The sequence below is a fragment of the Theropithecus gelada genome, chromosome 1 (assembly GCF_003255815.1).
Source record: "Theropithecus gelada isolate Dixy chromosome 1, Tgel_1.0, whole genome shotgun sequence".
NCBI classification, from domain to species: Eukaryota; Metazoa; Chordata; class Mammalia; order Primates; family Cercopithecidae; genus Theropithecus; species Theropithecus gelada.
The window spans coordinates 58969860-59041948 of NC_037668.1; the positions used below are offsets into that span (position 1 = coordinate 58969860).

The following is a 72089-nucleotide window of genomic DNA, read 5'->3' on the forward strand; positions in this document are numbered from 1 at the left end:
TACTCCCTAGTAAGATCTGAACCCTGAAGTGCATTAGTAACCACCGGCGAGTAATGGGACTTTGGACAAATTTCTCAAACAAAGGAGACTCAGTTTCCTGACCTGTAAAATGCAATGATAGTGCCTTTTTCGTTCCTTCATCCTTCCTTCATTCATTTATCCACTAGCTGTGTGTCACACACCTATTCTACAGCAGGCCTTGTTTACACAAGGGTCTGCAGCAGATGTCACGCCTGCCATTGTGGGACTGAGATCTGGTGGAGGAGATGGTGGAGGAGATGCTTTTTACATTTAGAGATATGATGGAGTTTGTGTGGACCCAGTAGCCACACAAACGTGTACGTTGTAAATGTGTTAAGGGCCATGATAGAAAGACAGCCAATGTTACGCACTTGCGTAACGGGTGAGCTGGGGTCCAAAGCAGGGGTATAGAAGTATCTTGTAATTTTATTTTGCATCTCCTTCATGATCACTGACGTTGGACACTGTTTCATATGCTTATTGGACTACTGAATATTCTTTTTTGCTGTGTGTAAAGTGCCTATTTAACTCTTTAGTCCATTTTTAAATTGGGAGGTTTTCTCCCTGCTGATTTGTAGCAGATATGTGGGAAGTGAGTCCTTGATGTATATATATTTTGCAAATATCTTCTCCTAGTCTCTGTCTTATCTTTTTACCCTCTTAATGTTGTCTTCTGATGAACAGTGATTCTTAATTTCAATGAAGTCTAATTTTTAAATCTTTTATTTTTAAAATTATTTATTTATTATTTTTTGAGATGGAGTTTTGCTCTTGTCGCCCAGGCTGGAGAGCAACGGCGCGATCTTGGCTCACTGAAACTTCTGCCTCCCAGGTTCAAGCAATTCTCCAGCCTCAGCCTCCCGAGTAGCTGGGATTAGAGGCGTGTACCACCACGCCCAGCTGATTTTTATATTTTTAGTAGAGACGGGGTTTCGCCACGTTGGCCAGGCTGATTTTGAACTCCTGACCACAGGTGATCTGCCCGCCTCAGCCTCCCGAAGTGCTGGGATTACAGGTGTGAGCCACCACACCCAGCCTGAATCTTTTCTTTTATGATGCTTATTTTGCCCTTATTAAGAAAATTTTGCCTCCCTCCAAGGTCGGATATTATTTTATTTTTTCTTCCAGAATCTTTATTGTTTTGCTTTTTACATTTAGAGATATGATTATGATCTATCTCATTACTTCTTGTTATAGTGTGAAGTAGAAATCAAAGTTCATATTTTTCCATATCAACCCAGCGCTACTTATTGAAAAGACAATCCCTTCCCTCCCACAGGAGAACTGTCATCAATCAAGTGGTTGTATACGTATTACTGTGTCTGGGCTCTCTGTTCTGGTTATTGGAGAGTTTTAAACAAGCCTCAGACTTCCCTTCAGAAATGCTCACTCTGGATGCATTGTGGACAGTGGATTGGTGGTGGAGTGGATCCAGGTGAATATGTAGGAGAATACTGGCAGTCCAAGAGGAGATAGTGGTGGCCTGGATGAGGGTAGAGGTGGTGGAGGGAGAAGATGGAGATGAAATCAACAGGGCTTGGTGATGGATTGGAAATGAGTGGAGGTAAGCTGGTGAAAGGGAGTTTCAACAGTTTATCAATAGTGTGGCTTTGAAAGGTAAAATAGTGGTGTCGTACAACATGATCCACATTAGCTGGTTTAAGTAGAAAGGAGTTTATTAGGGTGTTAAATGATTAAACACGTATTTTGGCTTATGGCTTTGTGTATCATTTAGGATGCTTTGAAGTATAGCCAACAGAAAACACAATTCAAACTAGTTTAAAAAATAAAAACTTCACCAAAGGCTGAAGAAACAGACTTTGAGTTGAAGTTTCGGGAACAACTCCCAGGACTAGGCCATCAAGATAACTGCTGTAATCAGAAAGTCACTGGCTCCAGAATGCATCACAGCTACCACCAGGGAGCCGCCATTATCAGGAGGCTGCCACTGATGTGCCACACCGTCACCGTGCCTGCCACAGTCCTTGGCAGCAGAATAAATGGGTGTTCTTGTCTTATTCTTTATGTCCACTAAGCTAGGAAAACCACATCTTTACCAACTGTACGGCAGAAAAATCAGATGTCTCCACAACTGTGTAGTTAGCAGAAATGGCAAAAGCAACAGGAAGATGGCCTTCACCTTCCTTCCATTTTCTACATCTTGTGTAACTGAATCTGATTAGCTGAATCTTAATTGCCAGAGTCCTGGCTGCTAGGGACCCTGGCATAGCATGCTGGAAGGAGGTTCTGACTCAATATATCCATCACATCACATCACACCACACAAAGTATGGTGACACTATGTTCTTTTCTGTCTTTCTTACTGGATGGAGTGGGTTCCAGGAGGGCAGAGTTCTATTATATTAACTTTTTTTTTTTTTTTTTTTAAGACAGTCTCGCTCTGTCACCCAGGCTAGAGTGCAGTGGCACGATCTTGGCTCACTGCAACCTCCACTTTCCAGGTACAAGCAATTCTGCCTCAGCCTTCTGAGTAGCTGGGACTACAGGCATGCACCACCACGCCTGGCTAATTTTTGTATTTTTAGTAGAGACAGTTTCACCATGTTGGCCAGGCTGGTCTCAAACTCTTGACCTCAAGTGATCTACCCACCTTGGCCTCCCAAAGTGCTGGGATTACAGGCAGGAGCTACTGCATCTGGCCTCTATTAACCTTTGAGTTTGTCTAATGACTTGGTATAGTGTAGGTGCTGAGTAAATGTTTGTTGTATGGATTGATTAAACATGTGTTTTGGCTCATGACCTTGTGTATCATTTAGGACACCTTGAAGTATAGTCAACAGAAATCCCAATTCAAACTGCTTTAAAAAATAAAGACAATTTTTAAAGCAGTTTGAATTGGGATGAGGGATTGCATTGGGAGTTATACCTGATGTAAATGACGAGTTGATGGGTGCTGACGAGTTGATGGGGGCAGCACACCAACATGGCACAAGTATAAATATGTAACAAACCTGCACGTTATGCACATGTACCCTAGAACTTAAAGTATAAAAAAAAAAAAAAGACAATTTATGGATTCATATGACTAAGAAGGTCAGAGGTAGGTCTGGCATCAGATGCGACTTGATTAAGCTGTTTGACGGTGTCACCAAGAGCCTGATTTCTTGTCATCTCCCTGTTCTGACATCTCTGATGTTGGCTTTATTTTTCTTCTTCTTAATTTCAGATTCAGGACTTTATGACTAAATCTATAGACTTATAACAAACACCACATACCACATATGATTCTACATAATAATCAATACCACTATTTGAGTAACTTCTAAGTTTCAGACACTGTGATAAGCTCTTTATGTGACATGTCTCATTAAATCCTCACATAATTCTGTTAAGTAGGTACTATACAATTTTCTCTTTTATAGGCAAGGGAACTGAAGCTTTAAAGAATATTCATGATTACAAAACGCCAGTGTTTTATCAGGCTTCAGGTCCTCCTTACAGAGGAAGCTACCCAGGAAAGCTAATGTGTCTGTTACACATGTTCATTCATTCACTTATTCATTTTTTTGACAATTTTTTTTTTTTTTTAGTTTTTTATTTCCATAGGATTTTGGGGAGCAGGTGGTATTTGGTTACATGAGCAAGTTCTTTAGTGGTGATTTGTGAGATTTTGGTGCACCCATAACCTGAGCAGTATATGCTGAATCTAATTTGTAGTCTTTTATCCCTCACCCACTTCCAACACTTTCCCACTGAGTCCCCAAAGTCCTTGTGTCATTCTTCCACCTTTGCATCCTCATAGCTTAGCTCCCACTTATGAGTGAGAACACACTATGTTTGATTTTCCATTCCTGAGTTACTTCACTTAGAATAATAGTCTCCCATCCCATCCAGGTTGCTATGAATGCCATTAATTAATTCCTATATGGCTGAGTGGTATTCCATCATATATATATACACCACAGTTTCTTTATCCACTCATGGATTGGTGGGCATTTGGGTAGGTTCCACATTTTTGCAATTGTGCTGCTATAGACATGCATGTGCAAGTTATCTTTTTCATATAATGACTTATTTTCCTCTGGGTAGATACCCAGTTGTGGGATTGCTGGACCAAATGGTAGTTCTACTTTTAGTTCTTTAAGAAAGCTCCACACTGTTTTCTATATATAGTGGTTGTACTAGTTTCCATTACCATCAACAATGTAGAAGTGCTTACTTTTCACTGCATCCGCACCAACATCTATTATTTTTTTACTATGGCCATTCTTGCAGAAGTAAGGTGGTATTGCATTGTGGTTTTGATTTGCATTTCCCTGACCATTAGTGTTGTTGAGCATTTTTTCATATGTTTGTTGGGTATTTGTATATCTTCTTTTGAGAATTGTCTATTCATGACCTTAGCCCACTTTTTGATGGGATTTTTTTTTTCTTGCTAATTTGTTTGAGTTTGTTGTAGATTCTGGGTGTTAGTCCTTTGTCAGATGTATAGATTGTAGAGATTTTCTCTCACTCTGTGGGTTGTTTGTTTACTTTGTTGGCTCTTCCTCTTGCTGTGCTAAAGCTCTTTAGTTCAATTAAGTCCAACCTATTTTCATTGTTTTTATAGCATTTGCTTTTGGGTTTGTGGTCATTAAATCCTTGCCTAAGCCAATGTCTACAGAGATTTTTCTGATGTTATCTTCCAGAATTTTCATAATTTCAGGTTTTAGATTTAACTCCTTGATCCATCTTGAGTTGATTTTTGTATAAGGTGAGAGATAAGGATCCAGTTTCATTCTCCTACATGTGGCTTGCCAATTATCCCAGCATCATTTGTTGAATAGAGGGTCCTTTCCTCACTTTTTGATTTTGTTTGCTTTGTTGAAGATCAGTTGGCTGTAAGCATTTGGGTTTATTTCTGGGTCCTCTATTCTGTTCTATTATCTAAGTGCCTATTTTTATACCAGTACCATGCTGTTTTAGTGATGATGGCCTTATAGAATAGTTTAAAATCAGGTAATGTGATGCCTCCAGATTTGTTCTTTTTGTTTAGTCTTGCTTTGGCTATAAATGAATTTTGGTTCCACGTGAATTTTAAAATTATTTTTTCTAGTTCTGTGAAGAATGATGGTGGTATTTTGATGAAAATTACATTGAATTTGTAGATGGTTTTTGGCAGTATGGTCATTTTCACAATATTGATTCTGCCCATCCATGAACATGGAATGTATTTCCATTTGTTTGTGTCATCTGTGATTTCTTCCAGTAGTGTTTTGTAGTTTTCCTTGTAGAGGTCTTTCTCCTCCTTGGTTAGGTATATTCCTGAGTTTTTTTTCAGCTGTTGTAAAAGGGGTTGGGTTATTGATTTCATTCTCAGCTTAGACGCTGTTGGTGTATAAGAGAGCTACTGATTTGTGTACATTGATTTTGTAACCTGAATCTTTGCTGAATTCAGTTATCTAGGAGCTTTTTGGAGGAGTCTTTAGGGTTTTCTAGGTATATAATCATATCATCAGGAAACAGGCACAGTTTGACTTCCTCTTTACCAATTTGGATGCCCTTTATTTCTTCCTCTTGTCTGATTGCTCTGGCTAGCACTTCCAGTACTATGTTAAATAGAAAAGTGCTGAGAGTGGGCATTTTGTCTTGTTCCAGTTCTCAGAGGGAATGCTTTAAACTTTTCCCCATTCCATATTATGTCGGCTGTGGGTTTGTCATAGATGGCTTTTATTACACTGAGGTATGGCTCTTGTATGCTGAGTTTGCTGAGGGTTTTAATCATAAAGCGATACTGGATTTTGTTAAATGCTTTTTCTGCATTTATTGAGATGATCATGTGATTTTTGTTTTAAATTCTGTTTATGTGGTATATCATATTTATTGACTTGTGTATTTTAAACCATCCCTGCATCTGTGGCATGAAACCTACTTGATCATGGTGGATTATCTTTTTGATATGTTATTGGATTCAGTTAGCTAGTATTTCATTAAGGATTTATGCATCTATGTTCATCAGGGATATTGGTCTGTAGTTTTCTTTTTTGGTTATGTCCTTCCCTGGTTTTAGTATTAGGGTGATACTGGCTTCATAGAATGATTTAGGTAGGATTCCTTCATTCTCTATCTTGTGGAATAGTGTCAATAAGATTGGTACCAATTCTTCTTTGAAAGTCTGGTAGAATTCATCTGTGAATCTATCTGATCCTGGACTTTTTTTTTGTAGGTAGCTTTGTATTATCATTTCAATCCTGTTGCTTGTTATTGGCCTGTTCAGGTAGTGTTAGAAACAAATGCTTGTTCCTCAATGACGCAAAGAAATAGCACTTGAACATAAATTTAATTTTCTCAGCAAGGCAATTTTTACTTCTATAGAAGGATGTGACTCGCAGATGGAGTAATGGTGAAAGCATGCCTGAACAAGGTAAGGGAAGTGGTTCTTATTCCTGATGCAGGTAGCCCCTGCTGTTGTGTCATTCCACTATTGGCTAGGATTGGACCGCACAGTCTCAGCTAATTCCAATGGGCTATTTTAAAGAGAGCAAGGGTAGGAGCCAGAGTGGCGGGGTGAGTAGTTTGGCAGGAATGGCGATTACAGAACAGGTGACTCAGGATGATTCAGGTCCGAGCAGGTGACCAGCAGAACAGATGTGAACTACTGATTAGAACTGGCAGGAAAGTTGTTTACTGAAACTAGGGGCAAGAGGGGCAAGAGAACCGGGAAGTTAGACTTTAAAATGGAGAACAAAGAATAAGAGAGCTGAACATACAGACATACTGATTCTTTGAAAAGAAAACTTGGAGTTCACTACCTTTAACAAGGGTATCTAGTTCTTCCTGATTTAAGCTAGAAGGGTTGTATCTTTCCAGGAATTTATCCATCTCCACTAGGTTTTCTAGTTTATGTGTGCAAAGGTATTCATAGCAGCCTTGAATGATTTTTATATTTCTGTGGTGTCAGTTGTAATACCTCCTGTTTTATTTCTAAATGAGCTTATTTGGATTTTTCTCTTCTTTTCTTGGTTAATCTTGCTAATGGTCTATCAATTTGATTTATCTTTTCAAAGAACCAGCTTCTTGTTTCATTTATCTTCTGTATTTTGTTGTTGTTTTTATTTGCATTTCATTTAGTTCTGCTCTGATCTTGGTTATTTCCTTTCTTCTGCTGGATTTGGGTTTGGTTTGTTCTTGTTTCTCTAGTTCCTTGAGGTGTGACCTTAGATTGTCTATTTGTATTCTTTCAGGCACTTTGATTTAGGCATTTAGGGCTTTGAACTTTTCTCTTAGCACTGCTGTATTAGTTTGTTTTGATGCTGCTGATAAAAACATACCTGAAACTGGGAACCAAAAGAGGTTTAATTGGACTTACACAGTTCCACATGGCTGGGGAGGCCTCAGAATCATGGGGGGTGGCAAAAGGCACTTCTTACATAGTGATGGCAAGAGAAAAAATGAGGAAGAAGCAAAAGTGATAAACCCATCAGATCTCATGAGACTTACTCACTATCACAAGAATAGCACGGGAAAGACCGGCCCCCACGATTTGATTACCTCCTCCTGGGTCCCTCCCAAAACACGTGAGAATTCTGGGAGATGCAATTCAAGTTGAGATTTGGGTAGAGTCACAGGCAAACCATATCATTCTGCCTCTGGCCCCTCCAAATCTCATGTCCTCACATTTCAAAACCAATCATGCCTTCCCAACAGTCCCCCAAAGCCTTAGCTCATTTCAGCATTAACCCAAAAGTCCATGGTCCAAAGTCTCATCTGAGACAAGGCAAGTCCCTTCTGCCTATGAGCCTGTAAAATAAAAAACAAGCTAGTCACTTCCTAGACACAATGTGGGTATAGATATTGAGTAAATACAACTGTTCCAAATGGGAGAATTTGGCCAAAACAAAGAGGTTACAGGGCCCATGCAAGTCTGAAATCCAGAGGGCCAAATTTTAAAGCTCCAAAGTGATCACTTTTGACTTCAGGTCTCACATCCAGGTCATACTGATGCAAAAGGTGGGTTCCCATGGTCTTGGGCAGCTCCACCCCTGTGACTTTGTAGGTTACAACCTCCCTCCCAGCTGCTTTCAAGGGCTGGCATTGAGTGTCTACAGCTTTTCCAGGTGCATGGTGCAAGCTATTGGTGGATGTACCATTCTGGGGTCTGGAGGGCAGACAGCTCCACTAGGCAGTGTCTCAGTAGGAACTCTGCATGGGGGCTCTGACCCCACATTTCCCTCTGGCATTACCCTAGTAGAGGTTCTCCGTGAGGGCCCTGCCCCTGCCACAAACTTTTGCCTGGGCATCCAGGCGTTTCCATACATCTTCTGAAATCTAGGCAGAGGTTCTCAAATCTCAGTTCTTGACTTCTGTGTACCCACAGGCTCAACACCACATGGAAGCTGCCAAGACTTGGGCCTTCCACCCTCTGAAGTCACAGCTTGAGCTATACATTGGCCCCTTTCAGCTATGGCTGGAGTGGGAGGACACAAGGCACCAAGTCCCTATGCTTCACACAACATGGGGACCCTGGGCGTGGCTCATGAAACCACCTTTTCTTCCTGGGCTTCTGGGCCTGTGATGGGAGGGGCCATCTCTGACATGGCCTGGAGACATTTTCCCCATGGTCTTAGGGATTAACATTATGCTCCTTGTTACTTACGCAAATTTCTGCAGCTGACTTGAATTTCTCCCCAGAAAATGGGTTTTTCTTTTCTATTGCATAGTCAGTCTGCAAATTTTCCAAACTTCTATGCTCTGCTTCCCTTATAAAACTGAATGCCTTTACCAGTACCCAAGTCACCTCTTCAATGCTTTGCTGCTTATAAGTTTCTCCTGCCAGATACCCTAAATCATCTTTCTCAAGTTCAAAGTTCCACAAATCTCTAAGACAGGGGCAAAATACCACCGGTCTTTTTGCTAAAACATAGTAAAGTCACATTAACTCCAGTTCCCAGCAAGTTTTTCATCTAAGACCATCTCAGCCTGGATTTTATTGTCCATATTGCTATCAGCATTTTGGGCAAAGTCATTCAACAAATCTCTAGGAAATTCCAACATTTCCCACATTTTCCTGTTTTCTGAGCTCTCAAAACTGTTCCAATCTCTGCCTGTTACCCAGTTCCAAAGTTGCTTCCACATTTTCAGATATCTTTTCAACAATGCCCACTCTACTGGTACCAATTTACTGTGTAAGTTCATTTTCATGCTGCTGATAAAGACACACCTGAGCCAGGTGCGGTGGCTTACACCTGTAATCTCAGCACTTTGGGAGGCCAAGGCAGGTGGATCATGAGGTCAGGAGTTCGAGACCAGCCTGGCCAACATGGTGAAACCCTGTCTCTACTAAAAATTCAAAAAATTAGCTAGGAGTGGTGGCATGCACCTGTAATCCCAGGTACTTGGGAGGCTCAGGCAGGAGAATCGCTTGAACCCAGGAGGCAGAAGTTGCAGTGAGCTGAGAACATGCCATTGCATTCCAGCCTAAGGCACAGAGCAAGACTCTGCCTCGAGAAAAAAAAAAAAAGGACACACGTGAAACAGGGAACAAAAACAGATTTAATTGGACGTACACAGTTCCACATGGCTGGGGAGGCCTTGTGATCATGGTGGGAGGTGAAAGGCACTTCTTACATGGCAGCAGCAAGAGAAAAATGAGGAAGAAGCAAACACAGGAACCCCTGATAAACCCATCAGATCTTGTGAGACTTATTCACTATCACAAGAATAGCACGGGAAAGACTAGCCCCCATGATTTGATTACCTCCCCCTGGGTCCCTCCCAAAACACATGAGAATTCTGGGAGATACAATTCAAGTTGAGATTTGGGTGGGGTCACAGCCAAATCATATCAACTGCCTTTGCTGTATCCCAGAGGTATTGATAGGTTGTGTCACTGTTATTGTTCAGTTTGAAGAATTTTTAAATTTCCATTTTGATTTCATTGTTGACCCAATGTTCAGGAGTAGGTTATTTAATTTCCATGAATTTGCATGGTTTTGAAGGTTCCTTTTGGAGTTGGTTTCCAGTTTTATTCTACTGTGGTCTGAGAGAGCACTTGATATAATTTCAATTTTCTTAAATTTATTGAGACTCGTTTTGTGGCCTGTCATAGGGTCTATCTTGGAGAAAGTTCCATGCACTGATGAATAGAATGTATATTCTGTGGTTGTTGGGTAGAATGTTCTGTAAATGCTTGTTAAGTCCATTTGTGCCAGGGTATAGTTTAAATCCATTGTTTCTTTGTTGACTTTCTGTCTTGGTGACCTATCTAGTGCTGTCAGTGGAGTATTGAAGCCCCCTACTATTATTGTGTTGCTGTCAATCTGATTTCTTAGGTATAGTAGTAGCTGTTTTATAAATTTGTAAGCTCCAGTGTTAGGCGTATATATATTTAGGATTGTAATATTTTCCTGTTGGACAAGACTTTTTATCATTATATAATGTCCCTCTTTGTCTTTTCAAACTGCTGTTGTCTTAAAGTTTGTTTTGTCTGATAAAAGAATAGCTAGCTACTTCTGCTCGCTTTTGGTGTCAATTTACATGGAATGTATTTTCCACCCCTTTAACTTAAGTTTATGTGAGTCCTTAAGTGTTCAAGAACAGACCTTATGTGTTAGGGGAGTCTCTTGAAGGCAGCAGATAGTTGGTTGGTGAATTCTTACCCATTCTGCAATTCTGTATCTTTTAAGTGAAGCATTTAGGCCATTTACATTCAATGTCAGTATTGTGATGTGAGGGACTATTCCATTCATCTTGCTATTTGTTGCCTGTATACTTCTTTTAAATTGTATTTTTGTTTTATAGGTCCTGTGAGATTTGTGCTGTAAAAGGGTTCTGTTTTGATGTGTTTCCAGGATTTGTTCCAAGAATTAGAGCTCCTTTTAGCAGTTCTTGTAGTGCTGGCTCAGTCGTGGTGAATTCTCTCAGCATTTGTTTGTCTGAAAAATACTTTATCTTTCCTTTATGTATGAAGCTTAGTTTTGCTAGATACAAAATTCTTGACCAATAATTACTTTAAGAGCTGAATATAGGCCCCCAGTCCCTTATAGGAATTGTGGAGTTTCTGCTGAGAAATCTGCTGTTAATTTGATACGTTTTCCTTTATAGGTTACCTGGTGCTTTTGCCTCACAGCCCTTAAGATTCTTTCCTTTGTCTTGACTTTAGACAACCTGATGATAACGTGCCCAGGTGATGATCTTTTTGTGATTAATTTTACCAGGTGTTCTTTGAGCTTCTTGTATTTGAATGTCTAGGTCTCTAGCAAGACTGAGGGTTTTTGCCGATTATTCCCCCAAATATGTTTTTTTCAAACTTTTAGATTTCTCTTCTTCCTCAGGAACGCCAATTGTTCTTAGGTTTGGTTGTTTGACACAATCCCAAACTCTCGGAGGCTTTATTTTTTCCTATTCTTTTTTCTTTGTCTTTGTTGGATTGGTTTAATTTGAAAACCTTGTCTTTGAGCTCTGAAGTTCTTTCTTCTGCTTGTTTGATTCCATCCCTGAGACTTTCCAGAACATTTTGCTTTCTCTAACTGCATTTGTTATTTCCTGAAGTTTTGATTGTTTTTCATTTATGCTATCTATTTCACTGAAGATTTCTCCCCTTGTTTCTTGTATCATTTTTTTTATTTCCTTAAATTGGACTTCACCTTTCTCTGGTGCCTCCTTGGTTAGCTTAGTAACTGACCTTCTGAATTCTTTTTCAGGTAAATCAGGGATTTCTTCTTGGTTTGCATCCATTGCTGGTGAGCAAGTGTGATTTTTGGGGTGAGTGTTAAAGAACTTTGCTTTGTCATATTACCAGAGTTGTTTTTCTGGTTCCTTCTCATTTGGGTAGGCTATGTCAGAGGGAAGATCTGGGGCTCAAGGCTGCTGTTCAGATTCTTTTGTCCCATGGGGTGTTCCCTTAATGTAGTACTCCCTCTTTTCCTAGGGATGTGGCTTCCTGAGAGCTGAGATGTAGTGATTGTTATCTCTCTTTTGGATCTAGCCACCCAGCAGGTCTACCAGGCTCCAGGCTGGTACTGGGGATTGTCTGCACAGAGTCTTGTGATGTAAACCATCTGTAGTTCTCTCAGCTGTGGATACCAGCACCTGCTCTAGTGGAGGTGGCAGGGGGTGAAATGGACTCTGTGAGGTTCCTTAGTTTTGGTTGTTTAATGTACTATTTTTGTGCTGTTTGGTCTCCTGCCAGGAGATGGTACTTTCAAGACAGCATCAGATGTGGTAGTATAGGGAGGATCAGGTGGTGGGCAGGGCCCTAGAACTCCCAAGAGTATATGCCCTTTGTCTTTAACTGCCAGGGTGGGCATGGAAGGACCATCACGAAGGGGCAGGGCTAGGCGTGTCTGGGTTCAGATTCTCCTTGGATGGGTCTTGCTGTGGCTGCTGTGGGAGATGGGAGTGTGGTTCCTAGGTCAATGGAGTTATGTTCCCAGGAGGATTATGGCTGCCTCTGCTGTGTCTTGCAGGTTGTTAGGGAAGTAGGGGAAAGCCAGCAGTCACAGGCCTTACTCAGCTCCCACACAACCCAAAAGGCCAGTCTCACTCACACCATGCTCCACCCCCAACAGCACTGAGTCTGTTTCCAGGCAGTGGGCGAGCAGGGCTGAGAATGTGCCCCAGGCTACCAGATTCCCAGCTGTGAAAGCAAACAGGGCTTTCTGCCTCCCCAACCTGTGCAGTCTGCCCACCGGATTCATGTCCTCCCCCAAGATCTGGCCAGGAGACTTTGCATTTGGTTGGAATTGTTACAAAGTTCAGCTGAAGGTTTCCTTCTTCCTGTGGTCTTTTCCTAGTACCTCTGGCAGCTCTTCCCAAGAATCCCTGTGAGACAACGCAGAAATGGCTTCCCAGGGGATGCAGAGAGCCCACAGGGCTTTTCCACTGCTTCCTCTACCCCTGTATTTTGCTGAGCTCTCCAAATTGACTTAGCCCCGGGTAAGGTCGGAGGCTTCTCCCGTTATCTAGACCTTCCGGTTCCCCAGTGAGGGTGTGTGTTCGGGCCAGATGATCCCCCGTTCCCGCTTCCACAACTTGTGCACTGACAGTATTTGAAGTGTCTCCCGGGTCACGTAGGAGCAATCTGCTTCCTTCAGAGGGTCTGTGGGTTATCTCAGCTTTTCTGGTTTATTCCTGCAGTAGTTCTGGAGCAAAAGTTCATGATGCGAGTCTCCACACACTGTTCTGTCTGTCCAAGTGGGAGCTGCAATCTGGTCCTGCCTGCCGTCTGCCATGATGTTCTTGAAAACCAACAAGTACTTCTTAAATGCCGACCTATCATTTTCCCATGTCTGAGGGAGTATGGCAGTGAACAAAACAGACCAAAATTTCTGTTTCCATTGATTTCATTTTCTAGTAGAGATGCACAGATAATTTTAAAATGAAGACTATATAGTATATTAAAAGGTGAAAATGCTTGAAATATAAACAAAACAGTAAAGTAATAAATAATAAAATAAAAATAATAAAAACAAACTGGGGGTTGGAGCGAGCCAGTGGTTCTTCATCTTTTTTGTGCCTTAGGCCTCTGGCCACCTGGGGAAGCCCAAGGGTCCTTTCTCAGAGTGTTTTTATTTTTGAATTAAATTAAATTAAAATTTATTATTATTATTATTATTATTATTATTATTGTTATTAGAGTTAGGTTCTCACTATATTTCCCAGGGTGGTCTTGAACCTCTGGCCTCAAGTGATCCTCCCATCTTGGCCTCTTAAAATATTGGGATTTCAGGCATAAGCCACCACACCAGGCCTCAGAATGTTTTTAAATGCACAAAGTAAAATGTATAAAATCACAGAGGAGGCTGGGTATGGTGGCTCATGCCTGTAATCCCAGCACTTTGGGAGGCTGAGATGGACGAATCACTTGAGGCCAGGAGTTCAAGACCAGCCTGGCCAATATGGCAAAACCTTGTCTCTACCCCAAATACAAAAATAAGCGAAGCATGGTGGCACACACCTGTAGTCCCAGCTACTAGGGAGGCTGAGGCAGGAGAATCACTTGAACTCGGGAGGTGAAGGTTGCAGTGATGGAGATTGTGCCGCTGCACTCCAGCCTGGATGACAGAGAGAGACTCTGTCTCAGAAAAAAATCACAGAGGAAAAAAAATATATTAAAATATAACTACCAAAATAATGAATAAACAAACTTCCAATAGAGTAATATACATTTTTGACTTAATACATTACTTAATGAGACAGTATATTATAAATATAGGCAAGTCAAAGTTTTAATTTTATTTTAAAATGACACATCAGTGAGGGTGGTTATTACTAAGCTTTAATGAGAGTGTTAAACTGTGAAGTGCTCTTTGACTCACCTCCTTCCACTGATTGATAAACTAATGTGAATAGGGGATCCTCGAAAGCAATTAATATGTCTGGGTCACCAGTGTGAGAATGTGAGACATCATTGTCCCATGGCAAAGAATTGTCTGATATTGGCTAGCAACACTGCAGAGGCATCAGATGAAAAGACTTTGATCACCTGTATGCAGCAGCAAATGTAATAATTACCTTACTTCTGAGATGTCTGCAATAACTGTCATGTAATATGAATATCCATAATTTCCTCTGGGTCACAATTAGTCATATTGCTAATGTGACTGTGGATGCTTCTTGTATTCATAATCAAAGAAAATGACAAATTTTAGTGGGACCCTGGTGAAAATAAAGATGCAATTACTTTCCTATATGAGTTCATGCACCTCCTTGAATTCTGCCAGTGGTCTGCAGGTCAAGAATATAAGTCATTCATTACCAGCCCACCCAGAGGTGAGATCAGTGTTACCCAACTTCTAATGGCTGGAAAATTCTGGTATGGGAAGAAACGACAACATGGAGGATGGATGCTGGGAAGGCCTCAAAGCAGGATTCCTCCCCCACATTCCACTTCTGTGGGTCATTCATGAAAGTGTTAGAATTGGTCATTTGTACTTCCCTTGTTTTAGCAGTGAAAGTCCCACATCTCAGGAAACCCATCTGTCTTGAGCAAACCAGGAAAGTTCATCTCCCTAGTCATACAGCCTTCTCTGTGATCTCTGGGCATCCATGAGTTCATGAATTTTATCCATGTGAACTTCCACTTACCCTGGTGATAAATTATATAGAGCAAAAATTGACAGATGCACAAGGAGAAATCAGCAAATCTACAATTTGAATGAGAAATTTAGATGTGCCTCTCTCAGTAAATGATATCAAATAGACAAAATGGGTAACAATAGAGAAATTTGAATGACATTTTCAACAGTGAATGACATATAGAGAAACAGGGAAATAGAAACCTTAAAAATTAGTAAGGCTAGTAGGGTGCTGTGGCTCACACTTGTAATCCCAGCACTTTGGGAGGCTGAGGCAGGTGGATCACGAGCTCAGCAGTTTGAGACCAGCCAATATGGTGAAACCTCATCTCTACTAAAAAAAAAAAAAAAAAAAAAAATTAGTAAGGCCAATGACATTTTGTGCTGGCAAGATTCCTGGGAAAACAGGAATTCATATATATCTAGCGCTATTATTTTGAAAGGAAATGTGGCACTATCTGGGAAATTTTAAGATGAGCACATCTATGATTCAGCAATTCCACTGATAGATGTTTATCGGGGAGAAAACTCACCCAACTCACCCATGTGCACAAGGAGACATTGCAGCTCTGCTCATAATAGCAAAAAGTCCAAAAAGCTAATCAGCGCTCAATTAAGGATGGGTAATTTGAGCCGGGTGCAGTGGTGTGCACTTGTAGTCCCAGCTACTCTAGAGGCTGAGGCAGGAGAATTCCTTGAGCCCAGAAGTTTGAGACCAGCCTGGGTGATATAGTGAAACGACAACAGTGACGATGATGGAGGAGGAGGAGAAGAGGAAGAGGAAGGAGGAGAAGAGGAAGAGGAAGAAGGAGAAGAAGAAAAGGAGGAGGAGGAAGAGGAGAAGGAAGAGGAGGAGGAGAAGAAGAAGAAGAAAGTGAAAAAATGGAAAAATGTATCATGCAAACAGAAATCACAAGAAAGCTGGTGTTGCTCTACTAATATTACAGAATAGACTTGAAAACAAAAAATGTTACTAAAGAGAGACATTTTATAATCATAAAAGGGTCAATGTGCCAGGAAGATATAACAATCATAAACATATATGCACTTAACAACAGAGCCCAAAAATAAGTGAAGTAAAAACTGACAAATGAAGGGAGAAATAGGCAATTCAACAATAGTAGTTGAATACTTTCAATAATGAATACAATATGTTGGCAGAAGACCAACAACGAAATAGAAGACTTAAACAACACTATAAACCAACTATACCTAAAAGATATCTTTAGAACACTGCATCCAATACATTATACAAGAAAAGAAGAAAAATTGACCTTTGAACAACACGAGTTTGTGTTTGAACTCTGTTGGTTCACTTATATGTTACTTTTCTGCTGCCTCTGCTACCCCTGAGATGGCAGTACCAACCCTTCTCTCTTTCTCCCTCTTCCTCCTCCTCCTCAGCCTATGCAGCATGAACACAATGAGGATGAAGGCATTTATGATGACCCCACTTCCTCTTAATAAACAGTAAATATATATTCTCTTCCTTGTGATTTTCTTAATAACATTTTCTTTTCTCTAGCTCATGTTATTGTAAGAATTCACTGTATGATACATATAATATACAAAAAAAGAATGGGTAGATAACCTGAGGTTTATTCAAACAGTGGACTACTTTATAGTATTTGAAATAAATTTAAGTAGAGTTACATGAACCAATAAGGATAAAACTTAAACACACTAAAAACTGAAAAAAAATCAGGTTGCAAAATGATATGGTATGGTACCATTTATTTTAAATTTTTAAAAACACACAAAATTGTAGGGAAAAGAAAGAAAGATCAGACTGTTACTGTGTCTATGTAGAAAGGGAAGACATAAGAAATTCCATTTTGACCTGTACCTTGAAAAATTGCTTTGCTGAGATGCTGTTAATTTGTAACTTTGCCCCAGTCACTTTGCCCTAACCTTGTGCTTACAGAAACATGTGTTGTATGGAATCAAGGTTTAAGGGATCTAGGGCTGTGCAGGACATGCCTTGTTAACAAAATGTTTACAAGCAGTATGCTTGGTAAAAGTCATCGCCATTCTCTAGTCTCAATAAACCAGGTGCACAATGCATTGTGAAAAGCTGCAGGGACCTCTTCCTTGGAAATCCGGGTACTGTCTGAGGTTTCTTCCCATATGGTAGTCTGAAATATGACCTTGTGGGATGAGAAAGACCTGACCATCCCCCAGCCTGACACCCGTAAAGGGTCTGTGCTGAGGTGGATTAGTAAAAGAGGAAAGCCCCTTGCAGCTGAGATAGGGGAAGGCCACTGTCTCCTGCCTGCCCCTGGGAACTGAATGTCTCGGTATAAAACCCGATCGTACATTTGTTCAATTCTGAGACAGGAGAAAAACTGCCTATGGTGAGAGGCGAGACATGTTGGCAGCAATGCTCCTTTGTTATTCTTTACTCCACTGAGATGTTTGGGCGGAGAGAAACATAAATCTGGCCTACGTGTACATCCAGGCATAGTATCTCCCATTGAACTTAATTATGACATAGATTATTTTGTTCACATGTTTTCTTGCTGACCTTCTCTCTATTATCACCCTGCTTTCCTACCGCATTCCTCTTGCTGAGATAATGAAAATAATAATCAATAAAAACTGAGGGAACTCAGAGACTGGTGCCGGTGTAGGTCCTTGGTATGCTGAGTACCAGTCTCCTGGGCCCACTGTTGTTTCTCTATACTTTGTCTCTGTGTCTTATTTCTTTTCTCAGTCTCTCATACCACCTGACGTGATATACCCACAGGTGTGGAGGGGCAGGCCACCCCTTTAAAAAATAATACTTTGTCTATGGACACCTACATAGATGGTAGAAATACAAACCCATGTATGGCAATGATACTCATCAATTAAACATTTTTCCTGTGGGGAATAAGGGATAAAGGAAGGACTCCTGCCCATGGGACCGCTAATGCCACTTTAACCCTAATCAGGACTGGGTACTGAGAGTGGGAAGATTCCTTCACACCTAGTTGGGAGTAGCCACAGGGTGTTAATCAGATTCTGAGGCAACCCTTACTCTGCTGTCCGTCACACATGAATTTGAGCTTGTGATCTTGGGCACAACCCACAATGTCTGGACCTTGGTCAACCCATCTGTGAAACGAACTAAAGATATTTGCCCTGGAGAATGGCGGACTCAGTGTCAACATTCACATTGTCAGAAGCAAATGGGAAAGATAATCTAGACTGCCATGTACTGTGTGGCTTCACTGTCAAGAATTTCTCTCCCCAGGGGAAGCAGATGGAATTAAAACATTGTGATTATTCTTAAGCACCTCATGCAACGGCTGCTGCACACCATCTGTGAAGTCAGTTGCAGACCTATGATGAGGAAGTAGAATCATGTGGTCTCCAGGCCCTTTGCTGCAATGTCTTTCTGCTGGGTAATTAATTACGTGGTGTTGAAATGCTCTGCGTCAAGTCCCTTTGGTTTAGTCATCATGCTTGCTTAATGTTCTGTTAATGTCCATGCTGCTTTCTAGGAACTTGAACATCAGTATCCCTGTCCAGGTTAAAGGAATTTGCAATGTTCCCATAGACCCTGAATTTCTATCTTGAGTGAAACAATGAAAAGGGGTGACCATACTCTCATCTTCCCCAGCTGCCTGGTTGCTGCAGTGTAGGGGGTTGGCTATGGGTGGTGGTTAATGAATCCCTGTTGGCTCCTACCGCCAAACAGACTGACTACACATCAGCTCTAATAACTGACAGATCCCACCCTCAGACAAAAGCAAGAAAATGTGTGTAGCAGTTTGCATTGTAATTAGTAGGGAATAAAAGACTCTAAGTGCTTCATGATTTCTGGTTCACTGGAATTGAAAACAAAGTAAGGTCTAGTACTGAGGGAGAGTCAGTCCCCGTTTGGTTGACCCCAAAACATTTGCAATTAGATTTGCTGGATCTGGGATCCCAAGAGATTTTGAACCATGGGGTGGGAAGCCACCAAACTTAGATTCTTGATGGCATGCTAGGCTTGATCCATGGGGAATGGGGCTCCCCCAACCCCTTTCTGCTGTCACCAACTGAGGCTGGTGTTGGGGAAGAAGAACCCAAGAGTCCGGCAGGCAGAGGCAGCAAGTCACTGGTCCACAAGAGGCTGTCCTCAGTAAGATCTTGTCTCTGCCCAGCAGCCCCAAGTGGACAAGTATTTTGTTTTTTACTGTGGTAAAATACACATAACATAAAATCTACCATTTTAACCCTTTTTGAGTGTATTACTAGGTGGTATTAAGTACATTCATGTTGTTGTGCACCCATCACCACTACCCATCAACAGAATTTTTTTTTTTTTTTTTTTTTTTTTGAGATGGAATCTTGCTCTGTCGCCCGGGCTGGTGTGCAGTGGCATGATCTCGGCTCACTGCAAGCTCCGCCTCCTGGGTTCATGCCATTCTCGTGCCTCAGCCTCCCGAGTAGCTAGGACTACAGGCGCCCGCCACCACACCCAGCTAATTTTTTTTTGTATTTTCAGTAGTGACGGGGTTTCACCAAGATGGTCTCGATCTCCTGACCTTGTGATCCGCCCACCTCAGCCTCCCAAAGTGCTGGGATTACAGGTGTGAGCCACTGCGCCTGGTCTGAATTATTTGGGGCGTGGTGGCTCATGTCTGTAATTCCAGCACTTTGGGAGGCCGAGGTGGGTGGATCACGTGAGGTCAGGAGTTCCAGACCAGCCTCACCAACATGGCAAAACCTCATCTCTACTAAAAATTAGCCGGGTGTGGGGGTGAGTACCTGTAATCCCAGCTACTCTGGAGGATGAAGCAGGAGAATCGCTTGAACCCGGAAGGCGAAGGTTGCAGTGAGCTGAGATCGCACCATTACACTCCAGCCTGGGTGACAGGGGAGACTCTGTCTCAAATAAATAAATAAAAAGAACATTTCAGAGTAAGGACATCCTGTCACACAACCTCTAATTATTTCAGCAAGCATCTCTTTTAAAAAAAGGACGCTGTCCTTCATAACCACATGGTTATTATCCCCCCCAGAAAAGTAACAGCAATTCCCTAATGTCATGTAAATTCCAATGCAAATTTCCTCAATTTCCCCCCAAATGTCTTGTATAGCTGATGTTTTCAAACTATGCTCTGATCACTAACCACACATTGTAGTTATTAGTCATGTGTCTGAATTCTCTTGAATGGTTTCCCCTTCTGCTTGCTTCTACGAGGCTGGGAGGGTTAAATTGCGTAACATCCCACTTTCTGAATTGGTCTAATTATTTCCACTTGATGTTCCTTCATCTCCCGTATCTTCTACAAACTGAGATAAATGTCTGTAAGCTTGATTTGATTTAAGCAGAACAGCCTTGGCGAGAATAAATACTCCATGGGTGGCGATGAACTTCACCTTGAAACATGACTACCCCTTGGCAAAGCAGAATGTGGCGCCTCTGTGTGCCCTGGGCGGGGGTTCCCAAGTAGGACAATGCAAAATGACTCCAAATAATTCATGTTATTAGAAATGCAAGTGTTTTAAAATCACATGTTTTGTATTGTAAGAATTGTGTTACACAGTTCTTCTTCAGAAAAGGTTTTTCCTTGAGGTGTTAGAGCAGGTCAACACCAAAAACTAAAATAAAATGAGAGATTCTTCAATGAAAACACTAAGGACAATTGTTACTGGAGAATGTGGAAATCTTGAAAGAGAAAAGGGAGAAGGGTTCTAGGCGACTTTAAAATTGTATATTTAAATAACATCCAAGTAGTACTGTGAAAATGACAAACTATAGAAAGAGTTTCACATAAATTTTCAAGGTGGAATTTGATATCATATAATGTGATATCACATTATAACAATATTTTAAAAATAATTTTGAATATTGGCTCTCTTTTCTGTCATTTCCTTTTTTTGAGATTTCAACAAATTTACTCAATATTGATGTAAATACACGAAATTTTATATGTAACACATGGCCTTTAGTATCACAGGATTTGGCCTTCTAAAGTAAATCACAGGTAAACAAAAGCATGCTGCATTTCTGTACTAACCAACAGTGTTGCAATCTAATATGGCTTGGCTCTGTGTTCCCACCCAAATCTCATCTTCAATTGTAATCTGTGTCGAGAGAGGGAGGTGATTGGATCATGAAAGCAGTTCCCTCATGCGTTCTCATGATAGTGAGTGAGTTTGCACGAGATCTGATGGTTTCATAAGGGGCTCTTTCCTCTCTGCTCACACTCTCTCCTGAGGTCTTGTAAAGAAGATGCCTGCTTCCCCTTCTACCATGATTGTAAGTTTCCTGAGGCCTTCTCAGCCATGCAGAACTGTGAGTCAATTAAACCTCCTTTGTTTGTAAATCTTTATAGCAATATAACAACGAACTAATACACAATTCAACAGAGCCCTTCCGTAGCTTTTCACTAGGTACCTGAAGCAAGATTCCTCCTGCTTAGAATAGGTGGAGGCTGGGCATGGTGGCTCATGCCTGTAACTCCAGCACTTTGGGAAGTCGAGGTGGGCGGATCACCTGAGGTCAGGAGTTTGAGACCAGCTTGGCCAACATGGTAAAACCCCGTTTCTACTAAAAATACAAAAATTAGCCGGGCGTGTTGCTGTGCGCCTGTAATCCCAGCTACTCAGGAGCCTGAGGGAGAAGAATAGCTTGAACCTTGCAGGCAGAGGTTGCAGTGAGCCACAATCACACCACTGCACTCCAGCCTGGATAACAGAGCAAGATTCCGTCTCAAAAAAATAAAAAATAAAAAATAAATAAATAGGTGGGGGGAAAAATCCTCAAATTAACCCAGAAAAAAAATGGTAACTCAGAATTATATTCTCATAAGGTTTCACAGCTGCTCAACACCAGAAATAGATTATGAAGTCTTTTGCCTAAGCACTTCTATAAAAGTTTCAGTGTTGACCAAAATAAGACACAGGTTTCTCATTAAACTTTGTCTTAATGAGTCTCGAAATTCTGTGACAGATTTTTGGTCAAGTTGTCTCCATTAAAAATTACTGATTTTGAAAACTAATGACTTGCCAGGTGCAGCGGCGTGCCTGTAATTCTAGGTACTCAGAAGGTTGAGGTAGGAGAATTGCTTGAACCCAGGAGGCGGAGGTTGCAGTGAGCCGAGATGGTGCCACTGTACTCCAGCCTGGGCAACAGAGTGAAACTGTGTCTCAAAAAACAAAAAACAGAACAAAACAAAAAACCAAAACAAAAACAAAAACATCTGATTACTGAAAATTGTCACACGAATACAAAACAAGAACGATTCACAAAATATTCTGCTTTCCTTCTGAATCTTTTATGATGCATTATTATCATTAACTAGTCTTGTACTATTAAACTTAAATGGCCAATTGAAACAAACAGTTCTAGACAGTTCTTCCATGACTGATTAAGGCTGGGGTGGCAGGTACTAGGGATAATGTTCATTTAGCCTTCCAAGCTTTCTGGGTAGACTTGGTGACCTTGCCAGCTCCAGCACCCTTCTTGTCCACTGCTTTGATGAAACCAACAAACAGCAAAAGGACTCAGGGGAGCTGGTCAGAAAAGCTTTCAGCACACATGGAGTTGCTAGAAACCATATCCATGGTGGAAGCATCACCTGATTTTAAGAATTTAAATCTTCCAGCTTCTTACCAGAACAGCAATCAGTCTTCTTCAGTCCAGCAAACTTAAAAGCAATGTGAGCTGTCTGACAATTCAGAACAGGGCCACAATCAGTACTGATCTGGCCTGGGTGGTTCAGGATAATCACCTGAGCAGTGAAGTCAACTGCTTCCACAGGTGGATCATTTATGCTGTCACCAGCAACACTGCCACAATGAACATCTTTGACAGACACATTCTTGACATTGAAGCCCACATTGTCCTCAGGAAGAGCTTCACTCAAAGCTTCATGATGCATTTCAACAAACTTCCCTTCAATTGTAACCAATTGTTGACTGGAGCAAAGGTGACTACTGTGCCAGGCTTGAGAACACCAGCCTCTGCTCAGCCCTTAGGGATGGTATCGATACCACCAATGCTGTAGACATCCTGGAGAGGCAGACGCAAGGACTTGTCAGTAGGACGAGCTGGTGGCAGGATGTAATTCAGAGCTTCAGGCAGCATGGTTCCACTGCCATTGCCATCGTTACGGGTGACTTTCCATCCCTTTAACCCAGGCATCTGAACCCTTGGCACCAGCATGCTCTCACCGTTCCAAACAGAAATTGACGCAAATGCTACTACTCAGGGGATAGGGGTTGTAGTCAATTTTCTTAATGTGAGTGCTGATTTTCTTAATGACTTCCTTGTGTCTTTTCTGGCTGTAGGGTGGCTCAGTGGAATCCGTTTTAACACCAACAATTAGTTGTTTCACACCCAGGGTGTAAGTTAGAAGGGCACACTCATGAGTCTGCTCATTCTTGGAGACACCAGCTTCAAATTCACCAACACTGACAGCAACAATCAGGACAGCACAGTCAGCCTAAGATGTGCCTGTAATGACATTTTTGATAAAGTCTGCGTCTCTTGGGGCATCAATGGTAGTCACGTAGACTCGCTGGTCTCAACTTTCCATGGAGAGATGGTGACATCAATGGTGACATCACACTCTTGCTCAGCTTTCAGTGTGTCCAAGACCCAGGCTTACTTTAAGGAGCCTTTTCCCATCTCAGCAGCCTCCTCTGTGACCAAAAGAAGACATAAGTTTTTCTACCATTCTTTTATCAACTCTGCCACATTTGGAGATCAGATGGCCAGTAGTGGTGGACTTCCCTGAATCTGTGTGTCCAATGATGACAATGTTGACATGAATCTTCTTCCTTTCCCATTTTGGCTTTTAGGAGTGGTTTTCATGATACCTGTGTTCTGGCAGCACACCCATTGCAAGAAAGTTCTTCTCTGACATTCTTGAGTGGTTTCAGGTGGGTAGGGCTTTACAACACCGAGGTAATGCATATTGTGTGTTTCTGAAGCCTCTAGAAGACTAGAGTTCACCTCTGAAATGACTTATAACAAAAGAATAAATAATGGCATTATTAAAAGGAAATTTATAAACATAAGCTTCAAGTAGTTCAAATAGTGGGACTGAGATAAAGAAAGCTAGACAGGTATTTTCAGCCTCTCCATGGGGCTAGAACTGAAGGAAACTTTTAGAGAAAACTTCAGAAGCAGATCTTTGTCTTTATTTTTTCCTTTTATTATTGTTCTCTACATATCTAGTGCATGGAGACTGTTTGTGACACTAGGTGCTCTTGTTCTCTTCCTTCTCTGGGGTTCCTGGAAGCCCTTCCTCCCCTGTTCAGAACAGTCCAGCTCCCCTTCACCCTTGCACATCCCATTTAGTAGAGTGAAAGCCTGCATTGCCATCACTCAAGTAGGCCCTCAAGGGACCCACTCTACCTCCAAGTGACTTTTCAATGTTTCCTTTATGATATGGTTTGGCTGTATCCCCACCCAAATGTCATCTTGAATTATAGATTCCATAATTCCCACGTGTCCCGGGAGGGATCCAGTGGGAGGTAATTGAATCATGGGGGCGGGTCTTTCCTATGCTGTTCTCATGATAGTAAATAAGTCTCATGAGACCTGATGGTTTTATAAAGGGGCATTCCCCTGCACATGCTGTCTTGCCTGCCGCCATGTAAGATGTGACTTTGCTCCTCATTCATCTTCCTCAATGTTTGAACTAACTTACGTTCCCACCAACAGTGTACAAGCATTCCTATTTCTCCACAGCCTCACTAGCATCTGTTGTTTCTTGACTTTTTAATAATTGCCATTCTGACTGGTGTGAGATGGTATCTCGTTGTGGTTTTGATTTGCATTTCTCTAACAATCAGTGATGTTGAGCTTTTATTCATGTTTCTTGGCCACATAGATGTCTTCTTTTGAGAAGCGTCCGTTCGTATCCTTTGCCCACTTTTTGATGGGGTTGTTTGTCTAACTATTTTTTTATACCCATCAACCATACCCACCTCCCCCGCCAGTCCTCCATTACCCTTATCGGTCTCTGGTAACCATCCTTTTACTCTCTATGTCCATGAGTTCAATTGTTTTTTATTTTTGTTTAGATCTCACAAATAAGTGAGAACATGAGGAGTTTGTCTTTCTGTGCCTAGCTTATTTCACTTAACATAATGATCTTCAGTTCCATCTATGTTGTTGCAAATGACACAATCGCATTCTTTTTTATGGCTAAATAGTACTCCATTGTGTATATGTACCACATTTTCTTTTTCCTTTCATCTGTTGGACACTTAGGTTGTTTCCAAATCTTGGCTGTTGTGAACAATGCTGCAATAAACATGGGAGTGCAGATAGCTATACAATAATATACTGACTTCCTTTCTTTTGGGTATATATCCCATAGTGGGATTGCTGGATCGTGATAGCTCAATTTTTAGTTTTTTGAGGAACCTCCAAACTGTTCTTCATGGTAATTGCATAAGTTTACATTCCCACCAACAGTGTACCAGGGTTCTCTTTTCTCTACATCCGTGTCAGCATTTGTTATTGCCTGTCTTTTGGATATAAGCCATCTTAACTGGGGTGAGAGGATATCTCATTGTAGTTTTGATTTGCATTTCTCTGATGACCAGTGACGTTGAGCACCTTTTCATATGTCTGTTTGCCATTTGTATGTCATCTTTTGAGAAATGTCTATTCAGATCTTTTGCCCTTTTTGACTAGATTTGATTTTTTTTCCCTATAGAGTTGTTTGAGATCCTTATGTATTCTGGTTATTAATCTCTTGTCAGATGCATAGTTTGTAAATATTTTTCCCATTCTGTGGGTTGTCTCTGCACCTTGCTGATTGTATCCTTTGCTGTGCAGAAGCTTTTTAACCTGTTTTCCCATTTGCCCATTTTTGCTTTGGTTGCCTGGGCTTGTGGGGTATTGCTCAAGAAATTTTTGCCCAGAATAATGTCCTGAAGATTTTCCCCACCCTATGATGTTTTAATCCTCCTTAAAACTCAGTGCTTCAGGCAGCTTCCTGACTGACAAATGCCTGGGTCCAGTTATTTTATTTATTTATTTTTTTCGAGATGGAGTCTTGCTCTATTTCCCAGGCTGGAGTGTAGTCGCGCGACCTTGGCTCACTGCAGTCTCCACCTCCCAGGTTCAAGTGATTCTCCTGCCTCATCCTCCAGAGTAGCTGGGATTACAGGTGTGCACCACCATGCCTGGCTACTGGGTCTAGTTCTGATCACCTCCCACTGTCCTCTGTAAGTAAAGTGAACTTTTCCAAAGGAGGCATGTATTGAGCTGAATGGGTTAACTGATGCTGCAGTAACAAACAACCCTCATATTTCAGTACTTAAACTTATAAGGTTGTGATTGCCTCAAACTATATCCCTATGAAGGGAGAGCTGGGGGCCCTGCTCTATGCTATCCTCACTCTAGGAACCAGGCTGATAGAGTAGCCACCGGCTGCTGACTGCTTCTGCAAAGGGACAGAGTGTGTGGTGAATTAACACTGGCTCTTAAAGCTTCCTACTGGCGGTAACATCACTTTACTCACATTTCATCAGCCAAAGCAAGCCACATGGCCATATCCCATTTCAAGGTGGAGGAGTATAATAGACCTTATTATTGCCAGAATGTTTGCTGTCTTGGTTTATCTTTCTTGGGCTTGGTTTATCTTTCTTCTGATTCTTGCTACAAAACAGATGATAGTTTTTATACATTTAAGGCAAAATAATATTGGCATCTTCTTTATGTGAAATATCTCCCTTAAGGTGAAGCTTCAGATATTGCACATAAAGAAGACCTTTAATAGCATAGTTAAAGAGAAACTGAAGTATTTTTTACTTTATTCACATGGCCATCCCAGGGTCTAAAGGGTCTAACCCCCATTGTTGGCTAGTCACCCTTGAATTCCAACTCCATGCTTAGTTCATAGGATCAAGCTTGTTGCTTTGTTTGTAGTGATGTTCCAGAAGAAATGAAAATATAATCAAGAAGACTGAGCTGAAAGCTACCCACCAGAGCTCTGCACAGGCTGGTCACAGCCCTCTGAGAAAGACAGCTGTCAGAGCCATTTGCTAAGAACTTCCTGCTAACATGTGTATCAGAGGCCAGGAACAGTCCTCTAACCCCAGGGATTTCAATTAACAGGGGTTAAGCTAAGATGTTTACTTAGATTATCTCATTTAATCCTCAAAACAATGCTGGTATCAAATACTAATATATTAATTCCATTTTTTCAGATAAGGAAATGGAGGATCAGGAAAGGTGACAAAATTTTATTAGAAGCTGGGATTCACAAGAAGAACATAATCACTGCATTAAATTACTTATTAAGGTTTTATAGTCAAGGGAACAAAAACCTGAATGACTTATTCAGGCCACACTATCCTGTTAGTTAATCCCCAGGTGTTTGAACTCCCAGGAAGAGCTGAGGTTTATATTTATGAATATACACAAGTTATAAATCAGGCGCCCCCAAGCCTGTTGATCTTTCACAAGTGTGATCTCTTGTGTCACATCCACGCTTAGAAAGTAACTCTTTTAAAGATGCTTTAATAGATTCTCTCTTTTTTTTCTTTTTTTGAGACAGAGTATTGCTCTGTCACCCAGGCTGGAGTGCAGTGGCGGGATCTTGGCTCACTGCAACCTCCGCCTCCTGGGTTTAAGCAATTCTCCTGCCTCAGCCTCCCGAGTAGCTGGGACTACAGGCACGTTCCACTATGCCTGGTTAATTTTTTGTATTTTTAGTAGAGACGGGATTTCACCATGTTAGCAGGATGGTCTCAATCTCCTGACCTCGTGATCCACTCACCTTGGCCTCCCAAAGTGGTGGAATTACAGGCATGAGCCACCGCGCCCAGCCGTCAATTCTCTTTTTTAAAGATTTTTGTTTTCTTTGAGACAGTATCTTGTTCTGTCACCCAGGCTGGAATGCAGTGGCGTGATCTCTGCTCACTGCCACCTCTGTTCCCTGGATTCAAGTGATTCTTCTGCCTTAGCTCCTCGAGTAGCTGGGACTACAGGCATGCACCAGCATGCCTGGCTAATTTTTTGTATTTTTAGTAGAGATGGGATTTCGCCATGTTGGACAGGCTGGTCTCAAACTCCTGGCCTCAAGTGATCTGCCCTCCTCGGCTTCCCAAGGTGCTGGGATTACAGGCATGTGCCACTGCGCCCGGCTGATTTTTATTTTTTTTTATTTATTTTTTTTTTTTTGAGACGGAGTCTTGCTCTGTCGCCCAGGCTGGAGTGCAGTGGCCGGATCTCAGCTCACTGCAAGCTCCGCCTCCCGGGTTCACGCCATTCTCCTGCCTCAGCCTCCCGAGTAGCTGGGACTACAGGCGCCCGCCACCTCGCCCGGCTAGTTTTTTGTATTTTTTTAGTAGAGACAGGGTTTCACCGTGTTAGCCAGGATGGTCTCGATCTCCTGACCTCGTGATCCGCCCGTCTCGGCCTCCCAAAGTGCTGGGATTACAGGCTTGAGCCACCGCGCCCGGCCGCCCGGCTGATTTTTAAAAGATTTTTAAATGGCTTGTTTAAAAATATATATGTTTAACTTTTTGGCCTGGTGCAGTGGCTCACGCCTGGAATCCTAGCACTTCAGGAGGCAGAGGTAGGTAGATTGCCTGAGCTCAGGAGTTTGAGATCAGCCTGGGCAATACGGTGAAACCCTGTCTCTACTAAAATACAAAAAATTAGCTGGGTGTGGTGGCGGGTGCCTGTAATCCCAGGTGCTCAGGAGGCTGAGACAGGAGAATCGCTTGAACCCAGGAGGCGGAGGTTATGGTGAGCCGAGATCATGCCATTGCACTCCAGCCTGGGCGACTGAGCAAGACTCTATCTCAAAAGAAAAAAGAAAAAAAATATATATATATATAAAAATAATGTTTTATATATATTATATATAATACATATATATTTTTATATAAATATATATATTTAACTTTTTAATAAGAGAATAACTGGTGATCCGGGACCTCCCTGGATGGATGCAGAGATTGGATAATCTGTGGTTTTTAAACAACTTTGTTGAGATATGATTCATATACCATAAAATTTGACCTTTCAAAGCATACAATTCAGTGGTTTTTAGCATGTTTGCCAAGTTGAGCAACCATCATCTCTATCTAATTGCAGACTATTTTCACCAACGCAAAAGGAAACCCTGTCCCCATTAGCAGGCCCTCCCCATTCCTCTCTCCCCTTTCCCCAGCCATAGGCAACCACAGATCTACTCTCTATCTCTGTGGATTTGTGTGTTCTGGATATTTTACATAAACGGAATCATATGATCATATATACATTTATTTATTTAATTTTTTAAACCATTTCACCTTTATTCTGTTAAGTGAGGTTCCAAACAGACTTTACTTTCCAAACTGTTTACCTGTTGTCCCAGCACCACTTCTCTGTCCCTTTCACCTTCTTTGGTGATTGGTGACATGTTCCAGTCTTTGCTATCAGCTTTATTTCTGGGCCCTCAATTCTGCCTCATTGATGTTTCTGTTCAGGATCCCTATAGGATGTGAAGTCAGATGGGAGCTGATCTAAATCCCAGATCTCATATATTAGCTGTGACATCCATTTATTAATTTATCCTACAAATATTTACTGAATTCTGTGCCAAGTCTTTTTTTTTTTTTTTTTTTTGGACAGGGTCTCTATTGCCCAGGCTGGAGTGCTGGAATGAAGTAACATGATCTCAGCTCACTGTAGCCCCAACCTTCTGGGCTCAAGCCATCCTCCTGCTCAGTCTCCCAAGTAGCTGGGACCACAGGCGTGTGCCACCACAGCCGCCTAACTTTTGTATTTTTTTGTAGAGACAGGATTTTGTCATGTTGCCTAGGCTGGTCTCCAACTGCTGGGCTCAATCTATCCACCCACCTTGGCCTCCCGAAGTGTTGGGATTACAGGCGTGAGTCACCACGCCCCAGCCCAAGTCTTATCCTAGGCACTGGGGACCCAAGAAATGCAGATTTGGTCCCTGTTTTAAGCAGAGGGACCAACACAATCTGGCAGGGAAAGTTCCTATGGATAAAAATACAGACATAAACAGCAGCGGTGAGAGTGAGGCACTTTGTATATCTTTTCTTTTTATATCTTAATCTTATAACTGGCCTCAAAGCCCCATTTTCCAGTTGAAAAAACTGAGGTTCAAAGCAGTCAACTAACTTTCCCATAGCAAATTCGTTGCGAGTGGCACACCAGGCTTGGTAAGTGGTAAATCAGGTGGATGTCGAGCCCTTGGGATTAAGCCCTCTGCTATATCAAGGAGAAAGGGCTATGGAGGGCCAGCGAGTGAGAGGCAGGCCGGGAGAAAAGAAGAACAGCCGGTCCAAGGTCTCAGAGCAGGTTCGTTTCTGGGGAAAGGCCCCTATCTCTGCTTCCCCCAGGCAGAGGAAGACTTGGGCCCTTTGAAAGGAAAATAAAACCTCGGGATCCCCAAATCACTAAACCAAGGGAAAAATCAAGCTGGGAACTATGTCAGGCAAACCTACCTCCCATTTTATTCCTAAATAGCTACATACCTCCCTCACAAACTGCCCACAAGAAAATTCGTTGTGGGCCTCAAGATCTTTATCCTAAAAGAGTTCTGTTGAATTTCACTCTGGCAGTGTAAACTAATAACTGATCTTCAGGGGTGGAGACAGAAAGTCATCCTTCTGCTCACCTGAGACACATGCATATCTGATTGTTTCCTCTGCCCTATTGTTTATGTAAAAATGCAGATTCACTGAGTCAGACTAAATTGTGTGTTCAGCAAAAGGCTCATCAAGGACTCAATGCAATCTTTCATCTCTTATCAACCTTTTTGTCTCTTATGACCTGGAAGCACCCCTGCTGCCTTCAAGTTGTCCCACATTGCCAGACTGAACCAATGTACATCTTAAACACATTGATTGATGTCTCCTGGCTCCCTGTGAATAAAAGCAAGCTGTGCCCTGACCACCTCAGGCACACGTCCGGACCTCCTGAGGCTGTGTGATGGGTGCATCCTTAAGTTTGGCAAAATAAACTTTCTACATTGACTGAGATCTGTCTCAGATATTTGGGGTTCACAGCCCTGCCATCTCTGCCCTCCTCCCCACCTCCTGCCCTGGGCATGGCTGGCAGACAAAAACCTGGAGAGCAGCCCACTCCCTGCTGATTGTCCTTCACTGGAACAGGCAGAGGAGGTTCTGGGTCACAACACAGAGGTGGGCTGTAAGCCTGCAGGAGATTACAGCTGATCCCTGAGGTGGGCCTGCCCCAAGGTGGTGGCTTCAGCCTGGGAGGGCCAGAGGAGCTCAGGCGAGACCTCAGCAGTCCGTGTGGAGAGGGAGGGCGGAGCTCAGGTGAGACCTCAGCAGTCCACGTGGAGAGGGAGGGCGGAGCTCAGGCGAGACCTCAGCAGTCCACGTGGAGAGGGAGGGTGGAGCTCAGGCGAGACCTCAGCAGTCCACATGGAGAGGGAGGATGGGGAGAGGATGGGGAGAGGGTGGGGAGATGACTAGACCCTGAGTGACGCACACAGGCTCCCACTTCCATTCGAAGACACTTCCAGTGAGATGCTTAAATCTGCAGTGGAGGGTAAGAGATACGACCCCAGGAGACAGCAACTGGTGCTCCGAGGCAGTGGAACCAGCTCCCTGTTGGAGTCTGAGGCCTTGGTCCTATTCCCAGTTTCACTCCTGGTTTGCTGAATGATCTGGAGACCTCTGGGCCTCACAGCTTTCCATCTGCAGAGTGGAAAGAGTGGATGGGAGGTTTCTAGGTTCCCTCCACTTCTCATCATTGCCGGCATTCGCTTATAACAGGGGTCGGACTCCTCTCTGTGCACCTGTCCTGCGGACAGACCTAAGAAGGTACATTTTCCTGGCTTGGGAGATTTGGGCTGAGCAGTCCAGGGTGGCCGAGGTTTAGAGGGGACAGCTAGGGAAGTACTTCCCCTATCCCTTAAGATCTGGGCTGGACTCCGCTCTTCCCATAGGGATTTACCTGAAGCCCAGGAACACCGTAGATCTGACTCCTGAAACTGCCTTTGCAAAATTAAAACACTGAGAGAAATCTAACACAGCTGACTCCATCCTGCTGCTTTAAAAAAAAAAATTAGCTTTTGGTGTACAAGTGTTTTTTTTTGTTTGTTTGTTTTTTGCTTTGTTTTGTTTTGTTTTTTGTTATATGGATGAATTATACAGTGGTGAATTCTGAGATTTTAGTGCACCCATCATCTGAGTAGGGTTAATTGTACCTAATGTGTAGTTTTTTTTTTTATCCCTAGCACCCCTCCAGCCTCCACTTTCTAAGTCTCTGAAATCCATTATATTACTCTGTTTGTCTTTGTATATTCATAGCTTAGCTCCCGCTTATACGTGAGAACATACGGTTTTGGGTTTTCCACTTCCGTGTTACCTCACTTAGAATACTGGCCTCCAGGCTGCGCATGGTGGTTCATGCCTATAATAATCCCAGCACTTTGGGAGGCCAAGGCGGGCAGATCATTTGAGGTCAGGAGTTGGAGACCAGCCTGGCCAACATGGCGAAACCTTGTTCCTAGTAAAAATATAAAAATTAGCCAGGTGTGGTGGCAGGTGCCTGTAGTCCTAGCTACGAGGGAGGCTGAGGCAGAAGAATTGCTAGAACCCCGGAGGTGGAGGTTGCAGTGAGCCGAGATTGCACTACTGCACTCCAGCCTGGGCAACAGAGCAAGACTCCATCTCAAAAACAAAAAAACAAACAAACAAAAACACACCAAAAAAACTTACTTGGGAGCTCTGGCTCCCAGGGCCTGTGGGGAGTGGGGAGCTGGGAGCTAGGAGGAGGCTGGGTCACAAAAGCAAGTCTTTTCCAGGATGCCAGGACCACACCCGGTGGAGGGCTCAGTTGGAGTTTCAGGGATGAGCACCTGCCTGGAGGGCCTGAAGGAAGCCCATGGAAGGCCATGGCCAAAGGAGCTCATCGCCCTGGGGCCGGAAGAATCTGCCCAGCAGATGGTCCTGCGGAGGATCCAGGAACTTTCTGATTCGGTATGGAGGGAGGGGAGAGACGGGGAGCTGGGAAGACTAAGGTCTTCCCTAGTGGCAAGAAATAAGGCTTTCTGTTTCACAGTTCTGTAACGCCGTTAGGCCGTCTCTCTCAAGGCTCTCTTGTGCTGGGGCTAATGGGAAAGCTTGACTTTTGTTCTTCCTGCCATGCCTGTTTCCACCACTTGGGGTTTTACCCAGTGCCAAGCTGTGGGGTCCTCCAGCTTTGGTCCACAAAGACGATTGCCTGCTTGTCCTCCTGGCTTCCCCAGCTTCCTGGGTTTTTAGGGCTATGCTGCCTCCGTGCATAATCTCGTCTGGACCTGATTGTCACCATCACTGGAGAAGCTGTTGGCAGTGCAGACTCTTTGTCCACCCTAGACTGACTGCACGGAGAATAGAGTTGACAGGATCTGGGGGATTTGCCTGCACATGAAGGCTGGGAAGACCTGCTCTAGACTCACCCGGTGACTTACCATTTCCCCACTGGCTTCCAGGGACTCTATCCTACCTCCCCTCAGACTCACTTAGGACACAAAGTCTCAGCTCTCTTACCTTCTTCACCACCCCATCCCTGCCAGTCAGCGGACCCTTTTCCTGGTCCGAGGGAAGGCCTTCTATCGGTGTCACTATGACATTTTTCTTGCACCCTGGCATCCTTTTCTCCCAAGGGCTAAGCTTCCCTAAGAAGGCCAGAAAGTCTTACAGCCGCCTCCTGCCTGGCCACATCTCTTCCCAGGGACATTATAGAGCCAGACACTGGCATCGATGAGGGGGAGAAGAAGAGAGAAAATCAGAAGGGAAAAAAATAGATATCTCAAAATATCCTGGCCTACAGGTGTCCCTGAACCCATTTCTTTTTATGATTGAATGTCAACTGTGCTGCTATCTGGCAGTAAGAACTTGGGTGAGGCACTCCAGTCCTCTGCACCTCAGTGACTGCATCTGTGCAATGGAATTATTTATAGAGTATCTCCGTCCCTTCCCCCAGCACAGTGTGTGGCTCCTGAGAGTTGATTGATCAGCTCATGCTGCCTGAGTCCACGCCTTTTTCTCTGTGGCTCAGTTGGATGGAAGCTCCACAGGGACAGGGATTTTTGATCTGTTTTCTTCACTGCTCTTTCCCCAGTACCCAGATTAGAGCCTGGTACAGAGTAGGTGCTGGAGAACTCTGTTGAATGACTGTAGAACAAATAGCCTGGAGCTGCCCCAGCCCAGCAGGCTCCTCTCTCCTACCCAGGACCGTGGCACACGTCACAAGGCAGAACGGAACAGTGTCAAGGATGGTCTCCCTGGACTTAGGAGACCTGGGTTTAGACCCTGTCTTTGCCATGCTTTTGCTGTAGGACCTTGAGCCAGTGACCACCTTTTTGAGCCTTTGCTTCCCCATCTCCAAAATGGGGATAACAGCAGCCCTTACTTCATAGAGCTGTTATGAGGATTAAATGAGATAATCCACCCCCTCAGCCTTTCCTCCCTGTCTCCCTATCCCGTAGGACCAGCAAGACCCCTTCATGCTGGCTGACCTGGACATGATGGCCAGTCGCCATCAGGCCTTCTGCCAAGCCCTGCCACAGGTCTCACCCTTCTATGCAGTGAAGTGCAACAGTAGCCCTTGGGTGCTGCGTGTCCTGGCCGCCCTGGGCACCGGCTTTGACTGTGCCAGCCAGGTGAGCCTGTGCCCGCCGAGGATTAGGCCAGGCCAGCTGGAAGGTGGGGAGTCCCAGGCTGCTGCTGCTGAGGTCATGAATACGTGTCCCCTGTCCCAAGGAGCACTTGAAATGCGCTAAGCACACTGCAGGGGGCCTAACATGCATTCTCCTTGATCCTCCCATCCGCTCTGCAAGGCAGCCAGGGGATCTGCATTTCATAGAGGAGGAGACAGCCTTAGGGGGAATCACTTGCCCATGGGCCAACATATGGTAAGAGACAGAGATGATCCATCCAAAGCTGGCATTTTTTTCTTACACCAGGGGTGCAACATTCCAAGGGGTTTTTAGCAGAAGGGGATTCAGCAACGTTGAGGGAGGTTAGAGCCAAAGCCCAAGGGTGGGAAGGGGGAGAACCCAGGATGGGAGTATTTTGCTGAGCCTCTTTCCTTCCTTCCTTTCTTTTTAAGACTAGTCAAATGTAGTAGTGAGAAGTGGGGAAGAGTAGAACAAGGAGTTCATCTGTAACTGACTGTTACAATCAATTGAGATAACTCACCACTTTCGGACCAGCCCTTCCTCCCTTTCTGAGGAACCCTCCACTAAGCAGGATTAAGTGCACCAGCTGCCTCTAGGAAGCCAGCCCATCTCCTCTCTATGGGGCTGAAATTGATGGGAGGGGGGTTGGTTCTAAGCTGAGACTATGAGCACCTAGAGCACAGGGCACGTTGAGACTATGAGCCCCACCCTGCCCTGCCTGGCAGGGACTCCATAATGAGCACCCTGTCAACCCCACCCAGGGCTCCTGCCTAAAAGTGGGGGAGCCGGGGATGGGACCCAAACCAAGGGTTCCATCAGGGCAACCTCTTTGGCTCATGCACAGCGTTCCTGTCCCCACATAGTTGGAGGGGGGCAGTGAGGCAGCCCCCAACCCTGGCTCTTGGCCACTCCAGGTGGAACTGGAGCAGGTGCTGGGCCTGGGCGTGGCCCCCTCGCGCATCATCTATGCCAACCCCGCAAGCCTGCCTCCCACATCCGGTATGCTGCCCGGCACGGGGTGCAACTCCTGACCTTCGACAGCGAGGAGGAGCTCACCAAGGTGGCCCAGCACCATCCTGGGGCCAGGTGAGACCAACAGGGGTGCAGGCAGGTAGGGTGAGAGTCAGCAGTAAAGAACGTATCACCCAACACAGCACACCCCTGACAAATGCTGGCCTGAGACAAGTGAAGGGGAGGACCCTCAAAGCCCAGCCATTTTAAGACGGTCTGGCAGCTGCCTTTGGAGTGAGACAACCCAGGTTCAAATCCTGGCATTGTTGCTTACCTGATGTATGCATTGGGCACGTCTCTTTTTTTTTTGAGACGGAATCTTGCTCTGTTGCCCAGGCTGGAGTGCAGTGGCACGATCTCAGCTCACTGAAACCTCTGCCTCCCAGGTTCACACCATTCTCCTGCCTCAGCCTCCTGAGTAACTGGGATTACAGGCTCGTGCCACCATGCCCAGCTAATTTTTGTGTATTTAGTAGAGACAGGGCTTCACCATGTTGGTCAGGCTGGTCTTGAACTCTAACCTTGTGATCCGCCTGCCTTGGCCTCCCAAAGTACTGGGATTACAGGTGTGAGCCACCGTGCCCAGTCAAGTCTCTTTTTTTTGAGACAGAGTTTTGCTCTTGTTGCTCAGGCTGGAGCGCAGTGGTGCAATCTCAACTCACCACAACCTCTGCCTCCTGAGTTCAAGTGATTCTCCTGTCTCAGCCTCCAGAGTAGCTGGGATTATAGGCGCCCGCAACCACATCTGGCTGATTTTTGTATTTTTAGTAGAGATGGGGTTTCACTGTGTTGGCCAGGCTGGTCTCGAATTCCTGACCACAGGTGATCCACCTGCCTCAGCCTCTGAATATTCTGGAATTACATGCGTGAGCCACTGCGTCCAGCCTAGGCAAGTCTCTTTTAACATTTCTAAAACTCGGTTCCTTCATTTACAACATGGGGGCATGTTGCCTGTCACATAGTAGGTGCTTACCAGTACTATCAGTTTTCTACACTCCCTTCTCTGGGTGTACCTAGGGAAAAGTAGATGTATACACAAGTGTGTTGGGCTGGGGTGATGGCCACATGGATTTGGTGGCATTGGAAAACATCCCAGATCTGGGAATCAGCTGGGCACAGGTGGGGGTGGTATAAGCAGCCCTGGGCCCCTTGGCGTCTCTGGCTGAGTGCTCTCTCCCTCTTCCCTATCCTCGGTGTCCCTCCTCCAGACTGCTCCTCCGGCTGAGGACTCAGGACAGCCAGAGCACCTTCCCTCTGAGTACCAAGTTCGGGGCCAGCCTGGAGGCATGTGGGCACCTGCTAACGTCTGCCAGAGACCTGGGGTTGGCCGTGGTCGGAGCCAGGTGAGTGATGCCTGAGGACTCCAGGAGCCCCTCCCTTGCTGTGGATAACTACGACAGAGACAGAGAGACACAGTCACACATAAGCCACTGGGGCCAAACGCAGAAACAAACAGCTGGAAACATAACTGATTACACTGGCGTAAGTGTCATCAGTTGGGGCCCATGGCAAGCTGTGGCCCCTCTCTGGGGCCTGTGAGACCCCATCTGTCTAAAGGGGCAGAATGTAATGTGAAGGTTACTCAGGGCCTCCCTGCTCTGAGGCCCTGGGGGGTTTGGGGTCTTGTTGTGAAGGGTCCATGAGGGAAGGGGAGCCCACGTGGCAGTGCTGGGATCACGGGCTCCATGGCAGTGTGTGTCTGAGTGTGTGTGCGTGTGAACACTCGGGTGAGTGCCTCTTCGTGGGTGCCTCGTTGGCCTGAGTGTGCAGGTGTCTAAAAGCACACACTTACGCCCGTGTAATCAGTTATGTTTCCAGCTGTTTGTTTCTGCATTTGGCCCCGGTGGTTTTGTGCCTTATGTGTGACTGTGTCTCTCTGTCTCTGTCGCAGTTATCCACAGTCCGTGTGGCTTTGTGGTTCGGAACTGTGTTTCATGTGTTTCTGTATGTATCTCTCACCATGTCACATGCACTGGCTGTGCTAGCTTCCACGTGGGCTCCAACTGCCAGACACCCCAGAGCTTCACACAGGCCATCGCTGACTGCCAGTGCGTGTTTGAAATGGGCCGCGGGGCTGGGCATGATATGAGCTGCCTGGACATCGGAGGGGGCTTCCCCGGAACGGAGGACTCCGGGCCCAAGTTTGAGGAGGTGAGCTGGCAGGGGCGCTGGGGGTGTTCAGGGAGGTCCGTGTGTGTGCCCAGGCATGTGTGTGTGTGGGAGTCTGTGTTCATCCATGTACCTCTGTGTTTAGGTCTCTCTGGTGTGTCTCTGGGTGTGCTCTGTGTGCACAGGTGGGTAACTGTGTACGTGCATGTCTTGGCTTTGATATCCCCCAAAAGCAGACTCTGAGACAAACACTTGGATACAAGTAGCTTTTTTGGAGATGATCCATGGAAGCGCCAGTGAGGAAGTCAGGAAAGTGAGACAGAAGGGAGAAAAGTCAAAGAGAATTCATCTATGAGCTGGTTACCACTGTGGGCCCCTGCACCTGTCCCCCTGGGGACAATGTAGAACCTCAGAATCATCCCAGTAGATGACAAGGGGCTGGGTCCTTTATTCACCAACTCCTGTCCCTCTTTGGTTGAAGGCTGTGGTCTGGGGGTGTTAATTTCCCCACATTCCAGCTAGTTTCTGAGGGTGCTGGAGAAAGCCCACAGAGCGAGAAGCAAAGGGGGGCAGGCACTGGAGGCTGGAAATCATCTTGCACAGGGCAGATGAGCTAAGGTAGGCTGCGGGAAGGTGGCACAGGGTGTCCACTGCAGCTGCAGCAACGGTTCTGGGGGCTATGCCTCTCTGTGTGTCTGTATGTGTGTATGTTTCCTTGTAGAATTCTTGTTAGCATCACCAATACAGTTACAGTTGGGAGTTTACATTCCCTGGGTCCACAAGACACTCATCTTCTTTCTTTGCATCGGATTAAATCGCTGCATCTTGGGACTTCTCAGGGAGCCTGGTGGCTAGCAACCCCACACAATGACCTCCTGTCTCTCAGCTTCTGTTTCCTCTTTGGTAAACAGGGATAATTCTAATGCCTACCCTGCAGGGTGCCTTGGGGATGAAAGGACTGACGCAGGTAAGGCGCTGGCACAGGCACTGGCACATCAACAAGTGTTGGATGAGTTAACCTCTTCCTGCTGTCCCTCCACCCCATTCCAGATGGCGAGAGTGATCAGTGCTGCCCTGGCCCAGGACTTCCCTGAGGAGCGTGGTGTCAAGGTCATCGCAGAGCCAGGCCGCTTCTATATGGAGTCTGTCTGCACGGCTGCTGTCAGCATCATTGCCAAGAAGGCTGTGCTGGAGCCCGGTGGGTGGGCCAGGATGGCACTGGGTGGGGAGGCCACTGTCCAGGCATCCCCAGGCCCTGGAAGAGAGGAAGGGCAGAGGGTTGGGGCTCTGTCCCAGGAGCTGGGGGTCAGAGTAGTGACTGAGCTCTCCCCAGGAGGCAGCCGGAAGCTGATGTATTATCTCAATGATGGCCACTATGGCTCCTTCCGCCTTGGCCACCGAGAGCCTGTCCCAAGGGTTCCCATCGTGGTGAAGGTAAGGGGGCCACTCCAGCCCCAAGAGTCTAGTCCCTTACCTTGAGGTGCCTTGTGCCTCCCCCATTGGGAACAGTGGCTGTGCTGGACCCCTGAGGCAGGTCCTGGCCTGCTGCTTAGAGCACGCATGGACACGTACATGATGCGTGCTCACAGGTCAGAGCATGGGCAGCAGCTGGCTATGGGGGCCTTGTCAGGCAAAGGGACAGTCACCAGAACACAAAGGCGTGGGATGTTTTCCAAAATATTGACGTTCTTCTCCCTGGTGGTTAAAGAGCTATTCCCCCGAGTCCACCAGGGGCCTCCCTGCCGACGCCCTTGCTGCTCAGTCCCACCCATGATCTGGCAACAAAGCTGGGATACCTGACCCTGTAGGGCCAACAGGATCTTCCTCCAGCTCCAAGGCAGTTGTCTCCTGATGTGATGGGTTGGTATCCGGGCCACGCTGCTTTGTAAATATCTTGACTGTTTCTCCTGGCCAGTGAACGTCTTGGTGTGTGCACACATTTGGTCATGTATATGATGTGTGTCTGCATGCATGTGCGAGTGCATATGTGTGTGAAGTGTTTCTGGGTGTGTGTCTTCATGTGTGTATTTGCCTCTCTTCCCATTGGGTGGAGTGAGTACTGGATATGGAGGAATCAGTAGGAGACCCTGTGTTTGTTTGGTTCCCACAATAGTTTTCAATTTTAGTTGCCCATATTAAAAAATCTAGACATATTTCATAAAAGCCTGGATTTTCTCAGCTCCTCTCAAACATTTGAGAGATCTGATGATACATGGCCTGCAGAAAAACAAGGCAACAAATAATTCAACAAATTAGTCTAGCACGTCAGGGGCTGCGATCTGCTGGAACGGACTTCCAGCAGTGGCTTTCCCCTTTAGACAGACAGTGACTTTCCAGTTTGTTGTCAGACTTAGCTGGTACATTTCACTCATTTGTGTTACCTGCTGGACCTCTAGGTAACTGAGTTTTCAACTGCTGCCTTATAGCAATGAATGAAGACAACAGCCCCATTTACAGAGGAGGAATCCGAGCCCTTACCTGTAGGCACATCAGACCTGGCCAGGCTGGGCAGCGGCCACAGAGGGATGGGTCCCAGCCAGTGTACATCCGTGTGCCCCTGGGAGTGCCCTTCCGGGTCTTTCAATGGCTTCCAGATAAGGGGTGGGATAGGCCAGCCTGCTGTCTTTTCTGACCCCCTTTCCTATGTCACACAGGAGTTCTGCTCAGAGCCGCCCCTCTTCCCCTGCACACTCTATGGTCCCACATGCGATGCCTCTGACAGGCTCTTCTTGGAGGATGTGCGGCTGCCCGAGCTTGATGTAGGCGATTGGCTGGTCTTCCCCTCCATGGGTGCCTACACATCCTCCATGAGCTGCAGCTTCAATGGCTTCCTGCCCGCCACCATCTGCTACACCATGGGCCCCCAGCTCAGGTGCCTGGGGGTTGGGGTTGAAGAGGAAGCAGGAAACCTCACACTCATTTGAGTTTGGGGTGGGAACTGGTCCCAGGGAATCTCCCTTTCCCTGTTGACTCACTGAAGTCAAAGTGTCCATCTGACCTTTGGACTCTGATCTGCCTCTGGCCCCCCTCCCAGGGAGGTGGAGAATTGCAAAGAGATCCCCAGGCCCTCTAGCCACTGTCTGACCCCACTCCTGCTTCAGACGCCCATTGCCCCAGCTCTGCCTCCAGGCCCCAGCTCTGCTGCTGTGTGTGCAGCCTCAGGGCTGTAGACAAAGGCCTTGATACCCACCCTGCATCCCATGCCCTTTCCCCAGGAGCCTTCTGGAGGCAGAGCCTGAACCCAGAGTCGGCTAGGCTGGAGGACTTTAAAACACTCTGGTAGGTAGGCCCCTGGGAACTGTTGGGAGTTGGGATGGCAGGGAGGAGGCAGAGGTTTGGGTAACTATGAAATCCTATGTGAACCTTCCAAAAACATCTTGCTATCATTTTGGGTCAGTTCTTTCCTTTTGTCTTTTTTCTTTTCTTCTCTTTTCTTTTATTTTCTTCTCTTTCTTTTCTTTTCTTTTTTCTTTTCTTTCTTTCATTTTCATTTTCCTTTCTTTTCTTTCTTTCCTCCCTCCCTTCTCTTTCCTTCCTTTTTTCTTTCTTTCCTTCCTTTTTGAGACAGAGTCTTACTCTGTCCCCCAGGCGGAGTGCAGTGGCATGAGCTCAGCTCACTGCAGCCTCGACCTCTCAGGGCTCAGGTGATCTCAGCCTCCTGAGTAGCTGGGGTTATAGGTGTACACCGCCACACTCAGCTAATTTTTGTATTTTTGGTAGAGATGGGGTTTTGTCATGTTGCTCAGGCTGGTCTCGAGCTTCTGGGCTCGAGCAATCCGCCTGCCTCAGCCTCCCAAAGTGCTGGCATTACAGGTGTGAGCCACCACATGCCTGTGTCTTCAGTCAGGTCTTACACTGACTTTTCTTAGCAGCAGACTGCCCTGCCCATCCTCCTTGTCATCTGCCTCGCCATCCCTCCTTTCCCACCCTCTTGAACGGTGGCTGAAGGGGACACATTAGAAGCTACTTCTTCTCAGAGTGACTACAAAAAATGGGCTATTGATCTTTTATGTTAATAATGCAGCCCACACACCTGCTCAATTCATACCTAACTGGTGTCAGTTTACAACCTTAAATTCATCCTGCTGCTCCTCCCTGCTTTTTATTTACTCATACCCTTGCCTTGTCCCAGAAAGGGTTTCTATAAAATGCATCAACGTATCATAGTGGTTAAGAGCATGTCACTGGAATAAGTGAGAACTGGGCTCAAATTTAGGCACCACTGATACTAGCTGTGAACTTGGGCAGGTCAACTAACTTAGTTGAACTCTAGTTTTCCTTGTAAAATGGTGGTAAGAATAATAACTTCCCCGTAGGGTTGTTGGGATTAAGAGAGGGATGAATGTATCATTTAGGGCCAGCTTTTCCTTCGGCCACCCTGTTCTTGCTGGCTCTCCTCCTGGAGTCCAGATGTCACAGAGACCCCATCTTGCATCCTGGGTCTTTTAATAGAGTGTTGGTAGGGTGTCCCACTCAGGCCAAGCCAGGGTGTGTGCCTGATGCTAGGGGGACAGGTGAGGCAGGCGCAGACCCAGTCCTTGAGAAGTCCTGAGGCCCGTGGAAAGCTAAAGGCAGGCGCAGCTGGCTGCAGCACAGGGAGGACCATGGGACATACTCTGAGGACAGGTCAGGTGGAAGCCATCCATTCGGAGGAGTGAGTGGCTTCTTGGAAGGAGAGTGGTGGCACCTGGAGGCAGAGCAGAATCAGTAGGTAAAGCAGGCAAGAAGCGTGGCTCAGGTGTGGGAACAACTTGGCCCAGGCATGGGAATGAGCCTCTGCTCAGAGAACAGTGAGTGACCAGGATTGGAGATGAGAAACAGAGATGGCAGAGCCTCAGGACACAGGGTGACCAGTTTGCCTGGGTTTGTCTGGAACATTCCTGGTGCTAGCACTGTAAATCCTGAGTCCTAGGAAGCTCCTGAGTCTTAGGCAAACCAGATGGTTGGGGAGGGAGGGGAGAAAGTCGTCATACCCCAAGGCCACATTCCTGCAGCTATAGCGGGTACAGCCACTGATTTCTCAGCTTCTGGCTCAGCCAAGGAAAGTGTCTCCCTACCTTCAGCAGGACCTCTCCCACCCTCTCTGCTACCACTCAACTCAGCCAGGTCCTCAGGGATCCCAGAGTCCCTGGAGCTGAAGAGGAATTTCCCCTGACACGTAGGATGCAAAGAGCAGATTGGGGTAACAGAGGCCACTCAGAGAAGCTAGAGGAGCTCAACAGCCCATCCAATCAGGTGCATCTCACGCGGGCATCCCAGAATATCAAATTCCCCGCCTGCAAAATGGTCTTGCTTATGCCCAAACACTCAGGATGTAAGAGGCACGGATTATGGGTACGATACTTAGCGGTGTGAGCAGGCTTTGGGAAATGTGAACTCTATCCAGATGGAAGACATTCCAGTGAGTTTTCTTTGCCCCTGGCGGGTGGGAGAGGGTGAGTGGGTCTGGGTATGTAAGCACAGGTCTCCAGGTCTAACCCACCCGTGACAGACCATAAACAAGATGATGTTTGCTGGGTTTGTTTATTTGTTTGTTTTTGAGACGGAGTCTCTCCCTGTCACCCAGGTTGGAGTGGTGCAATGGCACGATCTTGGCTCACTGCAACCTCTGCTTCCCAGGTTCAAGTGATTCTCCTGCCTCAGCCTCCTGAGTAGCTGGGATTACAGGTGCGTGCCACCATGCCCAGCTAATTTTTTGCATCTTTAGTAGAGATGGGCTTTCACCATGTTGGCCAGGCTGGTTTCAAACTCCTGACCTCGTGATTCACCCACCTTGGCCTCCTAAAGTGCTGGGATTATAGGCATGAGTCACCACGCCCGGCCGATGTTTGCTGTTTATGATACATAATAAGAAGCCTCCATCATTTGAATCATGGGACATTAAAAAAAAAAAAAAACTAGAAAATACTGGGAATCTAGGATCAGTGTCACACATCCATTGTCATCTCTTGTCTCTGCCAGCCCTCGGCCGCTGGACTGCTGCGGCTCTAGGCACTGCAAGGGCATCCCTTAGTCCCCATCTCCTAACTGCTCCCTCCAGGCTGCTCCAGTTTCCTGAATTCCACCACTCTGAGCCTTTCTCTAATATCCAGAGTGATGCTCAGACCACACTATGGTGTCTCACAGGCCTTTTCTGAAAGTTTGGTGATAAGCGGAATTACAACGTAGAGATGAAAACTTACATTAGGTTTCCCAGGCAAGGCGCTTAATTTTTCTGAGCTTCTGTTTCTTCATCTGCAAAATGAAAGCAATGCTGGTTCCTTCCTCGTCAGGAGGATGTGAGAAACAAATGAGAGCATGCACGGCAAGCGTAATGAGCACTCAGAAAGAGTCAGAGCACTTCAGCTGAGCGCAGTGGCTCATGCCTGTAATCCCAGTACTTTGGGAGGCTGAGGTGGGCGGATCACGAGGTCAAGAGATTGAGACCATCCTGGCTAACATGGTGAAACCCCGTCTCTACTAAAAATACAAAAATTAGCTGGGCCTGGTTGCAAGCGCCTATAATCTCAGTTACTCGGGAGGCTGAGGCAGGAGAATTGCTTGAACTCGGCAGGTGGAGGTTGCGGTGAGCCGAGATTGCGCCACTGCACTCCAGCCTGGGCAACAATGTGAGACTCCGTCTCAAAAAAAAAAAAAAAAAAAAGGCACTTCATTCCACATGCATGTCAGTCAACTAGTGTTTATTATGCACCTACTGTGTGCTGGGCCCTGTGCTGAGCATTGAGATAAAGTGGTGACTAAGGCTTCCCTTTTCCAGTTTATAGTCTGTTTAAGAAGTGCATCAGTTGGGATCTGATCAGGAAAAGAGAAAGGACTCCAGGGATTTCACAGTGAGGGATCCAATAGAGGAAGTCAGCATAGAGAAGACTAGAAGTGGCCGGGCATGATGGCTCACACCTGTAATCCCAACACTTTGGGAGGCCAAGGCAGGCAGATCACCTGATGTCAGGAGTTTGAGACCAGCCTGGCCAACATGCCAAAACCCTATCTCTACTAAAAATACAAAATGTAGCTGGGCGTGATGGCATATGCCTGCAATCCCAGCTACTGGGGTGGCTAAAGTACGAGAATTGCTTGAACCCAGGAGGCGACGCTGCAGTGAGTTGAGATCCGCCACTGAACTCCAGCCTGGGTGACAGAGCAAGACGCTGTCTCAAAAATAAAAAGAGAAGGCTGGAAGTGCAAAGAAGTAGGGAAGAGATGTTACTCAGGGTTTCAGCTCCCCCAGGAGCTGACCCTGAGACAAGGATTTGAGCACATGTTGTTACTTTTGGAGCTGCGGGGAACGGGAAAACGGAAAAGGGAGACTGGGAAGGGAGAGCACCCAACAAGGGCAAACATCTGGCTCACCACAGTGGCTGCCTAGAGCTTCATTCCCTGGGGAACACAGGGATATGAAACATTTGCCTCAGTCACCGCACATGAGGAGTAAGGGAACTGGAGTATTTCACACCAAATCTCAGGGGTCACTGCTTGGGATCTCCTGGGGGAGGAGCTTCTTTCTGTGAGCATTTATGGCCACCCTTGAGCACAGAGCCTATGTCTGCCCCTAGGAACAGGGATGCAGATACTGGCAGTTGGAAGTGGGCAGGTGTACTCTGAAGTAACCAAGTCAGAGGGCTCTGGGTGGAGCTCTGAGAGCATCCTCGATATGAAGCGATTGGGAACCAGGGGAAGCCTCTACTGTCTGTAGAAACCGCTGCTCATCTGAGCCTACATTCCTTTGTCCTGCACTATCATGCAACTGTTCCTAAGGCCACCACTCTGTGGGAAGATACACTCCCCTGAGGCTGACACGGTCACTATCAGAATGGCTGGCTGCCTGGCCCCTCTGCTGTCTCTGCATGATTCACCAGTTCCCAGACAGGAGCCCAGGGCCACCCCCTACCACCACTGCTCCTTCGCAGGAGCTCCTTTATGGCCACCGTAGGAACCAATGCCAGGAGCTAAATGGCTGCTGTCTTCCTCCCATCTTCTTTTCTGGCATGAGTACCTCCCATTGGCAGACCATCACAGAAACCCAACTGGCAAGGGAATCTGGGAAATGTAGTTTGTAAGCTTCCAGCCTGGTGGCAAAGAGGAGGTTAAGGAAAGGCAAGCAAGAGTGAGTGTGGGGCTCAATACAATAGACAATATCTGGCAGAGGGAGATGGACAAGAAAGAAATCATTAGGATTCATGGTTTTTAAACTGGCCCAATTGTCCCATAGAACTAATGTTTCTGGTTTATTTTGAATAAACATAGAAATTGACCCTCCCAGTCTTGAAATGAGAAGGTTACAGTTGTCTTATCTGAGTTCCTTTCTCAGGAAACCAACCAACCAGGCTCCCAGATAGTATCAAGGAGCTGAAACTGACCAGACCTGTCACCTGTTGATGGCCTAACTGACCACCTGCTTCCTGTTGACCAACTTTTCTTCCTTACCCCTTCCAAATTCCTGTTTTCCCACACATGGTTACATTTCTTCCTTGCTATGTAAACCCCTGATTTTATTTGATTTGATACTAGTCTCCCATCTCCTTGGCTACAGCACCCAATTAAAACCTTCCCTGGCAATACTCATCTCAGTGATTAGCTTTCTGTGCAGCGAGCAGTAAGATCTAACAGAACTCCCAGTGTTTTGGTAACAGTTTCCGTACAATGACAGAGAAGATAACCTGAAAACCTTCTCAACAAAACACCTAGATTTGTCAGATAATGTATAACCAACTTACTTTTAGATGCATAGTTGGACTCATAAGAAAGACAAATAGGCCAGGCACGGTGGCTCACACCTGTAATCCTAGCACTTTGGGAGGCCAAGGTGGGCAGATCACCTGAGGTCAGGAGTTTGAGACCAGCCTGGGCAACATGGTGAAACCCTGTTTCTACTAAAAATACAAAAATTAGCCAGGCCTAGTGGTGGGTGCCTGTAAATCCAGCTACTCAGGAGACTGAGGCAGTAGAATCACTTGAACCCGGGACACAGAGGTTGCAGTGAGCTGAGATTGTGCCACTGCACTCTAGCCTGGGCAACAGAATGAGACTTCGTCTCAAAAAAGAAAAAAAAAATTCAGGAACCAAAAACAAAAAGGAACAGTAAGTGTGGAGCTGATTTTTGGGATGTCCTGGGGGTAACCAAGGGGGTTGGCTTTAAATAGCCATCTAGGGACAAGATATGAGAGGCCTGGCAAAAGAGAAATAGGTGTTTGGATCTAATCACCCCAAACACACACAAATCCAAAACCATTATAAAGTTACACTTTCAGTAAAAGAGTGGACTAGAAAAAACATCCATCCCCTTGCCCACTGGCATAGAAAGATAATAGTGAAGCTTGTTTGTCTTGACTTATGCTTTGGATTGGAAAAGAAAAAAGTTCTCCTTTGAGAATTTACAACTATAGGCCAACCCTTCCAAAGGTTGAGAATTTGTGCTTACATTTTCTTTGTAGTCTGAGGAACCGTGAAGCTGAGAAATTAATTTACAAAGTGGTCTGTGGCTGGTAATACCCCAGGGATGCCTGGTAGAAGCAAATGAGATCTGCTCTGCATAGTCACACCCTCAACCCACAGATAAAGATGAGCTCACAATCCCAAATTACAAAACACACAGAAACAATGCAATGCAAATGACAAGATACAGACAACTCAACCTTGCAGAAACCCTTAGATAATAGAATGCATAAAAATCAGTAATTTAATTGCACAGAAGTGTGAAGGAGAAGCACAGAGTGTGGTAGAAAGATGACTGAAAAACTGGCTTGGTCTGTGTGCTGGGGAGGCTACTGCTGCAGTGCAGTTGAGAGATGAGGGTTGCTTGGGTCAGAATGGTGGTGGGGGATGGGATGTGTGTCACAATGGCACAGCAAGCAGAGCACAGAAAGAACATCTTGTACATTTTGTAGGTAGAGACCTGCAGCTTCAAGTACCCTGTGTTAGTTTCCAAAGGCTTCTGCAAAAATCTGCCACAAACTGGTGGCTTAAAAATGACAAACTCATGCCTGCATTCCCAGCACTTTGGGGGGCTGAGGTGGGAGTGTTAGGAACAAAATGCTTGTTCCTTGGTGCCACAGAGAAATAGCACTCGAACATTAATTTTCTCAGCAAGGCAATTTTTACTTCTATAGAAGGGTGTGACTCACGAATGGAGTAATGGTGAAAGCACACCTGAATGAGGGAGGGGAAGGGGTTCTTATTCCTGACACAGGTACCCCCTACTGCTGTGTCATTGCCCTATTGGCTAGGGTTGGACCACACAGTCTAAGCTAATTCCAATTGGCTATTTTAAAGAGAGCAGGGGTATGAGCCAGAGTGGCAGGGTGAGTAGTTTTGTGGGAAGGACAGTTAGGAACAGGTAACTAAAGGTGACTTAGGTCAGAGCAAGTGACTAGGGGTGATTCAGATCAAAGCAGATGACCAGGATGAGTCAGGACACAGAGCAGGTAACCAGGGGAACAGATGTGAACTACTGATTAAAACTGGTGAGAAAGGTTGTTTACTGAAACTACAAGGAAGTCAAACTTTAAAATGGAGGACAAAGAACTGAACATATTGACTTACTAATTCTTTGAAGAGAAATTTAGAACTCATTGTATCCAACAGGAGGATCACTTGAGCCCAGGAGTTTAAGGCTAGCCTGGGCAACATAGAAGACCCTGTCTTATTTTTAAAAATAAAATTTTAAAAATGACAGAAATGTATTCTCTCATAGTTTTGGAGGTTAGAAGTCTGAAGTCAAGGTGTTGGCAAGGTCATGCTCCCTCTGAAGGCTTCAGGGAAGAATGTTTCCTTGCCTCTTGCATCTTCCAGTAGCTCCAGGCCTTTTCTGGCTTCTGGCAGCATAACTCCAGTCTCTGCCTCACAACATTCTTCTCTTTGTGTCTGTGACCTCTCATCTTCTCATAAGGACACCAGTCGTCCAGTGGACACAAATTTTGTGGGGGCACGATTTAACTTCAACCTCCAACCCCCTGCCACAGGTCACCCTTTGGCCCTTATGGCCTCCAAGTCTTGAGGCTGGAGCTCACGTCTCAGCCCAGGGTCATCTGTGTCTACTTTCCATAGCAGCAGGATACACCTCTGCTGGTGGTTCCCAGGTTCTCTCTCCAGCTGTGACCTCTCTCCCACACTCCAGACCTGAAAATCTCACAGCCTCTTGATCACCGACCCAAGGATGTACCACAGATCACTCAGATTCAACACATCCCAAAGGGAGCCCCCTGTGGGCCCCCATCTAGGGGAAGGGCTGCTTCCCTTAGCCAGAGTGCACCTCACTCCTCAGCTAGAAATCTGGGCTTTGTCCTCCATTTTGAACTTCTTCATCACCTCCCTCATCATTCACACTGGAGATGGTAGAGAAAGCCTACTGTGTGCTAACAGCGTTTTTTGTTTTTTTTTTAAATCCTTCCTGTTCTACCCCCAGAATGTCTCATGCACACAGCCCCTCTCTTTCTCCCTCTCTCCCAGGTCACTGCCAGGTTCCAGCCCCTCACTGATTCTCTCCAGAGCCAGCATAACAGCCTGGTGACCTCCCTGCTGTGGTCTCATTTTCTCTAATCCACTGACCACACGACCTCACAGAGCCCCTTCTTTTTTCTTTTTTTTGGAGACAGTCTCGCTTTATTCCCCAGGCTGGAGTGCAGTGGCATGATCTTGGCTCACTGCAACCTGTGCCTCCTGGGTTCAAGTGATTCTCATGCCTCAGCCTCCTGAGTAGCAGGGACTATAGGCATGCGCCACCATGCCTGGCTAATTTTTGTATTTTTAGTAGAACGGGGTTTCACCATGTTAGCCAGGCTAGCCTCAAACTCCTGACCTCATGTGATCTGCCTGCCTTGGCCTCCCAAAGTGCTGGGATTACAGGCGTGAGCCACCACACTTGGCCACTACAGAGCCCCTTCCAACGTGCTCTCCTGAACCTGCTGCCCACTGTGTAATACCATTCGTGGCAGCCCATATGTGTAGGATAAAGTCCAAGTGCCCTAGTGTTATGGGATCTTTGGGGTGTCAAATTTTTGACTGGAAGCGTCTGTGGCCACAGCACCTTTGCCCAAGTTCTTGTCCTGTGTCCAGGAAGAACGAAGTATGCAGACAAGTGAAGAGTGAACAAGATGAAGAAGAGTTTTATTTAGTGTTACAACAGCTCAGAGACTGGCAGTGGGTAGCTCCTCTTTGTAGGCAGGTCATCTGTCCAGTGTTCAGTTCTCAGTGGAGAGGAGGCCCTGGAGAGGGTGGCTCCTCCCTGCCAGCAGGTTGTCTCTGTAGATGTCAGTGGAGAAGGTAGCTCCTCTCTGCAGCTAGCCATCCCATCGTCTCCAGCTATCAGCAGAGAGTATGCCTCTCTGCAACTGGTTGTCCCATCGTCTCTCTGCTCTCCTCATCCTCTGGCCATCCTCTCATCTGCTCTGGCTGAACCCAGGGCTTTTATGGACCTTTTATGGGGGAGGAAGTCCGTGCCAATTGGTCCATGGGCGGCCATGGGCGGGCTGGAAGAGGCACCATGAGTCCCCACTGGCAGCCTGGCCCGGAGCCTTCAGGCCTTCCCTGACCTGAAAGTGGGGTCTTACTGGGGACCTGCCCCCTTCTGCCCAGGACTCTGTCTGCCTCCCTCTGCCATTCAAGGCCCCAGGGCTTGGCCCCAACCCCTCTGAGAACTTTAATATCCTCATCTGTAAAATGGGGACGATAATACCCTGCCCCATTGCCCAGTGAGTGTGTATACCCTTAACGCGGTGCATAGGCTTGGGTAGGCTTGATCCGGTCTCATTCATTTCTCCTCACCTGACCCTACACCTGAGTCAGAGTATCTCATGTTGGCTGAGCTTGAAGTATGCAGGAGCACACCCCAGAAAGGCCAGGGCACAAGCCCTGCTTGGGGTGGAGCAGGGAGGGCCTGCTCTGCTCCACTGGGGTGTTCTTAGGTGGAAGTGGGTGTGGGATGGTCCCTCTGGGAGAACTCTCTCCCTCCAGCCTCCCTGCGGGGTCACCAAGGGAGCTGAATCACAGCACAAGTGAAATGGGAAAAGTTCCCTTATCCCCTTAGCCTCCTGAGTAGCTGGGACAACAGGTGTGGGCTACCATGCCTGGCTAATTTTTGTATTTTTAATAGAGATGGGGTTTCACCATGTTGACCAGGCTGGTCTCAAACTCCTGACCTCAAGTGATCTAGCTGTCTTAGCCTCCCAAAGTGCTGGGATTACAGGCATGAGCCACTGTGCCCAGCCTCTAACTCTTTTAACATAAATTAATTCTTCTCCCTGTATTTTTCCTCAGTGCTATTGACTTCCTGAAGAAACTGGGTCAATTCTCGTGTAGAGTTTTTACACTAGGGATACAGTCACTTGCTTCTTTATACTTCATGGGGTACCTTGTAAGTCTCCAGTGCATCACACCTGGAGGCATATCATATCCGGTGATCTTGCTTTTAATGATGCTAAGATCTATCTTTAGTTTCAGGCAATGGCAACCTTACCCTTCACTGAAAAGTTCTCCATCAACCTTTCACTGAGTGATTTTGGCATCCATTGAAAACCATTGCTTGAATCAGTTATTTTATTAGGGGCTTAAAAAATGATAATTTTCTAATTCTATGTTTTCCTGCATGAGTAGCTGAAATTCCTCTGCATAGAAGAGCTTTCTTTCATTCATTTTGACTATTTAATTACCAGAAAATGCAGTTAGGGATAAAAAATGCTTAATTATTTTCCTTTAATTAACTATTTTTAGAGAAATAAGCTGGTGCCCCAACTTCCCCAGTGGTGCCCAATAACTTTTGTTTTCTCTCTTTATCTTCTTTTCTTTTCCTGCTCTCTTTCACCTGCTGGTTAGAAGCAGGGCACTTTAATACCCTAGGAGATGGTAAGACCTCATGAAGGAAGTTCCCTGGGTCCCTGAATGACTACATGGAGCTGATTCCTTCCTGTGACTTGGGGAAGAACGAGACTGTCCTGGGAACAAGAAATAAGCTTTCATAGTCACAACCCACTGAGATTGTGATGGTTTGTTACAGCATTGACCTTATCCTGACCAAACAGCTATTACATTTTTAATTTTTTTTGAGACAGAGTTTCCCTCTTGTTGCCCAGGCTGGAGTGCAGTGGTGTGATCTCAGCTCACTGCAACCTCAGCTTCCCAGGTTCAAGTGATTCTTCTGCCTCACCCTCCCAAATAGCTGGGATTACAGGCGCCCACCACCAAGCCCAACTAATTTTTTGTATTTTTAGTAGAGACGGGGTTTCACCATGTTGTCCAGGCTAGTCTTGAACTCCTGGCCTCAGGTGATCCACCTGCCTTGGCCTCCCAAAGTTCTGAGATTACACATGAACCACTGTGCCCGGCCTACATTTTTAATTTCTAAGAGCTCTATCTTGTTCTCTGATTGTTTCTTTTCCATAGCATAGTGTTCTTGTTGCATGCATATCTCTTCTTTTTCTGATGATATTTAACTCTTAATGACACATTCTTATGTTCTGTGCATTTTTTCTGCCTCTCCTGACTTCCTTTCTATTGTTTGTAGGTTTTGCTCTCAATTTCAACTAAAACTAGTTTAACATTTATTTGGAGGAGAAACAGCATTACGTGGAGGAAGGTTTAGAAAATGGAAGGTTTCTTTTGACAGTCCTTGGTTTCTCTTTCCTGTCCTAAACAATTCAGCTGTGGCCCACATTTGCTCACCCTAATTACTAGCAAAACAAGAGCCTAGTATTTACCCAGAGGCAATCTTCTAGGAAGGCAATGGACTTCCAGTCATTGTGATTGAGGCATGAGATTAGAGAACTCACTCATGTTCCAAGTAGCTTATCAAACAATCCTTCCAACACTTCCTTTATTTTCTCAGGTTTTAGCACCTCTTATGAATGAGCACCTGGGCAGCCAAAAAATAAATAATGAAGGGGATCATCCAGGCAAAGAGGGAAGAAAAACGGACTTGGCCAGAGAGGGGAAGAATGTATGCAAAAAGGTGCGATGAGAGGGAGCCTGGGGAATATGACTTATTACACGCAGAGCAGCTCTGCAGAGGGGTGGATAATGAGGAGGGCTACGATGCAAGGTGAGGCAGAAAGAAAGATCCAGGCCAGACTAAGCGGGGCATCCTAGGCCCTGTTCTTGAAGTTCTCATGAAATACTGCAGGAGAGAGAACACACCGTACTGGGAAACTGGAGAGAAGTTCCTCTTGAACCAGGCCTGGAAGGAAGACTGGGACATGTTAAAACAGATAATAGGCCAGACCCGGTGGCTCACGCCTGTAATCCCAGCACTTTGGGAGGCCAGGGTGGGTGGATCACAAGGTCAGGAGATCGAGACCATCCTGGCTAACATGGTGAACCCTGTCTCTACTAAAATACAAAAAAAAAAAAAAAAAAATTAGCCAAGCTTGGTGGTGCATGCCTGTAGTCCCAGCTACTCAGGAGGCTGAGGCAGGGGAATTGCTTGAACCCAGGAGGTGGAGCTTGCAGTGAGCCAAGATCGCACCACTGCACTCCAGCCTGGCAACAGAGTGAGACTCCATCTTAAACAGACAAACAGATAACAATAGAAGCGCCATTTATATATATATATGATATATATCATATATTTATATTTATATATATCTCATATATATATATATATATATATATATATATATATATTTTTTTTTTTTTTTTTTTAGACGGAGTCTCATTCTCCCAGACTGGAGTGGAATGGCATGGTCTTGGCTCACTGCAACCTCTGCCTCCTGGGTTCAAGCAATTCTCCTGCCTCAGCCTCCTGAGTAGCTGGGATTACAGGTGCGTGCCAACACACCCAGCTAATTTTTGTATTTTTCTAGAGATGGGGTTTCACCATGTTGGCCAGGCTGGTCTTGAACTCCTGACCTCAGGTGATCCACCCACCTCGTCCTCCCAAAGTGCTGGGATTGCAGGCGTGAGCTACCGTGCCCGGCCCATTGAAAGATTTTCAAAAGGGATTAACCATGATCACATCTGTTCTTAGATGAGGTCATCCAGACCGGAAGTTGGATTGGAGAGTGGACCAAAGGAGAAGCTGCTGAAGTAGATGTTAAAGATGGAGAAAAGTGGACAGCGGGGACATCGAGGAGGAAAGGTCAGCAAGACCCGAGATGTCTATGGAGAGTGAGAGTGTGGGAAGTGTGACATGTAACTGAATCGGATGATGGCAACTTTCACTGGGCGGTGAAAGGTCAGATTGGTGGTAAAAATCATGAGTTGACTTTGGGGCACCATGATATAGGCACTTCCAATATCATGTGTTACAACAAGCCCCAGTGTTCCTTCCTGGTCAGTTCCCCCAGTTAGAGTGTGTTTTCTGTCCTGCAGCATCGTATGAGAACTGCTAGAACATCACTCACCACTTTCGATAGAGATTGCTTGTTCATCTGCTTGTCCCACTGTGTGCCTTACACATAGTAGGTGCTCTTGGAATGTATGTGAGATGAATTAACATGAGAAGTGCTTCTCTGCATGGTTTCACCATGAAACTGTTGAAAGCAACCAGCGCTCCTCTTTCCTGACCTCTAGGCTTCCACCTAGCTGTGGGGACTGGTGTGGTGGAGGGGCCCAGTCTGAATCCAGACAGGGGAGGTGCCTGCAAGTATTTTCGTGCCTGCAAATATTTGTATGCCTTAGGACAGATGGATGTCCAGTTTACTCTCTGCTTCCTCAGTGGCTTCTAGAGGTAATTTTATCCTGCTGTGTACAGTTAGGTCATGGAGGAGACAGGCACCTTCTCTCTTCTTTCTGGAAGGTAACCAGAGGTCTTTCCCCTTTCCTAGGGGGGCTGCTGCTCAGTCGCAGGCTCCAGATGTCTGCTTCAGATTCAAGAACACCTTCCCGAGCTGGGAAACAGATCCAAGGAAATATCAGCCAGAGGCTGCGTTTTATCATCTGTGGAAATGGAAGATGTTAGAGCACCTAGGAGGGGCTTAACGTGCAAAACACTGTCTTGAGGCTGCCTGCAGAACAGAGGGTCATCTGCTTTCATTAGTTTCTCAAGGCAGCCTCAACAGGCTACACCTGAACCCCAGGTTTGGGGCATGTCTCCAGCCCTCCCAGCTCTGACATCATCATCACCATTAGCGGCTGAAAGTGTGAGGTCGTTGGGATGTACCAACAACCTTCCCGAGAGTCCCATATCTACCTGACCTCATTTGACCTTCACAGCAACCCAGGGACTCAGCTGCTATTTGGCCCTCGTTTTACAAACCTGAGTCAGTGTGCTTTACGTCAGTGACCCAAGAACCCAGGTGCTAGAGTCAGGCCTGCATCCAAATCAGGGTTGGGATCAGTGGTGTGCCCTAAACAAGTCGTTATCCTCTTTTTTGTTTTATTTTTTGGAGACGGAGTCTCACTCTGTCACCCAGGCTGCAGTGCAGTGGTACAGTCTCAGCTCACAGCAACCTCTCTCTCCCGGGTTCAAGTGATCCTCCTGCCTCAGCCTCCCAAGTAGCCGGGACTACAGGTGCATGCCACCACGCTCGGCTAATTTTTGTGTTTTTGTAGAGACGGGATTTCACCATGTTGCCTAGGCTGGTCTCGAACTCCTGAGCTCAGGTGATCCACCTGCCTCCGCCTCCCAAAGCACTAGGATTACAGGTGTGAGCACCACACCCGGCCCATTACCCTCTTTTAACTTCAGTTTTCTCATCCACAAAACGAGGGCAATAATCTTTCTTCCCACAGGCCATGTTCATAAAAGTACTTATTTGCTCATTTTGAAAGATGCAGCAATGTGCCCCAGAAAGGCCAGGGCATGAGTCCTGCTTGGGGTGGAGCAGGGAAGGCCCGCTCTGCCCCACTGGGGTGTCCTCAGGTGAAAGTGGGTGTGGGCTGACTTTCTCTGAGCTCCCTGTGGAGTCACACGGGGAACTGGGTTGAGTCACAGCACAAGGGCACTCACAGGCCCCACCCTAAGGAGATCCCTGTTCTGACAGAAGCCCTGAGCCGTGACTGTGGACTGACACCCGCTGCCTTTGTGACGTTGGATGGGTTACATAACCTCCCACGTGAGAAGGAGGAGGCACCCGGGCTTGTGGCCTGAGCTAACCCATGGTAGTGGGAGCCCTATCTGTAGATTGCCAAGGGGCTACCGTGGGGACTGGTGAGGAGAACACAGCTCCACAAGGCCCTTTTGATTTGTTTTAACCTTTAACTTTTCAAAAATTTCAAATTTAAAGGAGGCGTGGCACAGTTGAGGTTTCTCAGAAACGGACTCACGAGTGTGTCTCCTCAGCTCCCGGCTCCCAGACTCCTGACGTCTGAGGCCAATACTTTGAATTCCGTTAGGCATTTCTTCTGGCATTTATCTCAATAGTTCCAAATAACAAGCTTGTGATGCAATTTCACAACCCTTGCTTCAAACGTCATGTATTGACTTTCCATATGAGGGATGGTCCTTGTTTCTGTTATATCTCCCTGCTTCCTCTTTTCAGTTCTCCCAATATATGTTTTAAAAATTTAGGCTGGATGTGGTGGCTCATGCCTGTAATCCTATCCCTTTGGGAGGCTGGGGCGGGCAGATCACCTGAGATCAGGAGTTTGAGACCAGCCTGGCCAACATGGTGAAACCCCATCCCTACAAAAATACAAAAATTATCTGGGCTAGTTGGCATATGCCTGTAATCCCAGCTACTCAGGAGGCTGAGGCAGGGGAATTGCTTGAACTGGGAGGCGGAGGTTGCAGTGAGCCAAGATCGTGCCACTGCACTTCAGCCTGGGCGACAGAGTGAGACCCTGTCTCAAAACAAAACAAAACAAACAAAACAAAACAAAACAAAAAAACAAAGAAAAAAAATGGGAGAAGGGTCTGTTCCATGAAAGGGACTTATATCCAAAACGACCCCCAAATGCCAAAGGAGCTGGAAACCAGAAAAGCAGGGAGACAAATTCAGTTTGGTTTAGTGTGTTTTACTGGGGGAAGAACTTACAGGCAGAAGCCTGGTGTTGGGATTTTAGCTGCAAGACAAAAGATAGATCTCCACACTGCTACTCCCCAGACCCAGGGCTTATGTACCGTAGGGAAAGGGCGTGTGTGCCCAGCAAGACAATAACAGGCAGCCTCCAGAACAGGCAAGAATGTTGTATGCATCATAGCCTATGATTTGTGTGATGACATCAAGGTTGTCATCTTCTTACACTAGGGATAGTAAATAACTTAAGAATCAGAAGGCATTTGCAAGACTGGAGCTAATTAGAATACAACGTGGCACATTCACATCCAAGATGGAGTCACTTCCTGTCTCCACAGGGGCCTTGAAGGAAAGGTGACACAATTCTGATTGGTGCTTAGTGACATTATGCAGAAATAAAGAAATATGCAGTTAACATATATAGGGTAAAAAGCTGTGGAGTACGTAGGGGTCTTAGGGTCTGGAGAGGGGTGATTGATTCTACCCTGCCGTTGTGCTTCATCTGATAGGCAAGGTTACAATCAGTAATGCCGGTGAAATATTTGACAGACTCCACCCCAGCAGGTGAGACTTCAGCTTTAGTTCACAGGCCTTATGTTAGTACCCATGTGTCCAACCTGCAGCCATCTTGGGCTGTGTTTTAAAGCTTTTTCTTTCAGATTTTCTTTTTTCTGACAATTTTTCCCTTCTGGTTAAAATTCTCCAAAAGAGGACTTTGAAAACCAAGTAATATATGTGAAGGATTTGAAGAGGACAGGTCCCCTTTGCTTGGAATTTTAGAGCATAGGGGATCAAATTGGAATTTTTAAATGCCCTTATTCTGTTTTTCACTCCTATATGAAGTTCTGTCATTTGGTTTGTCAGTGGGGATGCGAAAATTCCTGTATTTCCTTTCAGAATGCGAGAGGCTCTCCTGTCATGCTAATATCTCCTCATGTTATGGAGAGAAGAGGTGATCATTGCAATTAGAATTATTTCCTTAGAATGCTCCTCAGATGCAATGATGTGTTGCGTGGTCAACCATATTGCTGAAGAGCCTTGAGGAGTTGGGAGGAAGAATATGCAATTTGATGTGTTTTATAAACCTTGGGACTTCAGGATGAAAAAAATTAAAATAAGACCCGGCGTGGTGGCTCACGCTTGTAATCCCAGCACTTTGGGAGGCAGAGGCGGGCGGATCACGAGGTCAGGAGTTCAAGACCAGCCTGGCCAACATGGTGAAACCCCGTAGCTACTAAAAATACAAAAATTAGCTGGGCTTGGTGATGGGCGTCTGTAATCCCAGTTACTCAGGAGGCTGAGGCAGGAGTATCATTTGAACCCAGGAGGCGGAGGTGGCAGTGAGCCAAGATCACACCACTGCACTCCAGCCTGCACAAGAACGAAACTCTGTCTCAAAAAAAAATAAAAAAAGAAAGAAAGAAAAAATTTAAAATAGAAAGCCCTTCCTCAGTGGATCAGAAAAAGGGAAATAATGTGTTGGACAGTCATCAGAAGACCACTCTTACATACATGCTACAGCCATTAGTTCAGATCAATGAACTAACTTAATTTGGGCTGGAGTTCTGTTCTTTCAGTGACATTTGCAATTTTTGCAGCATTTATAACATTTGTAACATAGACATCCTGGCAAAATAATTAATAATAGTGTGAACAACTGAGAGTCCTTTCAGGTAACAACAATGAAGAAAGGCAACAATCCATCATAGAAAAAAACCTGGAACTTCTATTTTGATAGTCTTATGACTAATCTAATAATTTTCCTCCCCCCTTTGTTTTTTTGTATTTGTACTTAATGATTTTTTTGGTGTATTCACTTAGAACTGTAATTAATTGATGATTTATCTAATTGCTCTTCTAGCCATTCTTTTTTTTTTTTTTTCTTTTTTGCTGGAAATACAATTTGAGGTGAACTGAGTTTCAATTTTCAAAATTTTTTATTATCAACATCATAATAATGTCACATATCATGATCTTAAGTGTTATATTTGTCCTAAAAGTAACTTCTCTATGAACCCCATATTGCACCAAATGGTAGTATAATTTAAATCAAATATTGTCTGGTTGCAAACTTATTTGCTGCTACCTATCTCACCCTAACTTGGAACATCCAATATATTTGGATTCACAACCTGTACCTAAATTGCACTCCTGCTATAATTGTTTAATGGCAACAACATGTTTGGTGGATAAAACAGCACTGGCCAACTAAGGTAAAAATGAGAATGGTTACAATCTCATTTTTTTCCTTTCCCAGAAAAAAGCATTATTTTCCCATATACCATATATTATTTTGTTTTGTTTTTGAGACAGGGTCTTGCTCTGTTGCCCAGGCTGGAGTGCAGTGGTGTGATCACGGCTTACTGCAGCCTCGACCTCCCGGGCTCAAGTGATCCTACCACCTCAGGTCTCAGCTTCCCGAGTAGCTAAGACTACAGGCATGGGCCACCATCCCCAGCTAATTTTTTTTTTTTTTTTTTTTGTAGAGATGAGGTCTTATTATGTCACCTGGGCTCCATATATTATTTTGAAAAGGGGTAGAAATTAGAGGTCATGTTTCCATGATTTCGGGATTCCAAATCTAACAGGGACAGCACTAGTCTCTCTGAATGTGTTTACAATCTAGAACTGAAATTGGATTCCAAGTATTATTATTTAATATGGTCCATCAACTGCCCATTGGGAGAATGTAGGTATTGTTAAAATAATCCCTATTCGTACTAGGTGTACTATGTAATATGTCTGGTGACTATATATATGGGGTGCTGTATTAGTCTGTTCTCACGTTGCTAATAAAGACATACCCAAGACTGGGTAATTTATAAAGAAAAAGTGGTTTAATGGACTCACAGTTCCACATGGCTGGGGAGACCTCATAATCATGGCGGAAGACAAAGGAGGAGCAAAGTGACATCTCACATGGTGGCAGGCAAGAGGGCTTGTGCAGGGGAACTCCCATTTATAAAGCCATCAGATCTCATAAGACTTATTCACTATCACGAGAACAGTATGGGGGAAACCTACCCACAGGCTGGTTTCCCCGATACCCGTGATTCATTTACCTCTCACTAGCTCCGTCTCAGGACCCGTGAGGATTATGGGAATGACAATTCAGGATGAGATTTGGGTGGGGACACAGCCAAGCCATATCTGGTGCTAAAGCTGTAGAGTGCAGCAGTTTAGGCTACCCACCCTGGTAGTAATTTTCCAGGAAGAAGAGGATTTGTTTTTTCCACAAATGCACACCTCGTGTTTCTGTATCCAAAATGGTTGGCCATGTTTTGAGGCTTTTGCTTCCATTTGGATTAGCATGGTCAATAAACCTTGCTGAGTTTGGATGCATGCTCTTTCTCATCGCTAGTTTTTGGTGTGGTCCCTCATTAGTTGAGCAGTTTGACTTATCCACTTAACAACAGTGTCATTATCTTTCCATGCAGCTTCCTGATCCTTACTTTCCTCATGAAAGAGTATTTCTTCTAATCTATTTTGATTGGTAAGTATCAACTTTTCTTGTGAATGTCTTTTTTCATAAAATACATTTTTAACTTGTCTTAATATCACAAGTCATTCCCCTGTTGCACCTAAGTTTCTTTTACCTTAGTTGGCCAGTGCTGTTTTATCCACCAAACATGTTGTTGCTATGGAACAATTATAGCAGAAGTGCAATTTAGGTACAGGTTGTGAACCCAAATATGTTGGGTGTTCCAAGTTAGGGTGAGATAGGTAGCAGTTACCCCTAGATATAGTTTAGTTTGGATATACCATAAGGCTTTTCACATTCTCCCTGGTTGAATTCCCAAATTATCCTCCAATTGGGTGAGGATACCACTGGAGAATACCATTTCCACAGTGCTATAAAGAATACCTGAGACTGGGTAACTTATAAAGAAAAGAGGTTTAATTGACTCATGGTTCCACATGACTGTGGAGGCCTCAGGAAACTTGTAATCATGACAGAAGCCAAAGGAAAAGCAAGGCACATCTTACATGGTGGTAGGAGACAGAGAGAGAGAAAGAGTGAGGAAGTGCCACACTTAAACCCATTAGCAATCTTGAGAACTCCCTCACTATCACGAGAACAGCATGGGGAAACCACCACCATGATCCAATCACCTCCCATCAGGTCCCTCCCTCCACAGGTGGGGATTGCTGTTCAAGATGAGATTTGGGTGGGGACACAGGCCAAACCATATCACCGAGTAATTCCCATTGTATGATTCCCAGTTTCATTAGAATGTTTCATAGACCTACAGCCACAAAAACAAAGCCTCTGACCTCTAGGGCAAGAGATACTGCGGCAAGGCACACAAGCTGCAGCTGTTTTCAGTTATCTCAAGGACTTCGGGTAGTAATTGATCATCTAGATTCACAGTCATACAGTGAGCTATTAGTAAAGTATTAAAAACTGTCCAACCAGGCATCGAATTGAGAAGAATTTTCTGGAAGTATTACTTTAAATAGGGTTCCTAATAGTATATTATGCCTGAAAAGAAGGTGCCATAGATTATAGGATCTGATTCCAAGAAGTCAACATCAGGGCTCCAATATCCTCCTGATGTTAAAAAAGAAAGGTTTGTTCTACTTCCATATAAGTTAGATGAGTGATTTCCCAGTAAGAGAAATAGGGATCAAACAAAGGAGAGGATGTTACTAGATACTCATCATCATGACAGGAAAATGCAGAAACAAAAGGTATATGCAGAGGAAAATCATCGTGAACACACACCTGGTCTGGTATCTTGGGAAATGCTGTCTACTCAGATGTTGTCTCCTTCCCACCTTTGGAGGAGTCAGAAATCTTAGAGATCTTTAATTGGAGGTCTCTGGTGGACTTAGAAGTCCATTTAGGTGTTGGAGCTTTTCTTAACTGAGAAATGTGAACCCAGGAGTTAACTCCTTCAAGCTTAGCTTCACAGTGATTAGTCAACAATACCTGATAAGCTCCTTTCCAATGAGGTTGAAGCGAGACTTTTAGTTGATGTCTTTTTCAATAAACAGAGTCACCTGGCTGGAGATGGTGGTATTTGAGATCTTCAGCACCTGAGAGCACACTGTTAAAATAAGTTTTATTGATTTTTTTTTTTGAAAAGACGTTTAGTTAAGCCTTGACAATAATGAAGTATATCTCCTTTCAGTAAAGTTGGTTTATATAAACCACCATCCAATTTCATAGGTCACCCTGTAATTATCTTATGAGATAATTGATGTTTTCTGAAAGGAGTTGCTTTTAGGTTGAGTGAAACCAATGGAAGAGCCTTGGGCCACATAGTATGAAAGGCTTTCATTAATTTTGCCATCTGGGTTATTATTATTTCATTTCTTCATTTCACCAATTCAGAAGACTATGGATGGTATGCAAAATGAAAATGTTGAAAAATGAGCCAGATTTTACAAATGGAGTGGACTCTCTTTCCAGTAAAATGAGTTCCCCTATTGTGATAAAATTTGGAAGGAATTTCCCAAGAGGGAATTATCCACTGCAACACATATTTTTCTACTGCTTGTGCCATGACTCTTCTGCAAGGAAATGCTTCAATCTGATGAGTGAACATACAAATCATAACCAGCACATATTTATAACCCTGGGCTGGAGGTAATTGGATAAAATTCATTTGCCAAGTATTGCCAGTGGGCAAAGGGAAATGCCCTTGAAATCTGTGAAGACACTTTCCTGGATTAGGTTTAGGATAAACTGGACATTCAGCCATAAAGTCTATGAGCTACTGTGGGTGAGAATTCCCAATGATAATTGTTTTTCCTGGGCAATCATGTTTTCAGTCCCCCAGTGAGCGAGCTCATAGACATGTTGTGACATAGAAAACTGAAATCCCAAAGGCAAAACTGGTCTGTCCTTGGGTCCCTACCATAATTTGCAAGTGGAGAAAAGGCACCCCCATTTTTGTTAGTTATATTTGCTTTTCCCTCTCTGAAGCCTTTTCTTGAGCCCCTTGGAGTTCCTTTTCAATGGAGTGCATTTTAAATATAGCCACCTCTCTAGTTTTATTTGATATCAGTGTTAATGCAGACTTTTTTGCTGTTGAATCAGCAAAACGATTTCCTTTACTCTCCGGAGAGTGAAGTTGGAAATGTCCAGGGCTATTGTAAAAGCGCTTGACCATAGTCCATTATTTTTGTTGTTGTTGTTAATTGGATGGCTTCTAAATGATCAGAAACTTGAGAGTCATGTTAATATGGATGTCTGGAGGAGGTCACTATTTCCACAACATTCCAAAATCATGAGCTACACCCAAAGCAGAATAGCTATCAATGTAAACATTAGCCATTTGATTTTTGGCCACTTGACAAGCTCTGGCAAGCACTATTAACTCAGCTAACTGTGCTGATTCTACTTTAGGCAAGGGATTGCTGTCTATAATGTCCACAAGAGACACAATGGCCCAGCCTGCTCATTATTTTCCAAATTCATCCTTTAGATACAATCCATCTGTGAACGAGATAACATCAGCATTTTACAGCAGTGTCTCCTGTAAATCCTGTCTGAGCATCAAAAGCTATTCTGTTAGTAAAATACAGTCATGAGGAATCTCATCAGTTGTTTCAGGAAGTAATGTTGTGAGATTAAGAGTATTACAGTAAGGGAGGATAATATGTGGAGCAGAGAGTAAAAGTACTTTATAAGAAGCTAACCTGTTAACAGAAAAGTGTTGCATATATTGTGAATTTAAAAGAGGTTCTACAGAATGAGGTACATATACAGTCAAAGGAGCCTGCATTACAATTGCCTGAGTGGCCTTCAGGAGCTGGCAGCTACAGAAATAGACCTCAGACAAGGGGGCAGCACATGCGCTACGGTGTGTCACTGCTGACTATAATGGTCAATAGGTCTATCTTGTCAGATACACATAATAGAATATCTTGTGTTTTGGGGTCAGAATACCCAGGGTGCTATCATGTTTTTTATAAACAAAAAGGAAAAATGACAGCTGATAATTTGGACGGCCCAAAGCAGGGGCCCTTGTAAAATTTTCCTTTAGTTCTTGAGTTGCTATTTCTCCTTCTGATGTCCACTGTATAGAATCAAGTTGATCTTCTTTTAACAATGTATACAAAGGCTGTGCCATGAGAGAAAAATTGGGGATCCACCTACAGCAGTAGCCAGTTAAGCTTAAGAATCCCAGAGCTACCTTTTAGTTTTTGGAGAGAGGTATGCAAGAATTCCAGTAACTCAATCCGGATTTATATGTTGTCCCTCTTTAGAAATTAAATGTCCCAAACATTTTACTTCCATTAAGCACAAGTGGAGCTTTTCTGTACACACCTTGTGTTCTCTGTTTGCGAATTGTTTCAGCGAGTGAAGGGAGTTGTTTTTACAATCATGCAGACTAGAGGAGCATAACAAGAGCTTATCCACACACTGAAGGAGAGTGGCATTTCCTTAAACATTTAGCTCACCCAGGCCAGCCCTTAACATTTGTGGAAAGCAAGTTGGGCTTTTAGTATCACCTTGAGGCATAACAGTCTAGATGTACTGGTGTTCCAGGTAAAGGCAAAAAAATATTGACTGTCAGGATCAACTGATATTTTAAAAAGCACTGCATAAATCAATTGCAGTGAAATATTTACTGCTTACACATATATTAGATAAAAGAGTGTGGGGGTTTGGAACTACTGGGTGACAAGGAATGACAATATTTTTAATGGCTCTTAAATCTTGTATGAATCTCCATCCTTTCCCATTAGGTTTTGGCACTAGAAGGATGGGAGTATTATAAGGACTGGTGCAAAGAATAATCATTTTTTTAATCAATGAAATCTTTGATTATTGGTTTTATTTCTATTATGGTTTCCTGTTTTAATGAATATGATTTAATATTGGGAAGTGGCTTATTCGGATCCACCTGTATCCATATTGGAGTCGCTGTTAAATTTTTCCCTATGTCAGTAGACAGCTGGGACCATAAACAGTCAGGGATTTGGTGTAATAAAGCATCAAGTTCTTTTTTGTCTTACTGCTTTATTGAATTTTGATGATCATTTGATCTAAACTTCATGATTTATCATTTTCAGTCAATGCTCTTTCAGCCATTTTCAAAAACATTTATCCTCTTTTTGAGAAGGAAATATGAACATTATAAAGCTCCAGAAAATCTCTCCCTATAAGATGTACTGGTGCAGAAGGCACCAAAAGAAAAGAATGTCCAACCAGGTGCAGTGGCTCACGCCTGTAATCCCAACACTTTGAGAGACCGAGGCGGGTGGATCACGAGGTCAGATTGATACCGTCCTGGCTAACAAGGTGAAACCCTGTCTGTACTAAAAATTCAAAAAATTAGCTGGGCGTGGTGGCGGGCACCTGTAATCCCAGCTAACTCGGGAGGCTGAGGCAGGAGAATAGCGTAAACCTGGGAGGCGGAGCTTGCAGTGAGCCGAGATTGTGCCACTGCACTCCAGCCTGGGCCACAGAGTGAGACTCTGTCACAAAAAAAAAAAAAAAAAAAAAGAAAGAAAGAAAAAGAATGTCCATCTATATGACCTAATTGGAAAGGGAAAAGTTTTTATTCGTATATAGTCATTGGTTGATTACATACCCCTATCATTTGAACGGTTTGATTACTCCAAAGAAGAGGGTGCTTTAGAAAGGTAGGGTTTAGAACAGAAAGGGTAGATCCTGTGTCAACAAATGCCTTCGTTTTTCTCCATTTACATGTAGCTCCACTTCCCCCAGAGTGTTGCTTAAAAGACAGGGGAAAGCCCTCTTTATCTCCTCAGAGCCCTCCTATTCCTCGTCTCCTTTCTCTTTTTCTTTTTGTTTCTGTACCCATTTCAACTTTCTGCAATTTTTCTTTAGACATCTTATTTTCTTGCGATAATAGCAGACATCTTTAGAGGTTTATGGGACTCCCTTTTGAAAGGGAGACTTCTGTTTAGATCGGATAAATTGACCAGTAAGTTGTCGATGCTGTAAATTCGTGATTTTAGTGGCTTTCTAATCTTTCTTCTGCTGTGTAACTCTGGCCAACTTATCAGCAAGATTCACTAGTTCTGAAGTGTGCACAGAATCCCAATTTATTTGATGCAATTTGATCATGTTGGCCAATTGCTCATCCAGTCCATGAAAGAAGATTGGATTTAATAAAGAATCATTCAGATAATCCCTTAGACTTCTTTATTCATTCCCAAATATTATTTAAAATCCCTCTCAAATATTTCAGAATAGTCCAGCATAGTCTCATTTGCTCTTTGTTTACATTGCTGGTCTTTAGACGAGTCGGTGGTCTTAGGAAATATCTGGGAAATTACTTGTGCTAAACGATTTGCTAGTTCCCGAGTTCTTTCTTGGTCTTTGGCTTTTTCTTTATGGAAAATTGCTTGATGACTCTTTCCAGTCAGCCTTTGATAATGATTCCCTCACTTTTTTTTTTTTTTTTTTTTTTTTCAGATACTAACATGTGAACCAGCTGATACACATCTGAATCGCCAGGTTCATAAGTTCTTACAATTTAGACTAAACCCCTTAGTGAAACCTATAGGATCCTGGGTAGGATCTGGAAATTTCTTAGTAAGAGCTATAAGTTCTGCCTTGGTCCAGGAGTATAAGCTACTAAAGGTTCTCCCCTTGGGTTAGGCTTTTTATTTTAAAAAGATGCTGTCAAAACTTCTGTGGGTGGTGGAGAAAGGAGTAAAGGAAGATCTGGGCAAGGCAGTTCTGAAAGCAAAGGGTACAAGGGTTCTGGGGCAATAGGAGAAGGAGTGGTAAGTGGAGGTGGTGAGACGGTAGACTTCAGGTGATGTTTCCAGTCAAGAAACAGTTTCCAAGATCTTGTGGTTCACCTCCTGAGAGGAAGCAACTTTATCATTCCCTCTTTTAGAAGCATCTAAATACCATTTGAAATAACTATCTCATTCTTTCTGTTTAATTTTTCAGCTGGCTCCTTCCAATTGTGCATATAAATAAACCAACTTCAGAATCTTGAATGAGCCCCATTTTGGCCAAGTTAAGTTAATTTCGTTTTTAGTGATGTTGGTCTAATGAGTTAGAAATTTACAAAATAAGGCACCATAACTTTTAATTATAAATCCAACTGGTGTCTTGGAAGGTGGTGACCCTCTGTCAACTTTAGATGTCTTGTTTCCCTTGTTTCTTCCCACTTCTCCCTTGTCTGCACCAAACTAAGGTTGTATTCAGGGTCAAAAGTGTGCTGTGGGCTGGGGTGCAGTGGTTCATGCCTGTAATCCCAGCACATCGTGAGGCTGAGTCAGGAGAATTAATTGAGCCCAGGAGTTCAAGGCCAATCTGAAAGAAGACAGACAAATAGTGAAACCCTATCTCTACAAAAAAGAAGAAAGAAATGAGCCGGGCATGGTGGCGTGTGCTTGTAGTTCCAGCTACTCAGGAGGCTGAGGTGGGAGGATCACTTGGGCCCAGGAGGTTGAGGCTGGAGTGAGCCATGATCACACCACTGCACTCCAGCCTGAGTGACAGAGTGAGACCCTGTCTCAAAAATAAAAGGGTGCTGCATATGAGCCTCACTCGTCGGGCTCTTACCCCCGAGGGGGTCTGCTCTCTTGCATGTCTCAGGAGAAGCTCTGCTGCTAAAGCCGCGTGCTATTCCAAGCACTAGGTGACTAACCTTTATGAGAGGTTCCCAGAGGAACTATTGCAATTTGAGTGTTGATGGTGACGTCCTTTGGGACTGCTGCAAGCCATGAGGGATTTCCTCCAACACCTCCACAAGGTTCTGAGTCGCCTAAGAATACCTGAGATTTGGGTTGGAGGGAGCAATTCTATCTCAATTGCCCTCATATAGAAGGTCAAGGGTTGCTGCAGACAAAAAAGCTTTTTTGCCGCACAGGCTGCAGTACAGTGGCGCGATCTCGGCTTACTGCAAGCTCCGCCTCCCAGGTTCACGCCATTCTCCTGCCTCAGCCTCCCACTCCCGGCTAATTTTTTTGTATTTTTAGTAGAGACAGGGTTTCACCATGTTAGCCAGGATGGCCTCGATCTCCTGACCTCGTGATCTGCCCGCCTCAGCCTCCAAAGTGCTGGGATTATAGGCGTGAGCCACCATGCTGGGCCCCAAAAAAAGCTTTTAAAAAGAGAAATACTCAGCTGATGAAAGAAACCACCGCTCTAACCATGGCAATGCTTGGTTGACCTTTTCCTTCCTTTCTAGTGGTTGAGAACAACAGGCAAGAACAACCATAGGAAGAATCTAGCAAACTCAGACTTTATTTCTCCCTTTTGTGGTCCTGGAAACAGCTCAGAATACAGTGGATCTGGACCTCTACAGAAGAGAGGGAGCTTTGGACTCCAGGTAACTCACGCCGTGCACTCAGTGGCTCCTCCGGAGTCCATTTGAACACAGTCAGTTTGTGCTGATATCAAGCACCAAGTGCCAAGAATGAGTTCTGGTTGTCTGCAGATCCTGCTGGAATTCTGCCAAGTATGCTATCTGTTGAACGGTGCTTGTTCTGGTGGTGAGAGCTCTGGCTTTTGGTAGTCAGATAGACCTGGAATAAATCCAGGCTCTGCCACATACTAGCAGTGCAGCCAGAGCCTCACTTTCCCCCCCAGTGAAGTGAGGATGATGTGAGTATCCCCCTCCCAGGTTGTTGAGAGGGTAATGCAGATAATGCAAATCCTTGCTGAACGTCAGTCCATGTCCAGGGCCCTGCCTCTGGCTGGTCCTGATCCTGGGCTGACCTGGCCGCCCCTGCCCCATGGTCTGGCTGTCCTCAGAGAGCACACACAGGATCTGGCCATAGCCAATGGGCCAGGTGCAGGGTGTGCCTCAGAACTCACCTTGGCCTTGAGAAGTCCCCGGGTTGGAAGGTGGGATGAATGAGGTGTGGATCCGGCCAACTCTAAAATAGAGCAGATGCTACTGCATGTCTCCCAGGCGCTTTAAAACTTCAAAACCACTACGTTGGTGAGTTCTGAGCTCAGAAAGAGAATGTCCTATAAGGATGGACATTGACAGAGATGGGGGTAGGTGCACATTAGAATGACCAGCCACATCCCTGCAGTGCGGGGAGGGCAGTGGGCCCTGGAGGCCGAGACCACCTCCATCCTGTCCCCTTTATAAACTTCACCTGCTGAGGGAGTTATCTGAATGACAGCCTCTGCAAGCAATCCTCCCCATCTGCCAGAGTCAGCCCCACCAATCTTGCCGCTACCGCCTCAGCTGAGTCAAGGCCAGAAGGAATCATCCAGCACCCTTGGGATGAAGAGAATTCTCCCTCAGACATCTTAGGAGCAGGGGTGAACTGCAGATGCCACCCATAGAAGCCAGAGGGGCCTTCAGGTCAATTACTCATCTGTATCCTCCCAGAGCCTGCAAATTACAGGTAGAAACATCCACCCTTACCCCCTCAGGAGTGTTTGGAAGTACAGATATGAGTGGACTCAAGGGAAAACATAATGTTTTATTCAGATGCAAGAGATTCTGGTGTGTTTTGTTCGCCCTATGGGTACTGTCTTATGAGACTGTGGATATCCATCCATTCATCCATCCATCCATCCATCCATCCATCCATCCATCCATCCATCCATCCATCCATCCATCCATCCATGCCTGCATGCATCCACCCATCCATCCATGCATCCATTTATCCATCCATCCATTCATCTGTGCATGCATGCATTCATCCATCCATCCATCCATCCATACACACATACATACATACCTCCATGCATCCATTTATCCATCCATGCATCCATCCATCCACCCATGCATCCATCCACCCATTCATCCATCCACCCATGCATCCATCCACCCATTCATCCATCCACACATGCATCCATCCATCCATGCATCCATCCATCCATCCATCCAGCCACCCAGCCAGCCATGCATCCATTTATCCATCCACACATACATCCACGCATCCATCCATGGATCCATGCATCATCCATTCATCTTTGCATGCATGCATCCATCCATCCATCCATTCATCCATCCATCCATCCATCCATCCATCCATCCATCCATCCATCCATCCATCCATCCATTCATCCATCCATCCATTCATCCATCCATCCATCCATCCATCTATCCATTCATTTATCCATCCATGCATCCATTTATCCATCCATGCATCCATCCATCCATCCATCCATCCATCCATCCATCCATCCATCCATTCATACATATATCCATGCATCCATCAATCCATCCATACATGCATCCATCCATCTATCTGTCCATCCATACATCCATTCATTCATCCACGTATCCATGCATCCATCCATCTATCCATTCATCTATGCATGCATGCATTCATCCATCCATCCACCCATCCATCCATCCATCCATGTATCCATTTATCCATCCATGCATCTATCCATCCATCCATGCATCCATCCATCCATCCATCCATCCATCCATGCATCCACCCATCCATCCGTGAATCCATCCATCATCCATCCATCCATTCATGCATACATCTATTCATCCATCCATCCATCTACTCGATAAAAGTGTGAGGTCCTAGTCTTCCTGGCACTGTTCCAGACACAGGTGACACATGGTGAACAAGATGGGTGAGAACCCACACGTGTGCAACTTGCCTTCCAGTTGGGAGGAGATGGCATAAAAAACATGTAAGAAAATGATGAAATGAAGTGGAAGCATTGGTGCTGTGAAGAGAAATGAAACAGGATGAGGGGATAGTGAATGGTAGAGGGCAGGGCTACTTTAGGTGGAGGGGTCAGGGAGGCTTCTCGGAGGAGCAGAGACTTGAAGGGAAGAGGGAGGGGCTGTGCGGTTGGCTGGGTCGCAGTTACAGACATTGAAACAGCAAGTTCCAAGGCTGGAATGGAGACTGTACCCAAAAAAGGGGGGGGGGTGCAGGTCCAGGAGTCCTGAATGGGTGAGCAGAGTGAGTCAGAGGGAGGTGTAAGGAGATGAGGCAGGAGAAGGGTCCCCGCTGCTGCTCCTGTCAAGCCTTGTGGTGTCAGGACTTGAACTTTATTCTAAGCAGGTGAATGAGGTGCATGCGAGAGAGAGAGAGAGAGAGAATGTGGCCGGACGAAGGAGGAGGCTGTGCCACTTATGTCACTCCTGGCAAAAATAAGGGGGCAAGGAGTAGGCTGGTTGTGGTGGAGACGGTGAAAGCAGTCAGGTTCAGCACAGATTTTAAAGGTTGGACACAGAGAATTTGCTGCAGAATCAGAAGTGGGGTGTAAGGCAGAGAGGAGTCAAGGGCAACTTCAGGATTTGGGGCCAGAATAGACAGGGACACTGGGCGAGAAGCAGGTTAGGTGGGATTAAAATCAAGAGTTCAAGTTAAGTTTGAGCAGTCTTTTAGACCTCCAACTGGGGCCAGATAGAAGAATCTGGTTTCCAAAGAGAGGTCAAGATGAGAGAGACACACGTGGGAGTGATTGGCATTGGGTGGACTTTATATTCCCTAGGCCGATGAGACAACTGGGAAGTGACCAGGGATAGAGAAGAGACAAAGTCACAGAAACTAAGAGAAGAAATGTTGCAAGAAGGAGGGAACACTCAACTCTCAAATGTTACTGAGAAGTGAGCTGAGGGCTGAGAATGGAATTGGGAAGAACCGAGGTCACTGGTGATCTTAACCTGAGGGTTTCAGTGGCAAGGGCAGGTGGACTGCAGTGGGCCCAGTGGGGATTGGGGGAGCATGGGCCCCTCTCCCAGAGAGTTGTGCTGTAAAAGAGGGCAGACACACGGGAGTGCAGCTAAAGGGAGGGAATGAAGGGCCAAGGGAGAGTTTATTCTGAATGAGAGAGATCACAGTTTGTTTTTAGGCTGATGGGAATGATCCATAGAGGGGAAAGTAATTAAGATGCAGAAGAGAGGCCAGGTGTGGTGGCTCACGCCTGTAATCCCAGCACTTTGGGAGGCTGAGGTGGGTGGATTATTTGAGGACAGGAGTTCGAGACCAGCCTGGCCAACATGGTGAAACCACGCCTCTACTAAAAATAAAAATAAAAAAATTAGCCGGGTGTGGTGGCGGGCACCTGTAGCCCCAGCTACTCAGGAGGCTGAGGTAACAGAATCGCTTGAATCCTGGAGGCGGAGGTTTCAGTAAGCTGAGATTGTGCCACTGGACAACAAATTGAGACTCCATCTAAAAAAAAAAAAAAAAAAAGATGCAGAACAGAAAGGTGAGAATTGCCAGGGCAAAACCCAGAGTGGTGAGAGGGCTTGGCACCCTCTGCATGAGGGAGGGCATGCTCTCAGTGGGTGCCTCTATGGTACCTGAGTGATGCTGGCTGGTGGAAGATTTGGCATGGTGAGAATGCGGCATTTTTGTCTGATTCTCTTTTCTCAGTGAGATACGAACCAATCACAGCCAATAGCCACGGGGCAGGAGGGGGTCTTGGTGATGACTGGAGGAGAAGAGGCATGGGCGTGGGAGAGTTAACGGGCCGGTGAAGCCTGGTTGGGTTGCCGGAAGCACAGGGGCCCATTCCAGGTTTGCGGGGTCACCTTGGAGTGAGGCCAGTCATCTGA

At 45.1% G+C, this 72089-nt stretch overlaps 1 protein-coding gene and 1 pseudogene across 1 annotated transcript; one reads left to right on the forward strand and one right to left on the reverse strand.

Annotated features, from left to right (window-relative positions):
* Positions 1-22418: 22418 nt before the first annotated feature.
* Positions 22419-25836, reverse strand: LOC112608007 (annotated as a pseudogene).
* Positions 25837-32780: 6944 nt separating this feature from the next.
* Positions 32781-40683, forward strand: LOC112624979 (antizyme inhibitor 2-like). Its single transcript, XM_025386176.1, is given in 9 exon segments — positions 32781-32954; positions 34448-34621; positions 35554-35614; positions 35617-35725; positions 36859-36993; positions 37636-37801; positions 38810-38957; positions 39093-39193; positions 40414-40683. Coding segments are annotated over 9 exon segments (1338 nt in total).
* The last annotated feature ends 31406 nt before the right edge of the window (positions 40684-72089 follow it).